At 37.5% G+C, this 72,089-nt stretch overlaps 1 protein-coding gene and 1 pseudogene across 2 annotated transcripts; one reads left to right on the forward strand and one right to left on the reverse strand.

The window, feature by feature from the left end:
• Window positions 1-10,399: 10,399 nt before the first annotated feature.
• Window positions 10,400-27,029, reverse strand: BIRC3 (baculoviral IAP repeat containing 3). 2 transcript variants are annotated; one of them, XM_036861056.1, is made up of 10 exons: window positions 26,853-27,029; window positions 25,978-26,080; window positions 19,489-22,636; window positions 19,282-19,381; window positions 17,539-17,617; window positions 16,700-16,748; window positions 14,868-15,110; window positions 11,488-11,742; window positions 11,178-11,219; window positions 10,400-11,061 (listed from the first exon to the last, which is right to left on the reverse strand). In XM_036861056.1, exons 3-10 carry the CDS (start codon window positions 20,339-20,341, stop codon window positions 10,868-10,870), a joined length of 1,815 nt encoding a protein of 604 aa, XP_036716951.1. In that variant the 5' UTR covers window positions 20,342-22,636; window positions 25,978-26,080; window positions 26,853-27,029; the 3' UTR covers window positions 10,400-10,867. The 2 variants fall into 2 exon arrangements, with proteins under 2 accessions (XP_036716951.1, XP_036716950.1); XM_036861055.1 differs by lacking the exon at window positions 25,978-26,080.
• An 18,672-nt stretch (window positions 27,030-45,701) lies between these two features.
• LOC118899075 lies at window positions 45,702-46,287 on the forward strand (annotated as a pseudogene).
• Window positions 46,288-72,089: the final 25,802 nt, after the last annotated feature.

A 72,089-nucleotide genomic window follows, 5' to 3' on the forward strand; every position in this document is an offset into this window, starting at 1 on the left:
CCCACAGAACTCGCAGCAAACCACGTCAGGAACTGGCCTCACCCACCAGCAGGCTGACACTAGATCTAGGAACCCTGGTCCTGTAACCTGGTTCTACCCACCAGTGAGCCTGTATTAGCCCTGGGAACCCCATGAGGCTCTGCAGCCAGCCGCCCCATGACCCAGCCCCACCAACCAGTGGCCAGCAGTCTACACACTGGGAAGAACTTGGCAACCAACCAAACTGGGGGCCAGCCACACCTACTAGACCACACAAAGTAGTCAGCCCACCACAACAGAGGACGAATGCAGCCCACATTGGGGGCACCCCTAGAGCGAATAGCTCTTGTGACCAGAGAGGAGTGTGCTGCTGGGATGTGTAAGATGACTCCTACAAAAGGCCACTTCTCCAAGGTTAGGAAACATAACCAACCTATCAGATACACAGAAATAAAAATAGCAAATTAGGCAAAATGAGGTGACAGAGGAACATAAAGATGATCAAAGAACTCAGGAGAAGATAGAATGGACGGAGTGAGATGTTAGACGTTTTTAACAAAGAGTTAGTTAGAAAATATAAAGAAGAACCAGAGATGAATACAAAAACTGAAATGAAAAATATAGTAGAAGGAATCAAGAGTAGATTAGATGCAATAGAGGAACAAATCAGTGAGCTGGAAGACAGAATAATGGAAATCACTGATGCTGAAAAGAAAAAAGAAAACAATAAAAAGAAATGAGGACAGTTTAAGAGATCTCTGAGACAACATCACGTGCACTAATATTCACATTACAGGGGTCCCAGAAGGAAAAGAGAGAGAAAGGGGCAGAAAACATATTTGAAGACATAATAGCTGAAAAATTCCCCAACCTGGGAAAGGAAACAGGCACACAGATCCAAGAAGCACAGATAGTCACAAACAGGATTAACCCAAAGAGGACCACACCAAGACATAATTAAAATGTCAAAAATTAAAGAGAGAATATTAAAAGTAGCAAGGGAAAAGCAACAAATACAAAGGAATTCCCCTAAGGCTATCAGCTGACTTTTCAACAGAAACCCTGCAGGCCAGAATGAAGTGGCATGATTTATTTATTTATTCATTCATTTATTTATTTGGTTGTGCTGCACAGCTTGTGTGATCTTAGTTGCACAACCAGGGATCAAACCCATGCCCCCTGCATTGGAAGCATGGATTCTTAAGCACTGGACCATCAGGGAAGTCCCTGGCATGATATATTTAAAGTGATGAAAGGGAGAAACCTACAACCAAGAATACTCTACCCCTCAAGGCTCTCATTCAGATTTGATGGCGAGATCAAAATCTTTACAGACAAGCAAAAGCTAAGAGTTCAGCACCACCAAACCAGCTGTACGAGAAATGTTAAAAGGACTTCTCTAAGTGAAAAAGAAGAGGCCACAACTAGAAACATGAAAATTATGAAAGAAAAAAATCTCATTGGTAAAGGCAAATATACAGTAAAGGTAGGAAATCAACCATGTATAAAGCTAGTAGGAAGGCTAAAAGACAAAAGTAGTAAAGTCATCTATATCTGTAATAAGTGGTTAAGGGATACACAAAATAAAAATATATAAAATATGATGTCAAAAAGAGTAAATGGGGGAAAGAGGAGTAAAAATGCAGGGTTGTTAAAATGCATTTGAAATTAAGAGATCACAACTTAATATAATCACATATATGATTATATATATATACATATGTATAGATAGATGATAGATAGATAGATAGATTGCTACATATAAACCTCATGGTAACCACAAACCAAAAATCTATAATAGATACACACACACAAAAGAAAGGAATCCAAACATAGCACTAAAGATAGTCATCAAATCACAAAGAAAGAGAACAAAAGAAGAAGAAAGAACAACAACAAAAACTACAAAAACAACCCCCCAAAATTAACAAAATGGCAAGAAGTACATACCTATCAATAATTATGTTAAATGTAAATGGACTAAATACTTCAATCAAAAGACATAGAGTGGCTGAATAGACACAAAAACAAAACCTATATTTATGTGGTCTACAAGAGACACATTTCGGATCTAAAGGCACACACAGACTGAAAATGAGAGCATGGAAAAAGGTATTCCATGCAAATGGAAATGAAAAGAAAGCTGGGGTAGCAATATTTATGTCAGACAAAGTGGACTTTAAAATAAAGAGTGTAACAAGAGACAAAGAAGGACATTACATAATGTTCAAGGGACCAATACAAGAAGAAGATATAACAATTGTAAATATATATGTATCCAACATAGGAGCACCTAAATACATAAAGAAAATATTAACAGACATAAAGAGAGAAACTGACAGTAACACAATATTAGTAAGGGACTTTAACACCCCATTTACATCAATCAACAGATCATCCAGACACAAAATCAATAAGGAAACACTGGCCTTAAATGACACATTAGACCAAATTGACTTAATAGATAGATATAGAACATTCTAGCCAACAATGGCAGAATATACATTCTTTTCAAGTACAGATGGGACATTCTCCAGGATAGATCACATGCCAGGCCACAAAACAAGTCTCAATAAATTTTAAAAAACTGAAATTATACCAAGCATCTTTTCCAACCACAATGCTATAAGACTAGAAATCAACTACAAGACAAAAAACTGCAAAAAAACCCACAAATATGTGGAGATTAAACAGCATGCTACTAAACAAAAAAAGGATTAGAGAAAAAAAATTTTTAAATACCAGGAGACAAATGAAAAAAACATGATGATCCAAAATCTATGGCATGTAGGAAAAACATTTCTAAGAGGGAAGTTTACAGCGATAAAAGCCTACCTCAGGAAACAAGAAAAATCTAATAAACTACCTAACCTTACACCTAAAAGAACTAGAAAAAGAAGAACAAACAAAATCCAAAGTTAATATAAGGAAAGAAATCATAAAGATCAGAGCATAAATAAAGTAAATAGAGATGGAAAAACCAATAGAAAAGATCAGTAAAACTAAGAGTTGGTTCCTTGAAAAGATAAACAAAATTGATAAACTGTTAGCCAGACTTGCAAGAAACAAAGAGAGGACCCAAATCAATAAAATCAGAAAAAAAAGAGATGTTACAAATGACACCACAGAAATCACAAAAGATTGTAAGAGATTACTATGAAGAATTATACACCAATAAAATGGATAACCTAGAAGAAATGGACAAATTCCTAGAAACGCACAATCTCCCAAGACTGAATCAGGAAAAAGTAGAAAATAAGGACAGACCAATTACTAGTAATGAAATTGAATCAGTAATTAAAGAAAAAAAAAGCTCCCAACAAACAAAAGTCCAGGACCAGGTGACTTCATATGTGAATTCTACCAAACGTTTAAAGAAGAATTAACACCTATCCTTCTCAAACTATTCCAAAAACTTACAGAGGCAGGGACACTTCCCAACTAATTTATGAGGCCAGCATCACCCTGATATCAAACCAGACAAAGATATTACAAAAAAAGAAAATTACAGGCCAATATCACTGATGAACATAGGTGCAAAAATCCTCAACAAAATACTAGCAAACCAAATCTAACAATACATTAAAAGGATCATTATCAAGTGGGATTTATACCACAGATGCAAGGATGATTCAATATCCACAAATCAATGTGACAGATCACATTAACAAACTGAAGAATAAAAAATCATATTATCATCTCAATAGATGCAGAAAAAGCTTTTGACAAAGTTCAACATCCATTTACAAAAAAAACTCTCCAGAAAGTGGGTATAGATGGAACATACCTCAACATAATAAAGGCCATATATAACAAACTGACAGCTAACATCATACTCAATGGTGAAAAGCTGAAAGCATTTCCTCTAAGAACAGGAACATGACAAGGATGCCCACTCTCACCACTTTTATTCAACATAGTATTATCAATAGAAGTCCTAGCCACAGCAATCAGAGAAGAAAAATAAATAAAAGGAGTCCAATTTGAAAGGAAGAAGTGAAACTGTCACTGTTTGCAGATGATATGATACTATACATAGAAAATTCTAAAGACACCCCCCAAAAACTACTTGAGCTCATCAACAATTTGGTGAAATTGTAGGATACAAAATCAACAAATAGAAATCTGTTGCATTTCTTTACACTAACAATGAACAAGAGGAATTAAGAAAACAATCCCATTTACCATCACATTAAAAAGAATAAAATACCTAGGAATAAGTCTAACTAATCTAACTAAGGAAATAAAAGACCTGTGCTTGGAAAACTATAAGACACTGATGAGAGAAATTGAAAATGACACCAAATGGAAAGATATACTATGTTCATGGATTGGAAGAATTAATATTGTTAAAATGCCCGTACTATTCAAGGCAATCTACAGATTCAATGCAATCACTATCAAAATACCAATGGCATTTTCACAGAACTATAACAAATAAATCTAAAATTTGTATGAAAACACAAAAGACTTCGAATAGCTAAAACAATCTTAAGAAAGAAGAACAAAGCTACAGGTATCAAGCTCCCGGATTTCAAACTACACTACAAAGCTACAGTTATCAAAACAGTATGGCACTAGCACAAAAACAGAAACATAGATCAATGGAACAAAATAGAGAGCTCAGAAATGAACCCAAACTTATATGGGCAATTAATGTATGACAAAGGAGGCAAGAATATACAATGGGGAAAAGACAGCCTCTTCAATACATTTGTGAAAACTGGACTGCTACATGCAAAAGAATCAAACTGGACTACTCTCTCACTCTATACACAAAAATAAATTCAAAATGGACTAAAGACTTAAATGTAAGACTTGAAATCGTAAAACTTCTAGAAGAAAACATAGGCAGTACACTCTTTGACAGCAGTCTTTGTAATATTTTTTGGATCTGTCTCCTTGGGCAAAAGAAACAAAGGCAAAAATAAACAAATGGCACTACATCAAATTAAAAAGCCTTTGCACAGCAAAGGAAACAATGAAGAAAACAAAAAGGCCACTTACTGAATGGGAGAAAATATTTGCAAATGATATACTGATAAGGAGTTACTATGCAAAATATGCAAATAACTCATACAACTAAACATCAAAAAAAAAAAACCACAAACAATCCATTTAAAAATGGGCAGAGGATCTGAATAAACATTTTTCCAAGGAAGATATACAGATGACCAACAAGCATATGAAAAAATGTTCAACATTGCCAATTATTAGTGAAATGTAAATCAAAACAACAATGAAATATCACCTCACACCTGTCAGAATGGCTATCATCAAAATAACCACAAATAGGGACTTCCCTGGTGGCACAGTGGTTAAGAATCTGCCTGCCAATGCGGGAGACACGGGTTCAAGCCCTGGCCCGGGAGGATCCCACATGCTGTGGAGCGGCTAAGCCCCTGCACCACAACTGCTGAGCAACCCCCGCTCCCCACAACTAGAGAAGAGCCCGCGCACAGCAACAAAGACCCAATGCAGCCGAAAATAAATAAATAAAAATAAATTTATAAAAAAAAAAAAAAACCACAAATAAATGTTGGTGAGAATTTGGAGAAAAAGGAATCCTGTACACTGTTGGTGGCAATGTAAACTGGTACAGCTACTATAGAAAACAGTATGGAGATTCCTCAAAAAATTAAGACTAGAACTACCATATGATCCAGCAACAGCACTTCTGGACATTTATCCGAAGAAAACAAAAACACTAGAGTATGTATGCACTCCTATGTTCATTGCAGCATTACTTACAGTAGTTGAGATATGGAAGCAACCTAAGTGTCCATCAAGAGATGACTGGATAAAGAAGATGTACTATATATACATACAATGGAATACTACTAAGCTATAAAAAAGAAGGAAATCTTGTTATTTGTGACATGGATGGACCTAGAGGGTATTATGCTAAGTGAAAAAATTCAGACAGACAAAGACAAATACCATATGATTTCACTTACATGTGTAATCTAAAAACACAAAACAAATGAACAAACATAACAAAACATAAACAGAGTTATAGTACAGAGAACAAGGAGGTATATGCCAGAGGGGAGGAGGGCAGGGGGAGGAAAGAACTAGGCGAGGGAAGTTGAGAAACACAAATTTCTAGTTGCAAAATAAATGAGTCATGGTATTAAATGTATTAAATGTATTATACCTAAGTACTAGGGATGTAACATGCAACATGGTAAATATAATCAACACTGTTGTATGTTATATATGAAAGTTAGAGTAAATTCCTGGAGTTCTCATCACAAGAAGAAATTGTTTTTCTATTTCTTTAATTTTGTACCTATGGGAGATGATGGATGTTTATTAAAGTTGTCATAGTCACTTCATGATGTATGTAAAGCAAATCATTATGCTGGATATCTTAAACTTATATAGTACTGTATGTCAATTATATCTCAATAAACCTGGAAAAAAAAAAGAATCGTGGAGTACATACCATGTGCACAAATTCTAAGGACAGTGCAAATAAAAAACAGTCCCTTCCCAAGAGCTCACAAACTAGCAAAAGAGACCAATAAATGAACCCTGTACAATGTGATAAGCACTAGCATAAAGTCAAGTACAGGGGCAATAAACGATCGTGAAGGAAAATCAACTATACTTCAATAAAATTAAAAATTTAAAAATATGGAGCATGAAGAAAACTTTTAACTCAGCCCAGAGGAAAGGGGGTGGATGGTGGATGGAGAGAGTAGCTTTCTAGACAAGATATTTTTATAGTTACATATTACCTTTTAATAATTTCTGATGAGTCTCTAATGTCTTGAAATGATAAAATTAAGAGCAATTATATTATCTAGATCAGTACTGTCCAACAGAAATGTAATGTGATATACATAATTAATTTAAAATTTTCTAGTAACCATATTAAGAGAGTAAAAAGAAACAAGTGAAATTTATTTTAATAATATATTTATATAACCCAACATACCTAAATATCTAAAATATTATCATTTCAACATGTAATCAATATAAATTATTGAGATATTTTATATTATTCTAGGTTTTCTAAATTTATTTTGTATTTTATACTTACCACACATCTCAATTCAAACTAAGCCACATTTCAAGTGCTCAATGGCCTGACATGGGACTAACATATCAGCTAACACAGATCTATTTTGAACTAACAGTTCCCAATATCTTAAAGTATGAAGACCTCTCAAAATACTTTGAGGATATCCACATTATAGTTGGACACTTTTAATATCCATCAATTGATAAATCATATTGAAAAAGCTCTTTTGAGCAAATTTAACAATGCTTTTCCATGTATGCTGATTTTGTATAACAGTGTCTACATGTGTTTGAAAAATGGTACCCTAAGATATGGTATTATATATCATCCCATATCATAGTATGATATCACATAATGTGCTTAAGCTAATTTGAATTGGATTTTGGCCTGACAAAACATGTAGATCACTATTTTTAGGCATCACCTAAGTTCTATTGTATCCACCCCTATTACAGTAACATCAATAAAGCTGATAGATGAGCACTTTTTGAGAGGTTCCTTATAGATATGATTCAAATACCCTGGTAGCAAGATGATTGTTAAAGAATTCTTAAGGTCTCTTCCAGTTGATGGTAGTATTTAATATGGGTTCTTCTCCCAACTCTCTTACTTACCAGCTGTAAGACCTTAGGCAATATACTAAACCTTTCTAAACCTTTGTTTTTTCATCTTTAAAAAACAAGAACAGTATCTACTTAATATTTGTTGAGCACTCTAGGCATCTTACATGCATCAGCTCTTTAAATCCTCACCGCAATCCCATGAGATGTTGCTATATTATCCCCATTCCACACAGATGCACTCAGAGGCACAGAGATGTTAAATAATTTGTCCAAGATTACTCAGCTGTAATTTGAACCCAAAACCTGCAATTTTAGTCCCCGTGCTATATACTGTCTTTAAGTTACAGTGATTCTCAAATGAGATAATACACACAGACACTTAGTACATGCAAGTTCAGTGTCAGTTTATTATTGTTATTTTTAAGATTCTAATGCCCATATTTGTACCTTTTTAAAATGCTCTTCCCTAACTGGAAATGCCTTGCTTCATCATTCTGAAAATAATTCCAAGTCCCACCTCCTACATATATCTTTTTTTAACTAAGTTGATCGCTCTTCGCCAGAAATTCCCTTTGATATCTAAAGAAGTGCAGAATTTGGCCCATGATTCTCCACCAATGATTATGCCTTATTACTTTAACAACAGTGGTAATTAAGGAGGAAGAAATTCCCTCTCACATCCCACCCCCACTCATAGAAAGTCACTCATTTTTTTTCAGTAAGGGCCTATTCTATGTTTCTATGTCAGGCTTTGAGCTAGATGCTAGACACGTACTGGTGAACAAAACACATGGTTCCTTTTCTCATGGAAATTTTGACAATAGAACATGACATTAAACAAATAAATGTATAAATACAAATTGTGATAAATGTCATGAAGAAAAAGAACAAATAGGCCATCAGAAAGACGGTCTAAGGGGTATAATTTAGATGGAGGAAGTCAGAGAAGGCCTCTCTGAAGAAGTAACATCTAAGCCAAGTAAGACCTGAAGAATGAGCCGAAATTTGTCAGGGAAAGAGTGAATGAAAGAACAGTCCAGTCAAAGACCCTGAAGCAAAAGAGCTTGCCATATTTATTTAGACACTGAAGAAAGCCAAGGTAGCTGAGATATAGTGAACAAGAGGAAAGTAGTAGAAAATGAGGTTGAAAACTATACAGGGCCATGTCAGAACCTGATAAAGAGCAAAATACCTATTATTGTATTTGCACGGTACAAACTCCAGAGATTGGACCTTGCCTATCTCTTCTTTACTAGAAGAGTAGGGGTCGGCACAGTTTTCAAAAGAATGAGTAATCCTGACCTACTAATACTCTTTGTTTCAAGGGTACTAGTGTTGCTTCTAAAATAGTGAATCTCTTAAACATCCCATCTGATAGTTTTGACTGGAACTTACATGGTAACATCCACACTGTCTACTATGATGTGCAAGACGTCAAAAAGAGGTAAAGATGGTTGAATGACATTGCCTGTGACTGCAAAGGAATTTAATGGCTAATAGTATCAAGTAATATAAGGAAATGGATAAAAAGAATGGATGGAAGTTATAAGGAGCATAACCTAAGTATGAAATTAAGCCCATTGCAAAGTTCTGAATTATAACGCTTATTATATATTTTATATTGAGGTTTGAATTATCTACCCAATTCTGGGGACTGAAGTCCAGGTTGGATGGTGGGTGAAGTTGGGAGAGAATCAAATGAATGAATGCATGTCAAGCACCCAAAAGCATGCCTAATGTCAAGCACCTAAAAACATGCCATCAGCAAGTGAAGCTACCATTATTATCTACAGTGACTTTTTTTTTCCAAAACAAAATTTCAATTTAACTAACACTTAGGCAGATAACAAAATATTTGGATAAATAAGTTGGTTATGTTAGCTATACATGTATTACCAAAATGAGAAATGAGCAAGAGTTTCACAGTGGAGATGGCAAAGTTCAAATATTAAATGTAGTATGAACTAAAAACCAGATAAAAAATAGCTGCTGCAAGAAGGGTATATACTATCTAAATATTTATCTTCAAGCTGAGTTACAAATCACCTAAGCAATAATACAATGGATTCAGCCTTGCACTCCAGCAGGACACTGTGGTTAGCGTGAGGCTAGCCAACTGAATCTTCTAACAAAGAGGCAAAATCAGTTGCATCCTAAGTAGTCTCCCAGCATCAGAATGAAGAGATGGAATCTCCCCCTCTTGCTTGGTTCCTAATCTTTCTGTAGAACTCCAGCAGACATCTAGAACTGGTTTAGATGATTGGCCTTTGCTTGTCTCTCCAGACTATTCCCAACTATAGTGTCACTTCTGGTTTTAAAGCCCTAAAAACTCTACAGGAAGCAAAGGATAGAGAATTATGAATTGGACATGTTGAGTACCAAAAAGTAATGCAAAGAAGGAAATTTTTCTGCACTGGCAGTACAGAACAAATTGATTTATGAGAACAAGCTGTTTGTTCCAAACACTGCTAACCAGTGTACTTTTCAAGTCCCAGAATTAATACCAAAGTGGAGAGAATAAAACTAGGGGCTTTTCCCAATGGGTAGGGCAGGCATGAGACTTCCTTGAATGAATCAACAGACAAATGAATAAAGAAATTTACTGGGAAGATTATTTGATTTTGACTCAGACATCCTATAAAATCCTATAGATTAAAGCCAGGTGTGGTTGACCCCTGTGCTCTACAAGTATAAATGAAGAAGCATCTTACAGAAAGGGATCTAAACTGTAGTTCAATATTCAAGAGGTCTTAGGGAGGGATGGAAGGAGGCTGGGAGTCAGTAAACTATCCGATTATCATAGAAATGAAGGTATTAAGAACAAGCGTAATTTTGATTGCTTTATTAAAATGTTCCTCACAGAATTCTTTATAAAAACATCATGTCCTGAAAAAGTCATTCAACAAACATCAAGACTTTCTATGTATAGGACATTGATGGAAAAAGCAAGAGAATCCATGTTCCTGATCCTTAATACAGCTCCAAAATATTTAAAATTCTGAAAGTTCAGTTCAAAATCTTAAATTTTACTTCACTTACAATTTCAATAGTGCTGAAATTTTCCTTTAGTATTGTGCTTATAGTGCTATCCCTGTTTTTTGTTCATGAAAACAAAAGCCTATCATTCCCTTGCTACATAAAATATGTATGTTCATGTTTTACATAAATATTTATATAAAACAAAATTGTTGTAAATAAATAAGAAACCTTAAAGAAACCAAATCAGTATCAAAGTTAAAATTACAATACATGTAATCTACTAATTCTAAAGTTTAGACAAAGTTTTAGATCTTCTTCATGAAAGAAATGTACGAACTGTACCCTTGATTGTACCTCTACAAATAGGGCATTTTCTTAGAGAAGGGGCACAATCTTTGCAAACTACTAGGTGACCGCAAGGAATAAACACTATGGACACTTCTTTGTCCATACACACTTTACATGTTCTTTCTTCTTGTAGTCTCCTCAATTGTTCTTCCATTGGTAAATCTAAGAAGAGAAAAAAAATTTTAATAAAAGGCAATTTGCTGCTTCTCCTCCAATGAAAAGCCAAGAAAATAAAAAACAATGTTTTCTACTGATTTAAATTATTAATACTATTTTACCTGAAACATTTTCTGTGGGAATGTATTTTATGTCTTGTTGCACTAAGGGAGAAAAAGCAAAAGCATTACTATGACAAATAAGATTAACAATATTTAGTCACAGAATATATATTTTTAAACTAACAGTTTAGACTCTGGCCAAATACTATAGATAATTTTCATAATGTCAAGGCAATGAAAGCCTTCAATCTTTTTGTACAATTAATAGTTTATAAATTAGGTTGAATTATTTTCAATAATCACAAATCATTAATAAAAGCGTATTTTCAATTGACCTAGGAAGTTCCAAAAGTAATTTTCCAGCACTCACCAAATAAATGCTGGTATAACATGGGGTCAATTTCTTGTAGAGAGTTTTTGAATATGGTGGCTGCAAAATTTCCTTTTACTAAGATAGTATCAATCAGTTCTCTTGCTTGTAAGGATGTCTGTGTTTTTTGTTTAATAACATCACGTTCTTGCTCGCTAATCACTCTGGCAGTTAGTAGACTATCCAGGATTGGAAGCGCACAAGTCAAATGTTGAAAAAGTGCCATTCTATTCTTCCGGATTAATGATAGGTCATCTTTATAGAAAAAAACACAAATACAATCACGTTCAAACTCTGTCCACAAACTTCCTTCCACATATACACATATAACTGAATGAAAAAACCATAATTCATAATCAGTTGGCACTGAAGTTGATTGCTAGCTTTGGGGGTACCTGATGCCCCGTGCTTGATAATAACTCTAATTATAATAAGAACTAACACTGAGCACTGTGGTAGGCACTTTCCATGTATTAACTCATTTCATCTTCACAACAGCCCTTTGAGGTAGGTACTAGTACCCTTATTTAGCAGATAAGAAAATAGAGGTACAGTGAGGCAAGTAAATTGCTAAAGGATGCACAACTAGCAAAAGTCAAACTGAGGCAATTTGGTTTCATAATCTATGCTCTCTACCATTCTGCAATACTGCCAATCCTTTAACCAAATAAAACTTAGAAACAAATAAAACTGAAATTTTAATCCAATCTAGTCGAAGTGGGGAAAGGCAAAATCAAGGGAATTAAAATGATAGAACATTTTTTTCTTAAATTATCAGTCACCCATAAAACTTCTTTAAAATTCTATTTTAAGATGAAATTATTAATTAATTATTATTTCCCAAAATTAGACATGATATTGCTATTACCTCAATGTTTTATAGTAAGGGGGGAAAGGCACTAACAGCATTTTGAAAAATAAATCCTACTTGTCAATACCTTCCTGTCCTATACGATCTCTGTATTCTTCTTCCAAATCTAGATTTTGTATCTAGTGGTAAAATATTTTACATTTGAAACTCTGCAATTTTATTATCTCTTTGGAATATGACTTATGATTCCAAGTTTATTAATTAACTATCATATAGTTTTACCATGATCCATAAAGCTTTTCTATAAAATAAAAAGAGAAGTTGGGCTGTCTAAAGAAGAATTATTTGAGGGGAGATGATCATTAGATTTTAGAAACTCTCACTTTGTCAAATAATAGGACATATAAATAGAACTGTTTAGTAAGGAATAAAAAACAGTGCTTAGTCAGAAAGTCCAGCCTCGAGATATACATTCTGAAGAGAACTGAAGCTCTGAGAATAAATGAGAAAAGGATCAGGACCTAGAACAGTGTCTGGCACAAAGTCAATGTTCCACAAATACCTGTTGAACAAATGAACCATCAGGCCTTGGTAATTTCAACACTAGTAGGAACAAAGAAATAACAGCCAGAGGGATGGAAGAATTAGAACTTAACATATTGTTAAGTAATCTATGGTTAAGAAGTAGTGATATTTTAGAAAATTAAAATATAATTTATACTTGATGTTAAAGTACATTAATTTTTTAATTTTTTAATTACATTTTACTTGAACTAATGTAAGAAGTTCTCTGAAATTCTTAAGATTTCTAAAATTGGATTGCTAGTAGCTGCAGAAAATAGTCTCACTTCAAAGTCATAGACTGTATTCTGGTTTATAAGAGGTGAAGACTTGAATAAACCTTTGAAGCATATTATTCTTTTATCCTGGAAAAAATATCCTAAGTTGCCTCTTTATTTACTCATCTGTCAAGAAATCACTCACTTACTGTTCTGGGAAACTATAATCAGTAACGTAAACGTAAGTATTTTCATTGTCATTCAAAAAAATATTTCTTGAGCACAGACTATATACAGATACTGTGCTAGGTAGTATGGATATAACAGTGAGCTGAGAAGCTAACGGGTATTTTTGATAATCCAAGTTATTGTATACTGTTGACTTGGAGTCATCTCTGGAAACTGTTGATTTTTTTTTTGGAAGAAAAATAAGTATTTTATAGCTGGATGGCTTTAGACTTCTAAGGGTCTATAAACAATTGTGGAAATGGGTGTTCTCTTCTTTGAGCAGGTGTTCACTGACAACCAGTGGTAAGACTGAGAGGACTACAGGAAGGACATGCAGCCCTATCTTCACTTCACAATGAAAAGGAGAACTTGGCTGGGCAAAGATGAACTTGGACTACGTTGCTGCTATACTGGTGACATGTAGAACTGAATAATTCACACTTTGGTAAATAGAGGATGCTGTATTCCTATGATCTGATATGTTTGTCTGGGTTGGCCAGGGGTAGATTTTTCCGGGAATGGAGTGGACAATCTCACCGTCAACCATTCTGGGAAGAAAGAGGTCCCAGATGGCCTTGGACAAGGATATGGGGCAAACCTTTCTCATTCTGGGCTTTGTGGATATTTGGGGGCCTGAGCTTTGCTTGGGACTTTCCTAGTCATTTGTTAAAACTGGCCAGAGCTAGAGAGGTGAATCAGGAGCTAGGCAAAGAGATTCATGAGGACGGGCTTAGGGGCACCAAGAGAGGCCACATACAGTTATAGCTGTCAACTGCCATCTGTGATGTAATGCCCTTCTGTTATCCCTAAATCTCCAGTAAGAGCTTGTTAAAAGTTGTAGTCTGTTTTCAGCTGTGTTGAAAGGACTCTTGGATCTGGTCCATGCTTCGGAAGGAGTGGCAAAGGAGAGATCAACATTTCTCTTTGTCCAGGCCAGAGTGATGATGGCAGTGGAGCAACCAGATGAGAATGAACATGCTCATCCAGAGGAGGGGATGAGCCTCAACACAGTAGAGGCAACAGGGAGCAGACAAGGCTAGCATGGAAGGGCATGGATAACTTGTCTTGGGAGAATGGGAAACAGTGTCTTAGAGCTCCCCTAAATAACAGAGGGGCACTCCAAAGGGGAACTCGGTTCTTGTGTGGGCAAATAGGAAACTTAATCATAATTTGTACATTAATTTATAGTCACAGGCTGAGATACACTGTTACGCTAATATTAAAATTAGTAATTGTCCCTGATCCCACCCCAATTTATAGCAAAGAGGAGTGAGCAACTAGTCTGGGATCAAAAATGTGCCATGAATAATTACAAACACAGTCAATTACCCAGAATAAAAATAGAAATTAAGAAAAAGCAGGAAACAATGCTTTCACTCAATATATTTACTTATATTTTCAATTTACTAATAAGCAACTCAAATATATTTTAATGTGAAAAAAGTTTTCAGAATTCAAATGCAGAATATTGAACTTAAAATCCACTGGATTGACTATATTTTCAATAACTTATGTACAGTGACATCCTTACGGAAATGGAGACTGTAAGTAAATATGTGTACCTGATTCTTTTTCCTCAGTTGCTCTTTCTTTCTCCTCTTCCCTTATTTCATCTTCTGCATTAAGTAAATCTAATACAAGATCACTGACAGTTTTGTAATTCTCTCCAGTTGTTAGGATTTTACTCTGAACTGTCTGCTTTACCAGCCTTCTACTAAAGCCCATTTCCAAAGCAGCTTTAACAACAGGTGTATTCATCATGACTGCATCTTCTGAATGGTTTTCTCCAGGTCCAAAATGAATAACTATACGGAATAAAGAATTTAAAACATATTGGGATAGTCTGTATATTTTCTAAATTGCGAGTTATTACAATATCAAAAACATAAGGCCCAGAAAATGTGTAGGTACTATTTTGTATTACCTTTCTTAAATTTAAAATAATGATATACATGTTCAGTCACTAAAATAGGAATATGGAATATTACATTCAGATTCAAAATATGCATTATCTGGCATAAATATGAGTGGGAGAAAGAAACAGAATGTTGGGATCATCCCCACCAGCACTGAGATTCCTTTTTCCCCATGTTGAATGAACAAATGAGCTTTCTAAATCAAATATGTTTAACATAATTTTGAAAGAGACCAAGTGTAATCACTCGTATCTATTACTGCAATGGCCTCCTAAAATATTGCTCCTGTCTAATTCATTCTCAACATTGTAACCAGAATGACTTTTTAAAAACACAAATCTGAATGTGTCACATTCCTTCTTAAATTCCAACAACAATTCCTTTGCTTTTAGGATAACATTCAACTGTGCCTTACAATATCTTATGGAATCTGGACCCTGTTTACCCCTTCAGCCTCATCTCTTGCCACTTACTCATTCGCCTTCTATCCCAGAAGCCACAAACTGACGGCTCTTGGGTCAAATTCTGCCTACAGTGCTGACCACTCTTAAGCTAGCCTGCTTCATTCATTTATCTGTTCACAAATCCTACTTCTAGCCATACAGAATTTTGTTCAGTTCTTCAAGTGTGCCTGTTCTCTTTTGTCACTTAAGTCTTTCATGTGCTGTTCTCTCTGCCAAGAATATTCTTTTCCTCCCGTTGTTATTTGGTTAACTACTATTCTTCCCTTTGATTCTGTGCTAAGACAAATACTTCCTCTGGAAAGCCTTTTCTGATCTTCCAAGTCTGGGCTAATTGTCCCGCATGTGCTCTCAGAGCACACTTTACTTTCCATACTGTTCTCCTATCTGTGTATTTGCCTGTATTCCTTAGACCACTAGCTCATGAGAGCAGGTGTTATGTTTATCCTGTTCTCTATTCTTTCCCCAGAATAGCAGAAGCACAACAAATATTTATTGAATTGAATTTAACACTAGATAAGGGAAAAGAGCTTGTTCAAATATTGGCTCTATCACCTTTCAAGTTTAAGGTGGTGGACAAGTCACTTAACCTCTCTGAGCCTCTGAGTACCTATTGAAAAATGAGAATATTATTTTCTACTCTCTCCGTTTCATAGAAAGAATATGTATGCAATCTAATGTCATAGTGCACCCGTTCCCACACTGGTCTGAGAACAAGGGTTAGGCTGGATGTCTGAAGCTTGTTAAAACTATAGATGCTCAAGCCCCACCTTCAGATACTATGATTCAACTTAGTAGGGTTAAAGTGGAGACTAGAAATCTGTAATATTTTTTAGAGTTCCTCAGGCAATTATGATATGCACTAAAATTTGAAAAATACCAATAATGTATTTGAAAATTCATTGTAAATTATAAATCATAATATAAATGTACATTATTATAATTATCAACTTTCAATCTTAACAGTATCAAATGGTTCTAATATTTAAATGTAGTAATTAGTATTAGTATACATACTTGGTGACTCTGCATTTTCATCTTCTGGATTGTCTGAAGTAGATAACAGCTACAAAAAAATGTATATAAATTAAAATGTAAATCTTGTTCATTGCAACAAAAATTAATCAAGAGACCTAATTTATTCAATTTATTGCAAACTGACTTGTTTACTGGCAACATAATTTTTTACGTCAAAAGCAGAATTTCATTTACATTCAACAGCATTTCTGTAGGCCATAAACCAATAGAGTTTCTTCGTGTGTGCATGTGTATGTGTGTATTAACAAATAAAATCCATTTTCATTAAGGCAGGAAAAGGGCTACACCTTTTCACTGACCTGTAAGACAATCACTGTTTGCCTATCATCCCAAAGATCTTCCATTTTCTGGGTGCTCCTCTGGGATAAGCTGGACCCTTTATTTCTATTGACTGTGGCTAGGAAGTGTTTGACCCTCAAACTATTCTCTAAGTTCTTACTTGCTTTTCTGGGAAGATTAGAAAGAGCAATACAATTATCTTCCTCAAATCCTTTTAAGAAAAATTTATATAGTAAAACTATTAAATGTTACTATCCAGTCAATTTTTTTCCTCAAATAATTTAATTTATTGCAACTTAGTTGAAGAAATACTCAGAAACATAACTTAAATATTATTTTTCAGAAGGTTTCTAATTCTGGATCTGCTGTTATCCAAAGACTAGCACTCTCTAAGATCATGCTGGGTGTTGAAAAAAGAAAATGTATTTTTAAATTGACTTGTCTTTTCACTAACATACTACTCTCTGTAATTATCAGAAAATAATTTATCAGAAAATCAATTTAATGAATGATTTAAAAAACAAAAAAACTGTCCCTACCTGTTCAAGTAGATGAGGGTAACTGGCTTGAACTCGACTGATGAACTCTTGTCCTTTAATTCGTATCAAGTACTCACACCTAAAATGTAAGCGAAATTAAATCTGGGGGGTTATTTTAATCTGGTCATTTGTAGACTACTAAATATTTCAAATGAACATAAACATAATTATAACCACTTGACTATTCATTTAGCTTATAGGCAGTGATAAGAGATACTGCACTCAAAGGCAAGATGATGTCAGCAAGAGGAAGGCTGTAACTGGTAATCGGCCAAGGCTGATGTGGATAAGGGTTGTGAGGCTCTCAGTCCACTGAGATAAGTAAGGCTGTCTCCACTCCGAGGTCCTTGCTGCTCTCTTCAACTATTCTAAGATTCCTAAAAACATTCTGAACATTCATAACGAGCCAAGGAGACAGGTAGAAAGTTCCCTAATAAATGATACTGTTCATACATGAGCTTTGTATGTTTAAAAGCTGAAAATATACATAGAAAGAATGAGGAAGCTGAACACATTTTCTAAGAAGTCAGACATTCACAAGTTTGGTAGTTTCTAGGTAATATACATCCATGGTCAAATTTAAGTACGAAATGAATTCATGACATTACCAAAGCAAATTTACTGTTCTTTTTATATATTCACAAAATTACCACAATAGAAAGCTAGCAGCACTTTTTAAAAATGTCTATGTAAGGTGTTCTTTTTAATCTTCATAATTTTTGAACTCGGAAATATTTGGGGAGTGCAAAGTTCCTATAAATGAAGACATAGTATATATAAAAAATTATATAATGCAAATGTTAGGATACTAAGTTTAGTAATCAACACTAAAAATACTAAAAGTGTTGACCATGAAAAATATAATTATAGGCTACCTGATTTTAGTAAAAAAGGGAGAGTGTAAACAAGTATAGAATAATCAGAAGTGTTGACAACAAAATGCTATGTAGTGATCAAAACAGATGAGATGGGTCTATATTTACTCTGATGACCCTACTTAACATTGTAACCAGACTGGTGCCTCTGATCTCCCTTAGCGAGCTCCCTTTTTTCTTTTTATCCATAGCACATATTATCTTCCAACATGCTATATAACTTATTTATTAAGTTTTTATTCATTGTCTGTCCTCTCCTGCTGTAAGTTTAGCATATGAGACCAGGAGTCTTGGTTTTGTTCAACTGAGTATATTAAGCATCTACAATAGTGCCTGATAATAGGTAATCAGTTAATATTATTGAGTGTTGAATAAATGAAAATATGTTCAAAGCATGTTGACTGAAAAAAGTTTCAAAACAGTAAATATATCTAATTCATGTAAAATTGTATACATTTATCTATATATGTACATATGCATAAAGAGATGTCTCTGGAGGGATGTTCACTACAATGGTGACTGTGGTCATTTTTAGGTGGTGAGATTTCTGGACATTTAAATTTTTTTTGTCTCTGTACTTTCCTACAATGTGTAACTTTGGTTTTATAATGAGCGTATGTTATTTTAATATACATGTATATATATTAATTACACACACAAAGAAACCCTAAATTATTTCCTCTTTATCTTAAATTTCCATCGAAACCTTTTAAGTAATTATTTTTCTAAGTAATCCCTCCTAAGTTTATTCATAAAAGTATTTTTGAAACAAAGACAGAATAAAGTAACAGTTGATTATAAGGTAAACACATATAACTCCTCTCACAATAATCACACACACTTGAAAAGAAAATTTCAAAACAATTACCTTGGAAACCACTTGGCATGTTCCACCCATGGATCATCTCCAGATTCCCAACACCTCAGCCCACCATCACAGCAAAAGCATTTCACATCATCACTGTGACCTAAAATTAATTTTGGACCAAAACTTATGAATACATATAATTTGACCAGTAAAATGTATGAGAGAACACATGTTGAATATTTGTTTTTTATTATCAGATTTTCTTACCCATATAATAAAAACCTGCACTTGCAAGCTGCTCAGGATGAACTGGAACACTAGAGGGCCAGTTACAGAATGTTTTAAAGCGGGCTGCATATGTCTGCATGCTCAGATTAGAAACAGTGTATCTTGAAGTGCCTTGAAGCTGATTTCCTAAAAATGGGCAGTTGGGGAAATGTCTCAGGTGTTCTGACACAGCATCATCCTTCGGTTCCCAGTTGCTCAATTTTCCACCACAGGCAAAGCAGGCCACTCTATCTCCAGGTCCTATGTAGTAAAAGCCTGCTTTTGCCAGATCTGTTGGTGACAGAAAAGTCAATGGCCACATCTGGAAAGTAAGTAATCTGGCTTTTTCGGTATTCATTGCACAACGGTAGGGACTTATCCTCAAGGCAGAAAAATCTTGATTTGGTCCAGAGTTCAAAAGATTTGATGGAAAGCTTGAATAAGAGCCACTGAAATAGCCACCGTTTTCCAAACTTGGAAGTAATGAGTGCGTGGAATTTGTTACTGAAGAAGGAAAAGTAGGCTGAGAAGTGGCTCCCGAGATGTTAGCTGAATTCAGATTTTGAACAAAGCTACAGCTAGGATACAACTTTTTATGCTTTTCAGTAGGATTATCTCCTTGTTTCCAGTTATCCAGCATCAGGCCGCAACAGAAGCATTTGACCTTGTCATTCACACCAGTATAATAAAAACCAGCACGAGCGAGACTCCTTTCTGAGACAGGAACACCGGCGGGGAAAGCCGAATAGGTAGACATTCGGTACAGCTCACATGAAAAGTCATACTTCAATTCAAACATGTTGGCACTTTTCATCAAATTTGATAAGAATATGCTATTTTCTACTATGTTCATAATGAAATGGATGGGGAGGAAAAGGGACTAGCCTTTCTCTGGGGAGGTAGTTTTGTGCATGGGTTTTGATTTTTATTAATTTTAGTACTAGATTGAACACTAAGAACAGGAAATCTTTCATTCTTTTTTCTTCTATGCATTTAGGGTTACAGAATGGCAAGATTCTAAATCCTATATTGATACATTCTAAGGGCCAATTAAGTACCTGCACCTTTGTATACTCTTGCATACAATGTAAACATGATGCTACACAGTACCTTGTGATGAAAATTAAAACCCTTCATAAAAGTGTAGAGTGCTTTAGGTTATCAAGATGCCATTTAGTGTCAGGTATCTCCACAGGTAGGTCACCCTCTCCACTAGTATGCTTCAGTGACATCCAGTCAGCCTTAAGGTAAAATGTCTCACATACCTAGTTTGTTTTGGTGGAAAGCTATGCTGTGTAAGTGTTCTATACACACAAAAATATTCAAACTATGTTTATTTTGCTTTTTTTAAATTGTAAAATTTGGTAGCCAGAAAAAAAAAAAGCATAAGACCTACCTCAAAAGAGGGAAAGAATGGACTATCATATTTCAGTGATTCTAAGATGCATGTTTTAATATCTCTGCTATGGAGAGGTAACTTACAATTAATGAATGGCATGTCACATTTTAATTAACAGCATTTTTATTTCTTAGAGGTACATAAAATAATGGTGTGCTTTACAAATGATGACATCTTAGATTCAATGAAATACAGTCTATCCAAAATCTTGCTCAAATTAATTTTTCTTCCTACAACCATCTTATTAGGGAGAACAAAACAATTCAAAATTTTCTTCCAAATAAAGAGCTTAAGTAGTATCAGAATTGGTTCATACATCTCAAGACCTGGTTTCAAGATTTATTAAATAATAATTACTTCCCATAGATAGGTACCTGATTGCTTAGTCATAGCAATACCACTAGATCTTAGCAAATTAAACATTGCATTTCAAATAAATTATCAGAGATGAATATATTTGCTCACTTGGTCTTTTAGACTCAGTTTCATGCTGTTGAGAACCAATATCAAATCTCCTGATAATGGATTTACTTTTAAAAACAGTCAAAAGTCAGAGTGCTGAGTCTGCAAGCTAAGATAAATAATCAAAAAAAAAAAAAAAGATGGATAAAAAAATCTGGCTTTCGTCAGAAATTATTTCACAGGTAGCATACCTTGAACCAGAATTTATCATGACAAAAAATAATAAATTTATTTTGTCACAATCCACTTCTTTTGAACAGCAGAGATCTCAAAATTCAGAATTTCTCAATTATAAGTAGCTTTTAGTAAGTAGGTTCTGTGTCAATAATGTCAGTAATAACCAATAAACAAGTCACCATGGTTTTTTTTTCTAGAAGTGTTTTGCAAGCATGCTTCCTGGGTCCCACATATGTTGGGGCTTTTTACTGCAGACTTCAATGCTTTATTTCCAGGTGGGAGAAGAAACATATCTAAATACCAGTGAAAATTGCCCTCAAAGGTGAATTATTATGTCTAACTTCAGTATTCCTTTCATTCTTGGTGTTACTACTGTCTCTGTGTGAATTTTCTTTTGGAATAAGTTTGTTCATTTACCAAAATGTAACCACCCAGTCATCATTCTCATTCTAATTATTCTCAGAAATAACAGCCCATTTGAACAAACTAAAGTTTTGACTTTCAAAATATCAACAGTCTTATAAATGGTTAATTTCTTTACCAATCATCACGTTTATCTTTCATACTTGCTCTAAATTTGTTGCACCTATCAAAAAGTTTTGTTCTTGACATTCCTTTGTCATCGCAGAAATCTTTTAACATGCCAAAGGTTTTATATGCATGTTTCTCTAATTTAGCAGAGGGTTGAATATTAACCCTTTGTTCTAGATAACTGTCACTCATTTTTAAATCTTTACCAAACACAGGTACTTTTTTCTATTCTACACAGCAGCCAGTGGGAGACTGCCTGGCCAACTTTGAAAACAGTAGTTCAACAATATGTCCCAGCTACAATCATTTCTTTATATCCACAAATCAAATTCAGAATCAAACTTATTATTACTTTATAGTTATACCTCTTATAACCAGATCATATTTTTAAAATTAACATTCTTTGGATACCAAAAACTCCTGTTAACTACTTTGTTTATTCATGCACAAAACTACCTCCCGGAGATTAGACTAAGTCCCTTTTAAGAGTTTTAGGCCTCCATTTTGAGATGTTTTGACTTATAGAAAAAACTGGAATAAACCTAGAAGAAGTAGAACAGTTCGTCTCTTTTGTAAAACCTGTTAAAAAAAAAAAAAAAGACAGTTTTAAAAGTCAAATAATTCATAGATGTAACACCATGATCTCTTTTTAAACATTTTTTCCAAAGCAGAGCACTAGTATTTACTGAATGTCTGTGACATACAAGGTGCTGTATTAGGTACTGCAGAGGCCAAGAAATCCCACATGAAAACCAGAAGGCTCAAACTGGTGGCCAGCAGAGGTATTATGTTTGGCTTGTACAGAATTGGACTCCAGCATTTCACTAATTTTTTTAACTTTTTATTTTGCAATTAATTTATACATAGAGAAAACTTATAAAATTAAGAGTTCCCACATATCCTGCACTTACATATCCACGTATAACCATAGAAACCAGGAAAGTAACACTGATACAATGCTGTTAATTAATCTATAGGCCTTATTTGAATTTCACCAGTTTTCCAAGTAAGATTTTTCTTGGAAAAATACCACAGTACGTTTAAATGTTTTAGTTAATTACCAACATTTTTTTTTTAATTTATTTTATTTTTATTTATTTATTTATTTGGTTGCATTGGGTCTTCGTTGCTGCACACGGGCTTTCTCTAGTTGCATCGAGCCGGGCTACTCTTCGTTGCGGTGAGCAGGCTTCTCATTGCAGTGGTTTCTCTTGTTGCGGAGCTCGGGCTTTAGGTGCTCGGGCTTCAGTAGTTGTGGCTCGTGGGCTCTAGAGCACAGGCTCAGTAGTTGTGGCGCACAGGCTTAGTTGCTCCGCGGCATGTGGGATCTTCCTGGACCAGGGATCGAACCCATGTCCCCTGCACTGGCAGGCGGATTCTTAACACCTGCGCCACCAGGGAAGTCCCTTGCCAACATTATTTAAAAGTAAGAGATTTCTGGGCTTCCCTGGTGGCTCAGTGGTTAAGAATTCGCCTGCCAATGCAGGGGACATGGGTTTGAGCCCTGGTCCAGGAAGGTCCCACATGCCGCGGAGCAACTAAGCCTGTGCGCCACAACTACTGAGCCTGTGCTCTAGAGCTCACGAGCCACAACTACTGAAGCCCGCGTGCCTAGAGCCTGTGCTCCGCAGCAAGAGAAGTCACTGCAAGGAGAAGCCCGCGCACTGCAACAAAGACCCAACGCAGCCAAAAATAAATAAAAATAAAATAAATAAATTTTTTAAAAAAGGGATTTCTGTTTAAAAAAAAGTAATTAAGAGATTTCTGGACTTCCCTGGTGGTCCAGTGGTTAAGACTCCGTGCTTCCACTGCAGGGGGCGAGGGTTCAATCCCTGGACAGTGAACTAAGATCCCACATGCCACACATGGAGGGGCCAAAAAAAAAAAAGTAAGAGATTTCCCATGACATTCTAGATCTCAACCTTATCCTGAAAAGTCAGAAGATCTGGCTACAGCGGGCATATATTCCTGCATGGCAACAATCAGCTAGTGCCGAGCAGCGGCTGCACCCTTTAGGGAAGGCACACGCTCTCCCCTCTGGCACTCTGATACGGAGACTGTCAGTTGCTTTTTGTCACTGAGCTGGCACTGTTGTTTTTCTCACAGTAGAATTATGAAGAAAATGGAATTGTTCTAATACCTGTGTCTATCAAAAGTAACAAAAATGAAAGGTAAACAAAGAGGGACATTTTTTGAGAAAAATGAGAGTGACATATTTCTTTGTGGAAAGGAAGACTATTCCTACATGTTAAATATGTAAGCAAAGTGTGCTTTTGTTTAAAAAAGACACCCCTAGTTTTGTTCATTTATATCACCTGCCTGGCCCCCATGCAGTTGAGATTTCAAACCCCTTACACAGATCTTACCCTAAAGAAGCTTTGATGTGGAAACAAGGCATGTCTGTGGACATTTAGCCAACAGTTATACAATAAATATACAAAAATATGCCAAGATGCCAACCCTGGATCCATTCAAACTCTGTCTTAACCATTTCCAACACCTAGAATTATAAATGCTGCTGGGGAAGATCTACAACCTTGTAGACAGAGACCGGCATGACGTCAGACTCCACCTTGGCTGGCCCTTCACTATCTCTCAGCAATTCTTCTTAAGCCTAGCCCACTGGCCTATGCAACTCTTCTAACCCTTCAATACCTCCCTCAAATTTCTCCTCCACAACTCCCCATCTCACTTTCAGTAGATTGTTTTGCCTTCGATTTCTCAAAGAAAAGACACATCATTGAGTAGTACTCCTTTCACATTCTCAAATCCATGCCCTTTTTGCTTACAACCCACTTACTGCCTCACTTAAAAGAATCCCATCCTCCCCCACTGGCCTCAGAAACCTTGCTCTTAACCCCATCCTCTTCATTTCTTCAACTCTCTCTACTGGGTCTTTTCCTTCAATAGAACAAGCATGCTTAATTCTGTCTCAGCTTTCAAATGAAAACAAAACCAAAAAACCCTCTTTCAACCCTACTTTTCACTCTAGCAACTTACCCTGTATCTCACCTTCGCTTCACAACCAAATGAAATGAACAACTGTCTACGGTGAAGGTCTCCCAATACAACTGGCTTTAGCCAGCACCACTTAAAACCACTCTCTCTTTTTCTTTTATTTATTTGAAGTATAGTTGATTTACAACGTTGTGTTAGCTTCAGGCGTACAGCACAATGATTCAATTATATATATATATATATATATATATATATATATATTCTTTTTCAGATTCTTTTCCCTTATAGGTTGTTATAAAATAGTGAGTATAGTTCCTGTGCTGTACAGTAGGTCCTTGTTTGTTATCTATTTTATATATAGTAGTGTGTATATGTCAATCCCATCCTCCTAATTTATCCATCCCCCGCCTTTCCCTTTGGTAACCATGTTTGTTTTCTACGTCTGTGGAAAACCACTCCCAGTATGAGTAACACCAATCTTTTCTTTCCCAAAACCAGTGGAATTTTTCACACCTGACACTGGGGTCCACTTCCTCTAAGAAATGTTCTAGTCCCTTGGCTTCTGATACCACTCTCTTGGGATTCCTCTTTCCTTTCTTGTGGCTCCTTCTCAGATTGGCTCAAGTCCCCAACCTCATCTCTTCTTACTCATTTCTAGTGGGCAACCTCCCTGATGCCAGCGATGTTGGGTGTGTCTATCCTCTGGGTGCCTTTCCTCTCTGCCTCCCCCTAGTCTGTGAGCTCCTTCACAGCAGAACCGTGTTTCAGCTCTGTACCAGCCCTCCCACTCCTACCGTCCATTCAGCCTGGCATATAACGTAGACAGTAAGACTTTTTGCTGAGAAGTGAATTTCGTTAACTTGACTGAGCCCCCCAGGACTGCAGCACCCTCATTTGCATGGTGTTAAGGACATCAATTTTACATTAATGACTACAAAGTCTGCTCAGTGATGGTTTAATACCAGGCTTTGGAGTCAGACATCTTGAGTTTCCAATATCATTCAGTCTCCGCATACCAGGGGTGTGATCCTGGGCAAGTGCTTCTTAGGACTGTGAGAATTAAACCTGAAAACACATGTGAAGTCTTCTAAGGGAGTCGTTGAATATAGCGGGTATTAGAAACACCTAATGTTAGCAACAAATAATGGCAAACAAAGTTAATATTACTGTTAGTTTAGGATCGGGTAAATACCTCCAGCACTTTACTAACTAGATTAAGAGCACTACAGGGTTTCCATGCTGATCACCAGGAAAACCACTAAAAATCTGCTCTTTCTGCCACCACTTGGGAACACTCCTCCATCTGTCCATTAAAAAAAGATTTTACTGAGTCCTTACTATGCCCAAGCTCTGCTTTAGGCTCTGTGCTGAAGCTCATCTGGCACCGTCTAAGGCCCGGTGATATCTCTTGGCAATCGAGTTAAACCAACTGTCAAAGCTTCCCCATTCCACTGACTCACTGCAAAAGGAAAACAGGAACTGCACACCCGGCAGGAAGGCGGACGTTAAGTGAGTGTCGGCGAGGCAGCGCCGGACCCGGCGGCCCCACGGGCTGGAGGGCAAGTCTGGGCGGCGGCGAGGACCGGCCGGACCAGAGCGGCCGCGCCGGGAAGGGCCGCCCGGGCTCCCACTCTCTTCCCGTCCCTGGTCGGCTCGAGAGCCGGCCTGGAGCCGACCTCTGAGCCCTGCAGCAGGTCTGATTACCGTGCGCCCCTAGGCGAGCGACAGACGTAGCCCCCGCCCGCGCGGGACGCAGTGCGGAGACGTTGGGGGTCGCGCGCATGGACACGCGCACAGACACAAACGGTCGCGCGCACGCGCACTCTCGCTCACTCACCTCAAGTCTACCGGCCGGCCTGCCGCCCCCGGCCGGTGCGCGGCAGTCGGGTTGTGCCGGCCGAGTCTTGGCGGGTGACAGCCGTCGCCCCGCTGTTCGGTGCGGGCTGGAGTCTCACGCTGCCTTTTAAACGTCTCCCTCCCCCCCACCCCGCTCCTCCCCTTCCCCACCCCGCTCCTCCCCTTCCCCACCCCCACCCCGCTCCATTTGTCCCGCACTCCTCCCAGCGGTTTGCTTGTGCGCTGGTGCTTTCCTCTTAAGACTTAGGGGAACTCCAGCGGTAATAACCACACACACTTCCCCTTAATCAGTGGCCTGGCAGACCCACTCGGGGATTTCCATGACCCGAAAAGCGTGACTGTTTCTTAACCGGGGCGTATCGGCGTGGCATTTACTGAAATACCTTTGCTTCTTTGTTCGTGGGTCAGAGGAAATCTTGATAATCTGTGAGGGGGAAGATGAGCATTGGTCAGCCTGACTGGAAAAGGTCCGTCTCCCACATAATAAAAAAAAAAAAACCGCGAAACTTTGTGAACTCTTTATGATAATTTTTACTTTTTGTTCTAATTCTGTTATAATTGTAAAGCATGAATGGAAATGTAGGGGTTTGTAAAAAAAAAAAATCACAAGATTCTCCTTTTCAGTTTATTTTTAGCGTTTTAAAAGATTGAGATTACCATCTTAGTTTGCTATATTGAAATCTCTTTTTTTTTTTTTTGGTTCGTTGGTTGTCTTTATAACCAGGGTGGAGTTGGCTATAAAACAAATTCCGCCTTTTAGCCTTTTGTCTCACAGGGGAGACGTCTAAATGACCATGACAGTCTCATAGAAACCTGAAGTCAGAGTCTAACTGCACTGCCATATTTTCCTCAACATTTCCTGCCTAAGCAGTAAATTTAAGCACATTTATCTAAAGACAGTGTAACATGCCAGGGTAACAGGTGGCTTGGGAGAGCTCACCTGACTTTCCTGCCTTCCAGTAAATCAAAGATGTCAAGCACTAAAGGCAGAACCCATAATATTACTCAGTACTTCAACATCCTATGGAAACAAGAATGCAGTACATTCAGGATGAGCTGGCGTATCTTCTGGATTAGGTGGATTTGGCTGCCCATAGTAATTAGAGTTCCAGTTGGAAATATATCAAAAAGGTTAAGTTTACTTATGTGGAGATTTCAATTCATTTTGGAGCCTGCTTAGTTCAAAACCTTATAAGCCATTTGCAACTCACCCTTGAGATGGTGGAAAAAATTTTGTGATCCTTATATACTTATGATCATGTACCTACCAAAATAATTTTGAAAAACTATATTCCTCTGCATATTTTTAATTTAAGATTAAAATAAAAAAGTTGTAGTTGCTAAGGAACTACAAAATGTAGACATAGATGTTTTAGAATAAAATTGATCAGCAGTCTTTTAAATGTATTCAATGGACTACAAATACCATAGCCATTTGATACCCCCCGTCATTATATATCAGCTTATCTTTAATAATCGGAAATATTATATCAATGCTTTTTGTCCTTGAACATTCTACTTCTCCCACAGAATTTTAATATATGTTTATAATGGACATCTTTATGATCCCTCTGGCACATATTTCTGAAACAAACGTATGTATAAATTGAAATTTAACTTTTTTCCTGTGATCATAAGGCTGTAACTTAAAGAAAAATTTCTCCTTGATTGCATTATCATATATTACTTTCAGTACGTATATTGAAAGTCAGTTGATCAAAACAATCTAAATATAAATGTTAATGATTACTCAAGATAGAAAGTAAAATTCTTTTACAAATGCAATCTCAGTGGGGCAGCTTATATTTGAACAATTTGTTCAAGTGTGTGTTCATGAATATTACCTATTACTAGAATATTATAGGGTTCAGCATAGATTCTCTTCCTTTTTTTTAGTTTCTAAAGATTGTAAGTGTTGAAAAATCTTTTTCACATAAATAAGTAGATAGGCCCAGAAGAAATGTTATTATATCGATTTTTTCACAATTTTTTAACATCTGTTTTATAGCCCAAAAATTCTTTAGTGATCTTTAATCCTAAAATGTAATTAGTTATCAGTAGACAACTCAATTTTGTTGAAATCAGTGACTTGGAAACCACAGGAATTTTACCCAGATAGGGTAGCCAGAGTTAGCAATTAAAATACAGGATACCTAGTTAAATTTAAATTTGAGATAAACAACAAATAATTTTTTAGTATAAGTATGTTCCATGTAATATATTATTCATTGAATACATTAATCATTGATTAGCTAGAATTCAAATTTAACTGGGTGACCTATATTTTATCTGATAACTCTATACCCAGATATTAGAGTCATTCATTTTCTCAACATTAACACCAGTTATTTCTAATTGTCCAGGAATATTTTATATCCATGGTCAATACTATACCATTTGAAAACCCAAGATGGGTGAGAGGTGAGCCTGTCTTTTTTAAGAAGAAAGAACCATTGTGAAAAGGTTGGTGAGAAGACAGAACAAGCCTGGCAGCCGTGACAACTCTTGTTTTCACTCAGATCAGTTTTAGGAAAAACTACATTGTAGAAATTGAGGATCAGGTTGTTAATTCCCTTAAAACTATTTGAGTTCCCCCTTACCCAATGCTAAATTTTTGTAAATACTTGGTAAGTTTGCCCAAGGGATCACTTATCCCAATTTAAAGACCATGGCCTAAGAAACCCTGAACTAACTAGGATTCCCACATTCTTCAAACTAGTAATAAAAGTTGGGATCAGACCTGTCAGGGCCTAAAGTGGATCAATATGTCTCCTCTGCAAAATTTTGCACAACTTTAATTATTGATTTTTTTTTTTTTTTTTTTTTTTTTGGCTGCGTTGGGTTTTCATTGCTGCTCCCGGGCTTTTCTCTAGTTGCCGTGAGTGAGGGCTACTCTTCGTTGCGGTGCACTGGCTTCTCATTGTGGTGGCTTCTCTTGTTGCGGAGCGCGTGCTCTAGGCGCGCAGGCTTCAGTAGTTGTGGGGCACGAGCTTAGTTGCTCCACAGCGTGTGGGATCTTCACGGACGAGGGATTGAACCCGTGTCCCCTGCATCGGCAGGCGGATTCTTAACCACTGCGCCACCAGGGAAGTCCCTGATTTTTTAAAAGTAATTGTTTTCCTGTAGTAATTCTGAGCTGCATATGATCAAGGACTGTATGTATTTCATTAACCGCATTATTCTAGCACTAGTGGGGAACCTGCAAACAGAAGGTGCTCAATAAATCTTTGTTGACCCACTGACAAAAATGCAGTCAGTCTAGCTGCTTGGGGCTTCTCTAGCCTAAACCTGCACCCAAATTTTTAATATCTTACTTTTTCCCTGTAACCCTTTGACTATCCCAAATATTTTATGTAAAAACTCCCCTTTTCCTCCCAACATCCAAGTTTCCTAAATATATTTTCTCTCCAAATACTCTTCAGAGACAGAAATAAGCAAGGAAATATTTGAGGAAAGTGACAAGGTAGACAGACATATGGCTATTACTATCTCTTGTCTGCCAGTTTTCTTCTATTTGCAATGTGCAAGCAAGGTATGAGAAGTGTGTGAAAGAGTTTTCCATCCCATTCCTGGTTTGGAACTTTATAATTCTTAACAGTGGTGTGTTCTCAATATCCTATTGTTAAATAATCAACTTTAAAGTATTTTTTCCTTGAGGGTAATCATGATAAAAAAACATTCTTTCTCTGGAAGGAATTCCACATAATACTATGGTTGTAACAACTTCAGTTCCAGCCTACTGCTATTGTAAGTTTTTACATTTTTAATTAAAGAAATACATAAAGCTTCTAACCAGGAACCTAGAACTGAAAGTAAAAGTGAAATCTAACAAAGGGAACATGCCATTCTAATTCCAAAGTAGATATGAGAGTCATTGTAAATTCTGGGAATTTCTTAGACTGTTGACAACTTCGTATCTTGCAAATAAAATACAATTAGATCAGCCTTGAACAAGTCCTGATGAAGAAATTTACAATGAAATATCATTTAATATAGACAGGCCTGTTCTCAGTGTGATGAATTTTGCCCCTTTTTAAATGGTGGCTTACTTACCTATTTTTAGTTTCATCCACATTGTAGCGTGTACCAGTAATTTGTTCTTTTTATTGCCAAGTAGTATTCCACTGGCTGAATATACTATAGTTTGTTTATCCATTGTCCTGCTGATAAACATTTGGGTTATTTCCTGGTTTGATTCCTTATGAAGAGTGAAGTTATGAAGATTTCAGTTCAAGTCTTTTTGTGAACCTGTGGATTCATTTCTGTTGCATAAATATCTGGACGTGTAATTGGCATTGAGTAGGCGTATATTTATTTTTATTAGAAACTGCCAAAAACTTCTACAAAGTGTTTGCACCATTTTACACTCCCACCAGCAATATATAAGAATTCTAGGGGGCATCGCTGGTGGCGCAGTGGTTGAGAATCTGCCTGCCAATGCAGGGGACACGGGTTTGAGCCCTGGTCTGGGAAGATCCCACATGCCACGGAGCAACTGGGCCCGTGAGCCACAATTACTGAGCCTGCGCGTCTGGAGCCTGTGCTCCGCAGCAAGAGAGGCCGCGATAGTGAGAGGCCCGCGCACCGCGATGAAGAGGGGTCCCCGCTCGCCACAACTAGAGAAAGCCCTCGCACAGAAACGAAGACCCAACACAGCCACAAATAAATAAATTAATTAATTAAAAAAAAAAATTCTAGTTGCTGAACATCCTTTCTAAGACTTACTATTGCCAACCTTTTAAATTTGACCTCTTCTTTGTGTATGTAGCGGTATCTCACTCTACTTTCAATTTTCATTTCCCTGGTGATTAATGATTTCGAATATATTTTCATATGTTTTTGATGATTTAGACATCATCATCTGTGAAATGCCTGTTCAAATCTTCTGTATATTTTTAAATTGAATCAATTGACTTTATTATTGATTTAAAGGAGTACTTTATATATTCTGAATATGAGTCCTTTGATATGTGCATTGTGCATATTTTCTCCAAGCTGGTGGCTTGCTTTTTGCCATTTTTTTACCAGTTTCTTTTAATGAGTAGACTATTTTAAGTCTGATGAAATCTAATTTAACATTTTTTCTTTTATGTATAGTGCATTTTATATCCCATTTAAGAAATCTTTACCTACCCCAAGATCATAAAGATTTTCTTCTGTGTTTTCTTTTAGAAGCTTTGTGATACTAGCTTTTACACTTGGGAGTATGATTTATCTCGAGTTAGTTTTTGCATGTGGTGTGAGCTGAGGGCAAGTTTCATTCTTTTCCTCTAAATATTGTCCCAACACAATTTATTGAAAAGACACCTTTCCTCATTGAATTGCTTTAATGTCTTTATCAAAAATCAATTGAACTTACATGTGGAGGTTTCTTTCTGGACTCTCTATTCTGGTCTATTAATCCATCTGTCCTTATGCTAATAACATACTGTATTGATTACTGTATCTTTATAGTAAACATTGATATCAGATAGAAAAAGTCCTCTAACTTTGTTCTTCAAAATTGTCTTGGCTATTCTAAGTCCTTTAAATTTTCGTATAATTTTTAGAATTATTTTGTGAATATCTTTTTTAAAGTTCCTGGGAATTTGATTAGCATTATATTTAATCTATAGATCAGTTTGAGAATTAGTGACATTTTAATGTTATTGAGTCTTCTAATCCATGAGCATGGTATATCCCTCCATCTGGTCTTCTTTAATTTTTTGTTTTGTTTTGTTTTCAGTACAAAGGTCCTTCTCATCTTTTGTTGTTTATTCCTAAGTGTTTCATATTTTTGATGTTATTTTAAATACTATTTTTTAAATTTAGATTTTTAATTGTTAATAATATTTTAAAATTCCATGTTCAGTTATTTGTTGTCAGTATGGAGAAATAAAATTGATTTTAGTATCAGGATCTACCTTGCTTAATTCACATACTGTAGTCATTTCTTAGATTCTTCTATATTTTCTTCAGTAAATTATAATGTCATCTATAGAAACAATCATATTTCTTCCTTTCCTATTTTCATTCCTTTTATTTTTTTTTTCTTGCTTTATTGTACAAGTTGAGACCTCTAGTACAATGGAGAATAGGCTTGATTAGAGTCAACCTCCTTGCCTTATTCCTGATCTTAGGGAAAAAGTGATGTTAACCATAGATTTCTCATAGATAAGTATTTTTCTATTCTTAGTTTACTAGGAGTCTTTTAAAATCATAAATGGAAGCTGTATCTATAGATATGACCATATATTTTTGTCCTTTATTCCATTCATATGGAGAAATACATTAACTTATAAGTATTACATAAGCCTTACCCTGCTGAGATAAACTCCACTTGACCATGGTGTTATATCCTTATTATATATTCCTGGATTTAATTTCCTAGTATTTTGTTTAGGATTTTTGAGTTGAGGCTGGAAAAGAAGAGCAATGAGGGGGAAAAAATGGAAATAAGATAATTGAGATACCAAGAGAACATAGGCTATAACTACAACAAAATATTTAAATTTGGTAGAGAAGATAAGAACTAATTAAAAGTCAACAATTTATTTTAATTACTATTACTGTGTAGCTGAATGAAGAGAAACACATGATAATATATACTTATTACATTTGATCCCATGAAGTAAATATTACTTACTAGCAGAGTTTTAGAGCCATAGCAGCTGTGGTAGTGGGCCCAGACTCACATCAGCCAAGCTCTGGAGTAGGTCACAGGTAAAAGCACTTCGCAGCTCCCATAGCACTTGGGGTTTGGTGCATGGAGAGATAAAGCAGGCCAATTCATGATCAAAGGCTGAAAACCACTAGGTGTCTGCCCTAGGACCTGACCAATTATTACAGGAGCCAAACCAGCTGAATGCGCGATCCCTCCGAGGGTGAAAATGTTGGGACGGACAGTTCCCTATGGTAGCTAGGAAATAGCACTCTCAGACCTGGGGGAGCTTGTTTAGTGCAAAGGAACCAGGCTAAGAAGACCAGAAGAGGTTGCAGGAGAGAGATAATATCCAAAGAGAGATAATATAGGAGGACTCTGGTTTTGCCTTGTTTCCCCATTCTCAGCTCTTTCCAGCCTTCCATGGCTGACTCCATACATATGTAAGTTTGAGTACGTTCCTAAGTCCCAGAAGCTTTAAAAACTGAAGTGATCAGGATGCCTACCTCCCTCATTCTACCATTTTCCCCACGGATAAAGTATAGGAAGGGAACATAGGGAAGTATCAGGATACTTAGGGTCAAGTAGACTCTTTGTTGTCTGAAGAGAGGGTGTAGGATCATAGCTCCTCTCTCAATGGCACTGGGGCAAGCCAAGAGAGGCACGTAGGACACAAAATTTCAGGAGGCACTCCTCTCAGGTTTGTGTACCCTAGTCCTGGCCCTGGGCAAGTGCAAAATGTGCATTTAATAGGCCTTTCTGAATTGGGAGCAATGGAAACAAGACAGTTCTTGTTGAATTGGTCTTGAAACCTCTGAATTAAATGGGCACAAAATTTTCTCCAGTCAAAAAGCTCTTATCTGTCTAGGAAATTGGAGGCAGTGCTTGGCTTGGCAAGTCAGGGGCTTCTTGGTAGACAGTGCTGAGGTGTTTGAAGGCAGCAGAAGCAGAGTTTTCAGGAGGCCCTGTAGCGGCAATAGTGCAAAACTGGAGCCAGATGATCTGGCTTTGAACCCCACTTTCCCCTTCCCAGCTATGTGACTGCAGCAGACACTGCTGGTACTCAACCCAGATCCCCCTTATGTCCCTCTGCACCTAAACCCCAGATGGTTCAGAGCTGCTAACAGCTTACACCTGCGTCCCAGTTTAGACAATTACCCTTGGTTGACGTGACTCTGAGACCACTACCACAGCTGCTACCATTACCATCCCCTGCCCTTCGCCTGTGGGTCAGGCTTAGACTCAGCTCATTCCCCCTGCCCGCATTTGCTGCAGGCTTTCTTGAAGAGTGGTAAGTACACTCTCAGGAGACTATGTTCCTGAATCCCTGTGCTAGCTTCTGCTTCCGGAAAGCCTAACACAGTAGTGTCTAGAGCAAATTACCCATTACAACTCAGCTGTAAAATTGGGATAATAGTACACACTTTTTAAGAGTGTTGTGAAGATTAAATGATTTGATACTTATGGGTACTTCAAAAAGTTTCTGACACATAGAGTCAGTAAGTTTAGCTCTTATGAGAGGTTGATGCTGTCTGATATACAGATATGACAGTTCTTTACATTTTCAGAATGGGTAATTAGTACAGTTGTTTGGGGAATGATGCTTCTCAGGCTAAGATAGTATCTTACATCATTAGTCACAGGAATGTGTTAGGTTGTATCAGTGTTTCACAGTTATCTAACACTTCAACTGAGGAAAAAAAAAAACCTCAAAATGTAATCCATACTAAGAAGAAGAAATACACAGTACTTTTGTGCCCCACCCCATGATCTCTGCCAGTAGAGAAGTGATGAATAAATTATATGTCAAGACCATGAAACATTACATATCTATTTTAAAAACAATAAATTGCAAAGCAGGAGCAAACTCAGTTTCTCTCTGGAGGAATGCATCCTCATACTAGGTCTCACAAAACCATTGATGGAGCCCCAACGAATATGAGCTTACACGTAAAAGTCACAAGACATATTAGAATCACCAAATATAAAAGAAGTACATCTAAGATGTTTAAAGAAATAAAAGAGGGAATTGAAAACATAGGTAAGGAGCAAGAGATTATAAAAAAACAAACAGGAAGATTTGTAAAAGAACAAAATAGAACTTCTAGAAGCTGAAAAATAATCATTGAAATTAAAACCTTGATGAAATACTCAAACTGCTAATGAAGAAATAATTAGTGAACTGGATAAGCAGCCTGTAGAAACTACTAGATTGTAGCATAGAGAGATGAAGAAGTGGAAAAATGAAAATGTTGTTAAACATGGAGGACAGGTCTTGTGTTTGTCTAATTCAAGGTCCAGAAAGAGATAATAAAGAGACAGGAAAATCCAATAGAGAGGTAGTGGCTGAGACTTTTCCAGAAATGTTGAAAGACACCTAGCCTCAGATTCAGTAATTTAAGGTGCCCATAACCAAATAGGAATCATCAGTGATTATTCAATAACAGATTATCCCTTAGACATACTTGAAAAGTCATTTACAACTACCAATAAAAATTTTGATTTCTCTAGAAGTATATTATGACAATGAGAATAAATGTTAGATGTGGAGCTATTGTGATGATAAAGTGAGTTTATGAAGAACATTTTGACATATTTTACTAGACTGTATTTGCATATCAGGTACTATAGGAAAAAACCTTAAATAAGAGACTACTCCTCTGGATGTTTGGCAAATATGTTGACAAAATGATTTTTAAGTGTTTAGAAGGTAATATTCATTTATGATTAATTAAGATCAGAAATTACAAGATAAAGCAAATTCTTATTATTTCATTTCATATAACTTGCTTTTGTTTTAGTCTGCAGATCAAATTAGGAAAACACAATTTAATCTAATATATGGCAAAAGGCATTGTTAAAGAAAAAAAATTCTGACTCATGCAATGGACTTCTCTAAAATGGTCTATAGAATTTTATTCAATAATTGAATAGAACTACCTGACTTTATGTTATTCTATTTTTATACTTGAAAAAACATGAATTTGGAAAGGAAAAAGTAGATAAATTTGCTTTTTGGGTAGATTGAGAAACATTTTCTCATAAAATGAAAAGCATTAAATTAAAGTACAATATGTTGGCTCAGAAACTGAGAATACTTGAGGTGTCAGGTTTTATCAGTAAAGGAGTTTTGAAAATAGCCCGCCTCTTATACGATTAGGAGTGCTTCAACGTTGGGCAATTATTCCTGTTGTTCTGATAGGTGCAAAAATGCTGAATGGGGCTGAGGTCAATCATCGCAGTAAGTCGGTATTTCCTACAATGACATAGTAAAAATCACAACATTCCAAGTAGTAAATCAAAAATTTTAAGACATATTAGTTATGAGGATTCTAACTATTCAGACAGCAAACTCATGCTTTTATTTATTTATTTATTTTTCTTTTTAACATCTTTATTGGAGTATAACTGCTTTACAATGGTGTGTTAGTTGCTGCAGTATAACAAAGTGAATCAGCTATACGTATACATATATCCCCATATCCCCTCCCTCTGGCGTCTCCCTCCCACCCTCCCTATCCCACCCCTCTAGGTGGTCACAAAGCACCGAGCTGATCTCCCTGTGCTATGTGGCTGCTTCCCACTAGCTATCTATTTTACATTTGATGGTGTATATATGTCAATGCCACTCTCTCACTTCGTCCCAGCTTACCCTTCCCCCAACCCCGTGTCCTCAACTCCATTCTCTACATCTGCGTCCTTATTCCTATCCTGTCCCTAGGTTCATCAGAACCATTTTTTTTTAAGATGCCATATATATGTGTAAACATACGGTATTTGCTTTACTCTTTCTGACTTACTTCACTCTGTATGACAGATTCTAGGTCCATCCACCTCACTACAAATAACTCAGTTTCGTTTCTTTTAATGGCTGAGTAATATTCCATTGTATATATGTGCCACATCTTCTTTATCCATTCATCTGTCAATAGACACTTAGGTTGCTTCCATGTCCTGGCTATTGTAAATAGAGCTACAATGAACATTGTGGCACATGACTCTTTTTGAATTATGGTTTTCTCAGGGTGTATGCCCAGTAGTGGGATTGCTGGGTCATATGGTAGTTCTATTTTTAGTTTCTTAAGGAACCTCCATAGTGGCTGTATCAATTTACATTCCCACCAACAGTGCAAGAGGGTTCCCTTTTCTCCACACCCTCTCCAACATTTATTGTTTGTAGATTTTTTGATTATGGCCATTCTCACCAGTGTGAGGCAATACCTTATTGTGGTTTTGATTTGCATTTCTCTAATGATTAGTGATGTTGAGCATCCTTCATGTGTTTGTTAGCAATCTGTGTATCTTCTTTGGAGAAATGTCTATTTAGGTCTTCTGCCCATTTTTGGATTGTGTTGTTTGTTTTTTTAATATTGAGCTGCATGAGCTGCTTGTATATTTTGGAGATTAATCCTTTGTCAGTTGCTTCGTTTACAAATATTTTCTCCCATTCTGAGGGTTGTCTTTTCGTCTTGTTTGTGGTTTCCTTTGGTGTGCAAAAGCTTTTAAGTTTCATTAGGTCCCATTTCTCTAGGAGGTGGGTCAAAAAGGATCTTGCTGTGATTTATGTCATACAGTGTTCTGCCTATGTTTTGCTCTAAGAGTTTTATAGTGTCTGGCCTTACATTTAGGTCATTAATCCATTTTGAGTTTATTTTTGTGTATGGTGTTAGGGAGTGTTCTAATTTCATTCTTTTACATGTAGCTGTCCAGTTTTCCCAGCACCACTTATTGAAGAGGATGTCTTTTCTCCATTGTATATTATTGCCTCCTTTATCAAAGATAAGGAGACCATAGGTGCGTGGGTTTATCTCTGGGCTTTCTACCCTGTTCCATTGACCTATATTTCTGTTTTTGTGCCAGTACCATATTGTCTTGTTACTGTAGCTTTGTAGTATAGCCTGAAGCCAGGGAGCCTGATTCCTCCAGCTCCATTTCTCTATCTCAAGATTGCTTTGGCTATTCAGGGTCTTTTGTGTTTCCATACAAATTGTAAAATTTTTTCTTCTATTTCTGTGAAAAATGCCATTGGTAGTTTGACAGGAATTGCATTGAATCTGTAGATTGCTTTCAGTAGTATAGTCATTTTCACAGTGCTGATTCTTACAATCCTAGAACATGGTATATCTCTCCATCTGTTTGTATTGCCTTTAATTTCTTTCATCAGTGTCTTATAGTTTTCTGCATACAGGTCTTTTGTCTCCTTAGGTAGGTTTATTCCTAGATATTTTAATCTTTTTGGTGCAAAGGTGAATGGGATTGTTTCCTTAATTCCTCATTCAGATTTTTTGTCGTTAGTGTATAGGAATGCAAGAGATTTCTGTGCATTAATTTTGTATCCTGCAACTTTACCAAATTAATTGATTAACTCTAGTAGTTTTCTGGCAGCATCTTTAGGATTCTCTATATATAGTATCATGTCATCTGCAAACATTGACAGTTTTACTTCTTCTTTTCTGATATGTATTCCTTTTATTTCTTTTGCTTCTCTGATTGCCGTGGCTAAAACTTCCAAAACTATTTTGAATAATAGTGGTGAGAGTGGGCAACCTTGTCTTGTTCCTGATCTTAGAGGAAATGCTTTCAGTTTTTCACCATTGAGAATGATGCTGGCTGTGGGTTTGTCATATATGGCCTTTATTATGTTGAGGTAGGTTCCCTGTATGCCTACTTTCTGGAGAGTTTTTATCATAAATAGGTGTTGAATTCTGTCAAAATCTTTTTCTGCATCTATTAAGAAGATCATATGGTTTTAATCCTTCAGTTTGTTTATATGGTGTATCACATTGATTGATTTGCATATACTGAAGAATCCTTGCATTCCTGGAATAAACCCCACTTGATCATGGTGTATAATCCTTTTAATGTGCTGCTGAATTCTGTTTGCTAGTAATTTGTTGAGGACTTTTGCATCTATATTCATCAGTGATATTGGCCTGTAGTTTCCTTTTTTTGTGACATCTTTGTCTGGTTTTGGTGTCAGGGTGATAGTGGCCTTGTAGAATGAGTTTGGGAGTGTTCCTCCCTCTCTTATATTTTAGAAAGTTTGAGAAGAGTAGGTGTTAGCTCTTCTCTAAATGTTTGATAGAATTTGCCTGTGAAGCCATCTGGTCCTGGGCTTTTGTTTGTTGGAAGATTTTTAATCACAGTTTCAATTTCAGTGCTTGTGATTGGTCTGTTTATATTTTCTATTTCTTACTGGTTCAGTCTTGGAACGTTGTGCTTTTGTAAGAATTTGTCCATTTCCTCCAGGTTGTCCATTGTACTGGCATATAGTTACTTGTAGTAATGTCTCATGATCCTTTGTATTTCTGCAGTGTCAGTTGTTACTTCTCCTTTTTCATTTCTAATTCTGTTGATTTGAGTCTTCTCCCTTTTTTTCTTGATGAGTCTGGCTAATGGCTTATCAATTTTGTTTATCTTCTCAAAGTACCAGCTTTTAGTTTTATTGATCTTTGCTATCGTTTCCTCATTTCTTTTTCATTTATTTCTGATCTAACCTTTATGATTTCTTTCCTTCTGCTAACTTTGGGGTTTTTTTTTTAATTGTTGTTCTTCTTTCTCTAGTTGTTTTAGCTGTATGGTTATGATGTTTATTTGAGATTTTTTTTGTTTCCTGAGGTAGGATTGTATTGCTATAAACTTCCCTCTTAGAACTGCTTTTGCTACATCCCATACGTTTTGGGTGGTTGTGTTTTCAGTGTCATTTGTTTCTAAGTATTTTTTGATTTCCTCTTTGATTTCTTCAGTGGTCTCTTGGTTATTTAGTAGCGTATTGTTTAGCTTTATGTGTTTGTATTTTTTACAGTTTTTTTGCTGTGATTTATATGTAGTCTCATAGTGTTGTGGTCAGAAAATATACTTGATATGATTTCAATTTTCTTAAATTTACCAAGGCTTGATTTGTGACCCAGATATGATCTATCCTGGAGAATGTTCCATGAGCACTTGAGAAGAAAGTGTATTCTGTTGTTTTTGGATGGAACATCCTATAAATATCAATTAAGTCTGTCTTGTCTAATGTGTCATTTAAAGCTGTGTTTCCTTATTTATTTTCATTTTGGATGATCTGACCCATTGGTAAAAGTGTGGTGTTAAAGTCCCCTACTATTATTTTGTTCCTGTCAATTTCCCCTTTTATGGCTGTTAGCCTTTGCCTTATGTATTGAGGTGCTCCTATGTTGGGTGCATAAATATTTACAATTGATATATCTTCTTGGATTGATCCCTTGATCACTGTGTAGTGTCCTCCTTTGTCTCTTTATTTTTAGTCTTTATTAAAGTCTATTTTGCCTGATATGAGAATTGCTACTCCAGCTTTCTTTTGATCTCCATTTGCATGGAATATCTTTTTCCATCCCCTCACTTTCAGTGTGTATGTGTCCCTAGATCTGAAGTGGGTCTCTTGTGGACAGCATATATATGGATCTTGTTTTTGTATCCATTCAGCCAGTCTGTGTCTTTTGGTTGGAGAATTTAATCCATTTACATTTAAGGTAATTATCAACATGTATGTTCCTATTACCACTTCCTTAATTGTTTTGGGTTTGTTTTTGTAGGTCTTTTCCTTCTCTTGTGTTTCCTGCCTAGAGAAGTTCCTTTAGGATTTGTTGTAAAGCTGGTTTGGTGGTGCTGAATTTTCTTAACTTTTGCTTATCTGTAAAGGTTTTAATTTCTCCATCAAATCTGAATGAGATCCTTGCTGGGTAGAGTAATCTTGGTTGTAGCTTTTCCCCTTTCATCACTTTGAATATGTACTGCCCCTTCTTTCTGGCTTGCAGTTTCTGCTGAAAGATCAACAGTTAATCATATGGGGATTCCCTTGTATGTTATTTGTTGCTTTTCCCTTGCTGCTTTTAATATTTTTTCTTTGTATTTAATTTTTGATACTTTGAATAATAAGTGTCTTTTCGTGTTTCTCCTTGGATTTATCCTGTATGGGACTTTCTGTGCTTCCTGGACTTGATTAGCTATTACCTTTCCCATATTAGGGAAGTTTTCAACTCTAATCTCTTCAAATATTTTCTCAGTCCCTTTCTTTTTCTCTTCTTCTTCTGGGACCCCTATAATTCAAATGTTGGTGGGTTTAATGTTGTCCCAGACGTCTCTGAGACTGTCCTCAATTCTTTTCATTCTTTTTTCTTTATTCTGCTCTGTGGTAGTTATTGCCACTATTTTATCTTCCAGGTCACTTATCTGTTCTTCTGCCTCAGTTATTCTGCTATTGATTCCTTCTAGAAAATTTTTAATTTCATATATTGTGTTGTTCATCATTGTTTGTTTGCTCTTTCGTTCTTCTAGGTCCATGTTAAATGTTTCTTGTATTTTCTCCATTCTGTTTCCAAGATTTTGGATGATGTTTACTATCATTACTCTGAATTCTTTTTCAGGTAGACTGCCTAAATCCTCTTCATGTGTTTGATCTGTGGGTTTTAAACTTGCTCCTTCATCTGCTGCATATTTCTCTGTCTTCTCATGTCGTTTAACTGACTGTGTTTGGGGTCTACTTTCACAAGCTGCAGGTTCGTAGTTCCCATTGTTTTTGGTGTCTGCCCCCAGTGGGTGAGGTTGGTGCAGTGGCTTGTGTAGGCTTCCTGGTAGAGGGGACTGGTGCCTGTTTTCTGGTGGGTGGGGCTGCATCTTGTCTTTCTGGTGGGCAGGGCCACGTCCAGTGGTGTGTTTTGGGGTGTCTGTGAAGTTAGTGTGATTTTAGGCGGCCTCTGTGCTAATGGGTGGGGTTGTGTTCCTGTCTTGCTAGTTGTTTGTCATGGGGCGTCCAGCACTGGAGCTTGCTGGCTGTCAGGTGGAGCTGGGTCTTAGTGTTGAGACAGAGATCTCTGGTAGAGCTCTCGCCGATTGATATTATGTGGGGTTGGGAGGTCTCTGGTGGTCCAATATCCTGAACTCGTTCTCCCACCTTGGAGGGTCAGGCCTGACAGCAGGCTGGAGCGCCGAGCCCCTGTCAGCCACACGGCTCAGAAGGAAAAGGAGAAAAAAGAAAGGAAAAAAATTATTTAAATAATAATAATAATAATAATAAAAAGAAGAGAGCAACCAAACCAATAAACAAATCCACCAATGATAACAAGCACTAAAAACTAAACTAAGATAAACAGAAAAATCAGAAACAAATCAGTCACAGACAGCAAACCCCAAGTCTACATTTGCTCCCAAAGTCCACCACCTCAATTTTGGGATGATTCATTTTCTGTTCAGGTATTCCACAGATGCAGGGTTCATCAAGTTGATTGTGGGGATTTAATCTGCTGCTCCTGATGCTGCATGGAGAAATTTCCATTTCTTTTCTTTGTTCACACAGGTCCTGTGGTTCAGCTTTGGTTTTGGCCCCACCTCTGCATGTAGGTCGCCCTCACGCATCTGTTCCCCGCCCAGAAAGGAGGGAGTTAACGCAGTGGCTGGTTAGGGCACTCTTGCTCACTCAGGCCAGGGGAGGGAGGGGTACGGTAGTCATAATTGGAATGCGGGGTGAGCCTGCAGTGGCAGAGGCCAGCGTGACATTGCAACAGCCTGAGGCATGCCTTGTGTTCTCCCAGCGAAGTCGTCCCTGGATCACAGGACCCTGGCAGTGGTGGGCTGCACAGGCTCCCGGGAGGGGAGGTGTGGATAGCGACCTGTGCTTGCACACAGGCTTCTTGGTGGCAGCAGCAGCAGCGTTAGCATTTCATGCTTGTCTCTGGGTTCCGAGCTGACAGCCGCGGCTCACGCCCGTCTCTGGAGCTTGCTTAGGTGGTGTTCTGCCTTCTGTGGGCACACAGGGAGGGAATCCCCTCTCCTTGTGCACCCCAAAACAATGGTCTCTTGCCTCTTAGACAGTTCCAGACTTTTCCCCGGACTACCTCCCAGCTAGCTGTGGCACACTAGCCCCCCTCAGGCTGTGTTCATGCAGCCAACCCCAGTCCTCTCCCTGGGATCTGAACTCTGAAGCCCGAGCCTCAGCTCCCAGCCCGCACCTACCCTGGCAGGTGAGCAGACAAGCCTCTCAGGCTGGTGAGTGCTGGTCGGCACCTAACCTCTGTGTGGGAATCTCTCCGTTTTGCTCTCTGCACCCCTGTCGCTGAGCTCTCCTCCGTGGCTCCAAAGCTTCCCCCCGCCCACTCACCATCTCTGCCAGTGAAGAGGCTTCCTAGGGTGTGGAAACTTTTCCTCCTTCACAGCTCCCTCCCAGAGGTGCAGGTCCCGTCCCTATTCTTTTGTCTCTGTTTTTCTTTTTCTTTTGCCCTACCCAGGTATGTGGGGAGTTTCTTGCCTTTTGGGAAGTCTGAGGTCTTCTGCCAGCATTCAGTAGGTGTTCTGTAGGAGTTGCTCCACATGTAGATGTATTTTTGATGTACTTGTGGGGAGGAAGGTGATCTCCATGTCTTACTCCTCTGCCATCTTGAAGGTCCCCCCCCCCACTGCTAACTCATGCTTTTAAATTCATCCACAATGAAAATTCTTAGGAATCTTCTCAAATAGAACTTCTTAACTTACCTTGCTTGTAAATTTCATCTCTATAAGACAGAGGAAGTGGTAAGATCTGGCCCTCATTGTAACCAACATGGCAGAACTGGTTGACTAAAAATCACACTGACCCTGAGTGAAAGGAGCAAAGTTGTCTTTGATGTTTTTTGTTACGACTGTTGTAGGTTGCATTCTCTGACAAACAGACCCTGAGTTGGAGATGGTGTGCAGGTGGGGTATGGGGCAGTGCTTTCAGAGACCACCCGCACAAAGGAATGAAAGAAGCAGGGCTGAGCAGAGGTATAAATTGAGTCATAATATAGTTGCAACAGAGGTCGCAGCAGGTCTCACAGGAAACTTTCAAACTTGGATGGTTCTTCAAAAATGTCTCTAACTGAAGGGGCCAGAGCTGGACTCCCACATTAACAAGTCATTAGATGCAGAGAGCTGCCTGGGAAACCATGGGGGAGGCAGCTTCTTTCAGAGCCGTAGAATTCCTTCGGAGAGTTTCAGCTGAACAACATCAGCACATAATACTCCCAACAACCGGGATAATGAATGACTCAGAGCTAAGGGAGATCTGGACAGCACAACACATTCAATAAGAGAATGCTTATTGTAGTCATACGTCTACCCTCAACTTTAGGAATGTACATTTCAGAAAAGTTAAAAGATCAGGGGAAAACTGAAACAACAGGAGATTTGTAGCTAGCAGAAGCATTTGTTCATTCAACAAATACTTAAAATGGGCTTACTCTTTGTTGATCTCTATGTGAGATACTGCAGAAACGATGAAGAATAATAGATAGTCCCAGCTAGTGGTGTACTGAAGCTGGCTGCTACCTGCTGGCAAGAGCCAATTATCAGTATTTCTTCCAAACTCCCAGCGATGTCCACTTGGTAGCTTGAAATGGGCCATGGTGGGAGTATTTATACCATGGAAAGTAGATAATTGTAAAAAACAGGGATTTTTTTACCCCAGAGAACCAATTGTTAAACACGTGCCAGCACAGTACTGCACCCCACTTTTGAGCTGACAATCCAACAGACCTGGAAAGGTGTAAAATTGTCTACTCTGCTTCTAGTCCTTTGAAGTAGCTTCACATCCCCATGTATGTATGAAAAGGTGAGTTCTTGACACTCCTACACTGTTCATGATAAGAGCCTTAGACTCATGCTGTCCAGTGGAAACATAATGTGAGCCATATATGTAATTTAAAATTTTTCACTTTTTAAAAAGTGAAAAGCAGTGAAATTGTCACTTATTTTATGTAACTCAATATATCCAGAATATTAACATTTCAACATGGAGTCAATATAAAAATATTTTACTGTTTTTGTACTACATTTTCAATGTCCATATGTATTTTACACATAGAGCACATCTCAATTCAGATGTAAATTTACATCAAAATACTTGAGTTGATTTTAAAATTTTTTTTAATTTTAAGATTTTTAAAAATTCAAAGTTGAGAAAGTAGTATCACATACCCAAGTTGTTCCAAACATACTTAAAATTTTTCAAATAACTAAATTGAAAATGAAAAGTTCTTTTCTTTTAATATTTGCATCCACATTGACAAAACTTGTTCATCTTTTCCAAGAGGAATTGATTTGACTTTGAAGCAAAAGCACATCAAGCAATCATCACAATTTGCAGTTCAGTCTCAGAGGCTGTAGGGCCAATGCCAAGCAAGGAATAGCATTGTCTTCAGTTGCAGACTCTAAGGTATGGATAGGTCCTTCATATTTGGTTGGCTATACAGTGGTTTCAGCAGAATGCTACAGTTTTTAGGATTATATAAGAGAACTGGCAAATTGGTATTTCTTGGATTGGATAATGTGGGAAAAACAACATTGCTATATATGCTAAAAGATGACAGACTTGGACACATGTCCCAACGTTACCTCCCCTTTCAAAAGAACTAACGATTACTGGCATGACCTTTGCAACTTTTGATCTGGGTGAACATGTTCAAGCTCAAAGAGTGTGGAAAAACTACCTTCCTGCTATCAATGGCATTACACTTCTGGTGGATTGTGCAGATCATAAAAGGCTGTTAGAATCAAAAGAAGAACTTGATTCACTAATGACAGTTGAAACCATTTCTAATGTGTCTATACCGATTCTTGGGAATAAGATCAACAGACCTGAAGCCATCAGTGAAGAGAGGTTACGAGCGATGTTTGGTTTACACGGTCAGACAACAGGAAAGAGCTGAATGCCAACCTTTAAGTTCTCATGTGCAGTGTGCTCAAAAGACTAGGTTACCGAGAACACGTCCTCTGCAGGTACAGGTCATTAACACCAACCTGAATCGGTTCCAGGTCTCACCATTCAGGCCCACTCAGAGATATGATCATGCAACATTCATAACTTGAATTCAGTAGAATGTTGTTGGTTATAAAACAGATTATTTAGATTATTAAAATTATATCAACAGTTCGAGTGAGAATTGAAAACTGGTTATCACAATGTTAACTTTATCATTCCATAAAAATAATTAGTTTTTACAGTTTACAATCTGATATTACCCCCAGCAATATTTACAGTATACAGAGCAACTTTCCAGCTGTACATTTGAAGCACTTTTTAACAATATGAAACTACAAATATAAGCCATATTGAAAAGATCATGATCTTAAATTTTTGTCTACTTTTTGAAACTAGTTTTTAAATTTTAGATTATATGTCCACCTAGTTTAAGTGTACAGTTAATAATTAGCTGATTGATGATGTCTTACAGTTTTCAATAATTTTTCTTACACAAACATCATGCAATAAAACAAACTCTAAGGTTTGACATCCTTAAAAGCATATCAATTTCAAAACTATGTCAAAGGTTAGTAAGTTCACTAACAAGACAATTCAGTGTTAACTTCAAATTCAAAGGGGGTATTGCGTAAATTGAAAGCAACTCTGTTGGTCAAAGTGTAAAAACTTCCACTTATAAAATGAACAAGTTCTGAGGATCTGATGTACAGTGTGGTGACTATCATTAACAATACTGTATTGTATACTTGCAAGTTGCTAAGAGACTAGATCTTAAATGTTCTCAACACCACCTCCTCAAAAAGAAAAAAAAAGGTAATTATGTCAAGTGATAGATGTGTTAACTAACCTTATTGTGCTAATCATTGCATAATCCTCACATTGTACACCTTAAACTTACACAATGTTATACGTCAATTATATCTCAATAAAGTTGGAGTGGGAGGAAGCAAAGAAACTCTAAATTTATCATTAGCAAACAAAATGTTCTTCAAATTTTTTTGGATTTTTTTTCAGACAATTTATATAACACTCTTGGTTATAATTAAAATATTCTGCCTATTAATTCATATTAGAAAAATGTGTAAAATCATTATTAACTAGTATTATGAAAAATTTCAAAATCAACATTAATTCTTATATCTATAGATCTAGATTACAAATAAGCTGTTCTATTCCTTGGAGCTTCAAGTTTTGCCTGTTCACATGCAGCGTGATATGACTGAGAAAACGTAAATCATAACTGCCAAGTTTTGTCTGCCATTATTGAAAATGTGGCAAATATTCTTTTGTTTCAAGAAAATCTTGAATTGGGGTTAACAGCATAGTAAATCTTGGTAAAATTCTTTTACAACTCAACCAATGAGCATTGGTAAATAACACAAGATCATTAAATTCAGGGTCTTCTACTTCTTTCAACAGTGCCATAAACTGGTGCTGATTCATAGCATTGGCATGTATATATGGAACAATTTTAATAACTGTATCCGTGACACTTTCCATGAGTCTGATTCAGAAAACTGAGCACAAATATTTTCAATATGTATCATTTTGTGGAAGAAAGCAATAAGGGAAACATCAGTCTCTTATTTTTAAATTCCTATAAATCCAGATTTTTGACATAAGAGCTGAAGCACCTCCATCATGATATAAACAAATTTTTTTCATATTTAGCTGAAATTCTTCTTTGACAGTCATAAAAATTTCAAATATATCTATGCCACAAATTTTGCTTTTTAGTCTATGAGTTGACAACACTTCTTCATAAGTTTGGAAGTCCTCTGAGACTAAACATAACCAAAGTATTAATTAGGCATGACATCCTAAGCACTTGGAATGTGTTAAAGAAAAGTACTTGCAGTCTTTCCAGTTCTGAATCAATCGATCTTTGATATTCTTAAGAAGGGCTTGTATTCCATGGGCAATTGTTCGGTGACTTCATTGAAGATAGTTTATTTTTTATGAAATATGATTTTTACTCTTTTCCTAATAATTTTATAATATTTCCATAAATGAAATAGTAATTTCTTTTACCATGTTTCCATCTAAAAATGATTTTCTCTTTTGTGCAAGAATCTAAGTCATTTATTATCTAGCTAAAGTTACAAGCTCAAACCCTGTTAGACATGATTTTTTAAATTGCTGTTGGATATTCATTTCTGACTTCTGGCAACTAATTTAGTCTATTCTTTTCAAATCTTTTTGACTGTTGAGGGGAAACTTATCAAATACACCATGTATTTTCTGATAATGTCTCTAATATTGTCTGCTTTATTATCTTAAAGAACACTTATACATCAAGCAAACCACTTTTTCATTTTGCTTGGCCACAAAAAGCTGCAATTGCCATGACTTGTGAAATTTGGGACACATCTTCCCCTAGTCTTTTTTTTTCCTTTATTGCTCTAGTTGTAGGACTGGCTTCTGCATCTCCATTTGATTCTACATCACTAGTATGCCCTAGTTTTAAACTTAAAATTTTGTCCATACTTAATTTTTAAATTAGAACAATAATATAACTATGTTTTAATTGAAGTAATAAGTATTTCCATTTGATTACCAATTACAATTTACATAGGTATCACTGTAACTGGTGCTTTCTGTATAAACATCCAAATAATTGTGTTACAATGTTACATCAATGTGTAGGAAAAAACATTTAAATCATTTTGTTGACACCAACTAGATTGGTGATGTGTTTATGTGTAATGCTAGAAAAGACACAGGCCCACCGTGCACACTACAACATTACAGTAACATTTACATGATTCGATGGTTAAGGTGCAATGTAATCTTCTCAGAACAATGGAGTTGTATTTAATGAAAAAATTTTTACATTGGTTCAATTATTAAATTTCAAAATAAATTAGTTTAAACGAAACTGAAATTAACAATTCAGTTCCTCAGTGGTGCTAGCCACATTTCAAGTGCTCAGGAGCCCACGTGATTAGTGGCCACTGAATTTGACAGAATAGCCTTACACCATTCTTTCCTGGTCCTGGCTTGCTTTTTTGAGGGGGACCGTGCTGTGCGGTTTGTGGGATCTTAGTTCCCCGACCAGGGATTGAACTGGGGCCCACGGCAGTGAAAGTGCCGAATCCTAACCACTGGACTGCCAGGGAAGTCCAGTCCTGGCTTGCTTTTGAACCCCAACTTTGACCTTCTATTTGCTATGCATTAGTTCTGTCTTTCCTGATGGACATTAATTAGCTTGCCCTCATCTCACTGTCCTTCACTGCTCTCATCTAAATCAGACAATCAAGCCTTCGCTTCAGCTTTTTGGTCCCATCCTCTGGCAGCAGCTACTTGGTTAGTGCTTCTCCCAGTCAAGCCTGAATCCCATGGAGGAGGGTGGGAATAGGATGTGCTGAACATTAGTAAGAAGAAAACAGAGGCCAAGATAATGAGGAGGCTATAAAAAGCAAGTAGCAACTCTAAATTCTTATTTCTTGTCTTAGATATATGACCTTAAAAAACTTGCAGAACATCACTTAACCATTGACATAATTATTTTTGAAAATCACACAGAATAGTGGAAGAACTGAAAATGAGCTAACACTTCTAATTTTCATAAAAGAAAGAAACTTCTGCAGACAGTTCAGGGTAAATAAATGTAATAACCATCTTAAGCAAAATTCTATTATGAATTAGTCAAAAAGTGGTGTGTAAGCTTTTAGAAAATGAAGACGTGATCACCATGAGATAGTCTGCAATCACAAGGAAAGATCTGGGCCCGACACGCCCACTTCCTGTTTTGATAAGCTTTGGAGACTGGTGGTAATACTGCAAATGTCTGAATTTCATCAAAGCCCTTGGCAACGTCTCTCATGATATCTTTGTGGCAAATGAACAGAAACTGGCTGGATGATGGCATATGTGGTGTTGATTTGTATCTGATGTTCAATCCAAATTTTGTCAAAAAGATCTTTTTTCTTCCTGCACATGTTGATGATGTCTCGGGATCTGATCTCAAATTCTTCTTTTGCAATATTTTAGTGAATATAATGAAAAATAGATTGGATGAAGATACTGCTCATCACTTTTAAAAGCGGCAGAAATCTAGGACTGACACCAGCAAATGATAAGAGTCTTAGAACTTCAGATCTTGACAGTTGAGATTTGTAATGTAAATTGACCCACCATGGCATAAAATAGCGCAAGAATAGAATTGCAGAGATGTGGTTTGTAGTGTAACCTGTGTTAACCTGACCATACCAGCATAGGATGGGATGTAAGGAGTGTGTATAGCTTCTGAAAAGTGGGACATGATAACAGCAGCCTCCGGTTATTGTAGTTGCTGGAACTCTAGACCCTTGCAAATCCCTTCCCCTGGGCAGCTTCTGGGTGGTTTCCCTTTCTCCCAGTGGCCACTAAAAGTCTCCTCAGTAGCTGGCACTGATCTGGCATTGCTGCCCTGTGGCCTCTGCCCCTGCTGGTGGGTGCAGGTTGCTGCAGTTGCCACCACTCCTGCCCGGGCACTGTCCCCGCAGTTCCTCTGCCTCCCCAGTAAACAGAACAATGCCTGGCACGTAGTACACACTTAATAAATGTTAGTTAGATGAATGAATGAATGAAAATTTCAGTTTAATATGAAGAACTTCCTAATCACAGACGTTTTTCAAAATGGAAAGGACTACCCCCAAAAGCACTGAGTTTCCTACGACTTGAGGTATCTACTTGTCAGGGATATTGGGCAATACATTCAACTAATCGGAAGCAGGGAGGAAACCAGAAGAGAGTCTATATTTGCATGAAATGTGACTATTACAGGATTACAGATATAACTGTAGTTGGGTTTTTCATAAGCACAACTGATTTCTCTCTCCATTCCCCAATTCTCTTCCCATATGTGAATTTCTCTCCCTCTCTTGCTCTCACTTGCAGGTGCGCTCTCTCTCTCTCTCTCTCTCACACACACACACACACACACACACACACACACACACACATCTTTATGTAATCTGGATGCTGCTACCTGGAGCCCTCCCTCCCTTGTCCCTTGAGATCTAGATTGCCTTGAGGCCAAGTTTCATGGCCCAGGGTTATCCAAGATTTCTGTTAATTTCTGGAAATTTATGCCATCTCATGACCCCCTATGACCCCAAAATTCTGCATCTACACATGTTGTCTCTGTCCAACCAGCATCTACATAGACGTGAACTCTATCCTTTTCATCATTTTCCACCAACCAAAATACACAGACTTTACAGAATCACCGGGGTCCATCCTATCACCGACTGCCCATAACGACTTTCTGTGAAGTCCTGTGCAGACTCCCTTCCTCCAGTCCTCCAACCAGCCTCTTTCTTCTACCTCTTCCCTCCTCTTCCCTCCCTTCTTCTCACGGCCCTCAATCTCCCCTCCACTCTCTTTCCCTCTTCTCTTCTCCTGCCCTCAACTTTCCCCTTTTCCCATCTTTCCCCTCACACTGAAGAGCACCAAATTCCTTTCCTCTGTAAAGCACTGATCCAATCGACACCCAAGCTCCAAGCTTCAGTATCCACCATTTACCCAAACATTTACCTCAGTGTCTTTGTTCCAAACAAAAACAATCCCTTACCTACCAAAAGCTGTGGTGCAAAGTGTCAATATGATTTTTTAATTGCCTTTTGTTACACCTGCAACATATTTTGAACTCTTATATGTCAGACTTAATAATGTTTAATTTTTACACTTTAGCCTGAATTGACGCTAAGAAACCTAATACTGGACTTAAACCATAAATGCTAAGTGAATTCTTGTTTAGAATAGTCAGAAAATTAAACATTAAAAAGATCTGACCATTGAATTTTTTTGGTAAATGGAAACTGATTTACTATTGTTATAGAGGGGAACAAATCCAATTCCCTCCTCCCCCATGTGAATCGTCTTTTTAAAAAATTTAGTGTCTTTCCTGATTATAACATTAACACATATGCACTCACAAAATTATAAAACGCAGACAGTTAGGATAATGATTATGACAGCTAACATATTTTGAGTACTTATTCTGTGCTCAACACTCTTCTAAGTGCTTTACATATATTATTATGAAGTATCATTGCCTCCATTTGTTACTGAAGAAACCGAGAGGTACAGAGTGGTTACATTTGTTTCTCAAGATCACACAACCAAAAAATAATAACAATTAATCATGTCATCTAGATACAATCATCATTTTGGTGAATATTTTCCATGCTTTTTCTATCGTTAAATTCTTTAAATGATATATTGAATCACTATTTTGTAACATGCATTTTAATATCTTTATTGGAGTATAATTGCTTTACAATGGTGTGTTAGTTTCTGCTGTATAACAAAGTGAATCAGCTATACATATACATATATCCCAATATCTCCTCCCTCTTGTGTCTCCCTCCCACCCTCCCTATCCCACTGCTCTAGGTGGTCACAGGGCACTGAGCTGATCTCCCTGTGCTATGCAGCTGCTTCCCACTAGCTATCTATTTTACATTTGGTAGTGTATATATGTCCATGCCACTCTTTCACTTCGTCCCAGCTTACACTTCCCCCTCCCCGTGTCCACAAGTCCATTCTCTATGTCTTCCTATCCTGCCCCTAGGTTCTTCAGAACCATTTTTTTTTTAGATTCCATATATATGTGTTAGCATACGGTATTTGTTTTTCTCTTTCTGACTTACTTCACTCTGTATGACAGACTATAGGTCCATCCACCTCACTACAAATAACTCAATTTTGCTTTTTTATGGCTGAATAATATTCCACTGTATATATGTGCCACATCTTCTTTATCCATTCATCTGTCGATGGGCACTTAGGTTGCTTCCATGTCCTGGCTATTGTAAATAGAGCTGCAATGAACATTGTGGCACATGATTCTTTCTGAATTATGGTTTTCTCAAGGTATATGCCCAGTAGTGGGATTGCTAGGTCATATGGTAGTTCTATTTTTAGCATTTTAAGGAACCTCCATACTGTTCTCCATATTGGCTGTATCAATTTACATTCCCACCAACAGTGCAAGAGGGTTCCCTTTTCTCCAAACCCTCTCCAGCATTTATTGTTTGTAGATTTTTTGATGATGACCATTCTGACTGGTGTGAGCTGATACCTCATTGTGGTTTTGATTTGCATTTCTCTAATGATTAGTGATAACATGCATTTTTAACTTAATAAATTGCATGGTAGCTTTCCATGACAATAAACATCCAAACCATTTTTATGATTACACAGGTCCACTATGTGAAGATACCATAAAATAGCCATTATACAGTATTTTAAACAATGTTGAGATGAAGATCTTTTTTTTTCTAACAATTGTCCAACTCATAATTTTAATTTTTAATTTTTTTTAATTTATTTTTTCTTTAATTTTTTTTATTGGGGTATAGTTGTTTTACAGTGTTGTGTTAGTTTCTACTGTACAGCGAAGTGAAGTAGAGGTCTCTGTGCTATACAGCAGGTTCTTATCAGTTATCTATTTTATACATATTAGTGTATATATGTCAATCCCAATATCCCAGTTCATCCCACCCCCACCCTGTTGTCCCCCCTTGGTGTCCATACGTTTGTTCTCTACATCTGTGTCTCTATTTCTGCCTTGCAAACCAGTTCATCTGTACCATTTTTCTAGATTCCACATATATGCATTAATATACGATATTTGTTTTTCTCTTTCTGACTTACTTCACTCTGTATGACAGTCTCTAGGTCCATCCATATCTCTACAAATGACCCAATTTCATTCCCTTTTATGGCTGAGTAATATTCCATTGTATATATGTACCATATCTTCTTTATTCAGTTGTCTGTTGATGGACATTTAGGTTGATTCCATGACCTGGCAATTGAAAATAGTGCTGCAATGAACATTGGGGTGCATGAGTCTTTTTGAATTATGGTTTTCTCTGGGTATATGCCCAGTAGTGGGATTGCTGGGTCACATGGTAATTCTATCTTTAGGTTTTCAGGGAAGCTCCATACTGTTCTCCATAGTGGCTGTATCAATTTACATTCCCACCAACAGTGCAAGAGGGTTCTCTTTTCTCCACACCTCTCCAGCATTTATTGTTTTTAGATTTTCTGATGATGCCCATTCTAGAAAGGTGTGAGGTGATACCTTATTGTAGTTTTGATTTGCATTTCTCTAATAATTAGTGATGTTCAGCAGCTTTTCATGTGCCTCTTGGCCATCTGTATGTCTTCTTTAGAGAAATGTCTATTTAGGTCTTTCGCCCATTTTTAGATTGGGTTGTTTGTTTTTTTTCATATTGAGCTGCATGAGTTGTTTATATATTTTGGAGATTAATTATTTGTTCATTGATTTGTTTGCAAATATTTTCTCCCATTCTGAGGGTTGTCTTTTCATCTTGTTTATAGTTTCCTTTGCTGTGCAAAAGTTTTTAAGTTTCATTAGGTCCCCTTTGTTTATTTTTGTTTATATTTCCATTACTCTAGGAAGTGGGTCAAAAAAGATCTTGCTGTGATTTATGTCAAAGAGTGCTCTGCCTATGTTTTCCTCTAAGAGTTTTATAGTGTCCGGTCTTGCATTTAGGTCTTTAATCCATTCTGAGTTTATTTTTGTGTATGGTGTTAAGTAGTGTTCTAATTTCATTCTTTTACATGTAGCTGTCCAGTTTTCCCAGCACCACTTATTGAAGAGGCTGTCTTTTCTCCATTGTATATCCTTGCCTCCTTTGTCAGAGCTTAGCTGACCATTGGTGTGTGGGTTTATCTCTGGGCTTTCTAACCTGTTCCATTGATCTATATTTCTGTTTTTGTGCCAGTACCATATTGTCTTGATTACTGTAGCTTTGTAGTATAGTCTGAAGTCAGGGAGTCTGATTTCTCCAGCTCTGTTTTTTTTTTTTTTCTCTCTCAAGGTTGCTTTGGCTATTCAGGATCTTTTGTGTCTCCATACAAATTTTAAGATTTTTTGTTCAAGTTCTGTAAAAAATACCATTGGTAATTTGATAGGGATTGCATTGAATCTGTAGATTGCTTTGGGTAGTATAGTCATTTTCACAATATTGATTCTTCCAGTCCAAGAAAGTGGTATATCTCTTCATCTGTTTGTGTCATCTTTGATTTCTTTCATCAGTGTCTTATAGTTTTCTGAGTACAGGTCTTTTACCTCCTTAGGTGGGTTTATTCCTAGGTATTTTATTCTTTTTATTGCAATGGTGAATGGGATCATGTCCTTAACTTCTCTTTCTGATCTTTCCTTGTTAGTGTATAGGAATGTAAGAGATTTCTATGCATTAATTTTGTATCCTGCAACTTTACCAAATTCATTGCTTAGCACTAGTAGTTTTCTGGTGGCATTGTTAGGATTTTATATGTGTAGTATCATGTCATCTGCAAACAGTGACAGTTTTACTTCTTTTCCAATTTGGATTCCTTTTATTTCTTTTTCTTCTCTGATTGCCATGACTAGGACTTCCAAAACTATGTTGAATAATAGTGGCAAGAGTGGACATCCTTGTCTTCTTCCTGATCTTAGAGGAAATGCTTTCAGTTTTTCACCATTGAGAATGATGTTTGCTGTGGATTTGTCGTATATGGCCTTTATTATGTTGAGGTAAGTTCCCTCATGCCCACTTTCTGGGGAGTTTTTTATCATAAATGGGTGTTGAATTTTGTTAAAAGATTTTTCTGCATCTATGGAGATGATCAAATGGGTTATTTTAAATTTTTTAAAATAAATTTATTTATTTATGTATTTGTGGCTGCGTTGGGTCTTTGTTGCTGCGTGTGGGCTTTCTCTAGTTGTGGCGAGCAGGGACTACTCTTTGTTGTAGCACGTGGGCCTCTCATTGCGGTGGCTTCTCTTGTTGTGGAGCATGGGCTCTAGGCACGTGGGCTTCAGTAGTCGTGGCACGTGGGCTCAGTAATTGTGGCTCACAGGCTCTAGAGTGCAAGCCCAGTAGTTGTGGTGCATGGGCTTCATTGATCCGTGGCATGTGGGATCTTCCAGGACCAGGGCTCAAACTCGTGTCCCCTGCCTTGGCAGGCGGATTCTTAACCACTGCACCACCAGAGAAGTCCCAATCATATAGTTTTTATTCTTCAATTTGTTAATATGGTGTATCACATTGACTGATTTGCTTATATTGAAGAATCCTTGCATCCCTGGGATAAATCCCACTTGATCGTGGTGTATGATCTTTTTAATGTGTTGTTGGATTCTGTTTGCTAGTATTTTTTGAGGATTTTTGTATCTATATTCATCAGTGATATTGGTCTGTAATTTTCTTTTTTTGTGGGATCTTTGTCTGGTTTTGGTATCAGGGTGATGGTGGCCTCGCAGAATGAGTTTGGGAGTGTTCCTTCTTCTGCAATTTTTTAGAAGAGTTTGAGAAGGATGGGTGTTAGCTCTTCTTTAAATGTTTGATAGAATTCACCTGTGAAGCCATCTGGTCCTGGACTTTGTTTGTTGGAAGATTTTTAATCACAGTTTCAATTTCATTACTTGTGATTGGTCTGTTCATATTTTCTAGTTCTTCCTGGTTCAGTCTTGGAAGTTTATACCTTTCTAAGAATTTGTCCATTTCTTCCAAGTTGTCCATTTTATTGGCATAGAGTTGCTTGTAATAGTCTCTTATGATGCTCTGTATTTCTGTGGTGTCCATTGTAACTTCTCCTTTTTCATTTCTAATTGTTTTGAGTCCTCTCTCTCTTTTTCTTGTTGAGTCTGGCTAAAGGTTTATCAGATTTGTTTATCTTCTCAAAGAACCAGCTTTTAGTTTTATTGATCTTTGCTATTGTTTTCTTTGTTTCTATTTCATTTATTTCTGCTCTTTTATGATTTCTTTCCTTCTACTAACTTTGGGTTTTGTTTGTTCTTCTTTCTCTAGTTCCTTTAGGTGTAGGGTTAGATTGTTTTTTTGAGATTTTTCTTGTTTCTTGAAGTAGGCTTGTATAGCTATAAACTTCTCTCTTAGATCTGCTTTTGCTGCATCCCATAGGTTTTGGATTGGCGTGTTTTCATTGTCATTTGTCTCCAGGTATTTTTTGATTTCCTGTTTGATTTCTTCAGTGATCTCTTGGTTATTTAGTAACGTATTGTTTAGCTTACATGTGCTTGTGTGTTTTACAGTTTTTTTTCCTGTAATTTATTTCTAATCTCATAGCATTGTGGTCAGAAAATATGCTTGATATGATTTCAATTTTCTTAAATTTTCCAAGGCTCGATTTGTGACCCAAGATGTGATCTATCTGGGAGAATGTTCAGTGTGCACTTGAGAAGAAAGTGTAATCTGCTGTTTTCAGATGGAAAGTCCTATAAATATCAATTAAATCTATCTGGTCTATTGTGTCATTTAAAGCTTGTGTTTCCTTATTAATTTTCTGTGTGGTTGATCTGTCCATTGTTGTAAGTGAGGTGTTAAAGTCCCCCACTATTATTGTGTTACTGTCAATTTCCTCTTTTATAGCTGTTAGCATTTGCCTTATGTATTGAGGTGCTCCTATGTTGGGTGCATATATATTTATAACTGTTATATCTTCTTGGATTGATCCCTTCATCGATATGTAGTGTCCTTCCTTGTCTCTTGTAACATTCTTTATTTTAAAGTCTATTTTATCTGATATGAGTATTGCTACTCCAGCTTTCTTTTGATTTCCATTTGTACAGAATATCTTCTTCCATCCCCTCACTTTCTATCTGTATGTGTCCCTAGGTCTGAAGTGGGTCTCTTGTAGACAGCATATATACAGGTCTTGTTTTTGTATCCATTCAGCAAGCCTGTGTCTTTTGGTTAGAGCATTTAATCCATTTACATTTAAGGTAATTATCGGTATGTATGTTCCTATTACCATTTTTTGAATTTTGGGGGTGTTGTTTTTGTAGGTCCTTTTCTTCTCTTGTGTTTCCCACTTAGAGAAGTTCCTTTAGCATTTGTTGTAGAGCTGGTTTGGTGGTGCTGAATTCTCTTAGCTTTTGCTTGTCTGTAAAGGTTTTGATTTCTCCATCGAATCTGAATGAGATCCTTGTTGGGTAGAGTATTCTTGGTTGTACCTTCTTCCCTTTGATCACTTTAAACATATTGTGCCACTCCCTTCTGGCTCGCAGAGTTTCTGCTGAGAAATCAGCTGTTAAGCTTCTGGGAGTTCCCTTGCATGTTATTTGTCATTTTTCCCTTGCTGCTTTTAATAATTTCTCTTTGTCTTTAATTTTTGTCAATTTGATTACTATGTGTCTTGGCCTGTTTCTCCTTGGGTTTTTCCTGCCTGGGACTCTCTGTGCTTCCTGGATTTGGGTGGCCATTTCCTTTCCCACGTTAGGGAAGTTTTCAATTATAATCTGTTCAAATATTTCCTCAGGTCCTTTCTTTCTCTCTTCTCCTTCTGGGACCCTTATAACTCGAATGTTGGTGCATTTAATGTTGTCCCAGAGGTCTCTTAAGCTGTCTTCATTCCTTTTCATTCTTGTTTTCTTTATTCTGTTCCGCAGAAGTGATTTCCACCATTCTCTCTTCTAGGTCACTTACCGTTCCTCTGCCTCAGTTATTCTGCTATTGATTCCTTCCAGTGTATTTTTCATTTCAGTTATTATATTGTTCATCTCTGTTTGTTTGTTCTTCAATTCTTCTAGGTCTTTGTTAAACATTTCTTGCATCTTCTTGATCCCTGCCTCCATTCTTTTCCCGAGGTGCTGGATCATCTTCACTATCATTATTCTGAATTCTTTTTCTGGAAGGTTGCCTATCTCTACTTCATTTAGTTGTTTTTCTGGGGTTTTATCTTGTTCCTTCATCTGGGAAATAGTCCTCTGCCTTTTCATTTTGTCTATCTTTCTGTGATTGTGGTTTTCATTCTGCAGGCTGCAGGATTGTAGTTCTTCTTGCTTCTGCTCTGAGATGAACATCTTATTCATTCATTTTCTGTTCACTTGGTCTGATATTTTACCTTGATACAAAATTCAAGAAGCATTGTTACTAAGTCCTCTCAACATACCAAGAATACATTTCAGTTTACTTTATTTGAAAGACTAAGAGATGATTTTATTTATTTATTGTATGTGTTCCTTCTTTATATTATTTTTTAGATTGAACACTAATAACAACATTTATGATTAAGTGTTTTCCCATTTGAGAAAAAAAAAAAACCCAGAAAACAAACCTTTATATGTTGTCTTTTCAAATCAAACTATTGTTAGTTAATTCTTCAAAAATAAACACAATAATACATTTCTCTGTAGGCTCATCAGGCTTCTTCACAAGTTTGTCACACCTGAAACATTAAACAGTGAACTTTTTTTTAATGGTAATGTTAGCACCTTCTAGTGGTAAAAAAGCAAAACCTGGCCAAGACGGTTTGGGGTTATTTTTAATGTAAAAACACACACACACACACACAAACATAATCTATAGGTTCGTGGTATTTTTACTTTTCTTTCCTTTTCTTCATATAACGGCAAAGACTGTGAATCTCCAAAAAAAGAAACTAATATAGTGTGAAGTCAATTCAGGGCATAATTTCATCATAAGTGTGAAATCATGTATTGTAGGTTAGGTATAAAAGGTCAAGATGTTTCAGGAAATTTTAGATGTTTTTGTGTTTTAAATGATACCTTTTCACAATGTCTCAGATTTTTGAACAGCTACTTAAACTGTATTTGTCTTTGTGGTTAATTACTTTTATACAGCCTCCAGCTCAGCATTATACTGACTTATGTTTGAAAAGAAATGCTGATGGGATAGTATTGTGCTAAACCACATCCATCTGGCAACAATAATAGAAGATGTGGCGTTGCACATTTAGTAACAAAAGAAAGAAAATCTGTCCTTATTAACACGGAAAAGCACTGAAGAAGAATTCTCCTGCTTCTCCCAACAGCATTTCCTGCACTGGACAGCACTCCAGGTCTGTCCTTGCATTACGGTGAGACAGTTTAAATGCCATTTATGAAGATTTTCTTTTTGACGTGGTTCAGAACTCTGGACATAATTAATCCAACGTTTCCCTCGTATGGGAAATTTTCCTAAGTTTTTCTTAGTTACTTAGGACATTAAAAATGTCATAAGAGGGTTTTATTGTTCTGAGAACTGGATCTGAGACTATAGTAGGACAATGACCATGAGTGATTTGAGTATGAGATAAATTGTAACTGTCTCTGGCTGTGTCCTTTCTGTTTCCAGCACATTCCTCCCCACCAGAAGATCAAGCAACCTCTCTCATTCTTCTTGACACAGGGAGGCAGTGAGAGGTACCGTGGGACACATAAGAAGTTCATCTATGGTTGCCTCAACACCTGCTCTTCACAGCAGAGAACATGGCAGCTACATGTATGGGAGGAGACTGTACAATCTGCCCCTGCCTTTCTGGAAGGAGCTTTTGATAGAGAGGACAGTCGTTGCTGTGCAAAGGTTGCTCACTTTTATAACTGGTATTGTGTACCTTTCTCTGTGTCCTGGAACTCATATATTCATCTATTCATTCAACAGTGTTTACAAAGGGCTCTATTTTAAGGACTGGTGATGCCACCATGAAAAGACAGAGAAAATCCTGCCCTCAGTGAGCTTACACTGTAGTTGGGGAGACAGACAATGCACAAATAAACAGGTAGTTGACGTGCTCAGAAAGAAAAGAGAACAGGAGGGGAGGTAGACTGCAGTGATTATTCTAGAGAGATAGTCAGGGAAGCCCCTCTGAGGATGTCTGACATTTGAGCTGAGACCTGAAATAACAGAATGAGACATGTTGGGAGGGAACGGGGCTGAGCCAAGGGACAGCAGGCAGAGAGGCCTGGGGCAGTGCACTCCTAACTCTGCCTCAGCATCTGCTTCCCAGAGGACCCACTGACGCTCCTCTCTATTTGCTTTGTCCTCTGCCTGGAACTTTCTCTTCCTTCTGCACCTCCAAATTCCCATTCATCCTTCCAATCTCCAGTGTCACGTTCTTAAAAAAGTTTTCAGGAAACTCTTACAGTTACTGCTTCTCACTCCGTGTCCCCACAACATTTTGTTTATACCTCTATTACAGAGAAGGGGAAAGGAAGTAGTATTTATTGAGCACCTACTGTGGGCCAGTAACTGTACTAAATCATATATATATCATATATCATGTATCTATAGTAGTGCAGTGTATTATCTTTATTTTGAGCTCCTGAACTTGATGTACCTGAACTAAATCAATTGTTGAAGGCTACACTGCCACTCTGAGGCTTAGGGCTTGGCTGTCCCCATTTTGTTGGCTTGAAATATCAGGGAGTTGAAATAGAACAGATAATATCTAAGATGACTTACAATGAGAAATTCTTGTGTGATTCTCCAACCCCTAACATTTTAGAAGCCTGGTGGGGGATGACGTTTCAACCTTGAGGGGGCTGGATCACAGAGGTTTGGACATGTGTGACCGATGTGATCCTGGGCATAGCCACCAGGTATCGACTGCTTTAATGCTGTGAAGATTTGCAGCACAGGCCCGAGAAAACATTGCCACCTAGTGGCAATTCATTTGAACTTACCAACCATCCATCCAATATTTTTCACTTATCTACTACGTGTCAGGTACTGTGCAATGCAGCGGTCCCCAACCTTTTTGGCACCATGGACCGGTTTTGTGGAAGACAATTTTTCCACGGACCGGGGTGGGGGGATTGGGATATGATGGTTCAGGCAGTAATGCAAGCGATGGGGAGCGGCAGATGAAGCTTTGCTCACTCGCCCGCTGCTCACCTCCTGCTGTGTGACCCGGTTCCTAACAGGCCACAGACTGGTACCGGTCCACGGCTGGGGGGTTGGGGACCCCTGGTGTAATGGTAAATGGTGAACAGAAGAGACTCTGAAGTCTCAGCCTAGTGAGACTTACATTCTAACAGGGGACAGACTAGTCCCAAGGCTCACAGTGGTAGTGTAGCCCTCAGCAATTGATTTAGTTCAGATGTCACAAACTTGGAAGCCCAAAATAAAGATAATACGTTACTTGCTCACTTTTTTGTTTTAAGTGAAACTTTTCTGTTAATAGAGAAAAGATGGACACATTACAAGTCGGGTAAAACGACTTCTGAATGAGCCAGCTTGAAAGTTCCTTTTGCATGATATTTTTTAAACTATTTTATACCACCTCAAGTACTTTCTTCTTCCTCAATACTTAAATTTTCTAAAACCATATACTAATTTTTAAATGTGCTTAAATGCTTTTCTTATATTATGGAGCATTGTGGGAAAGTATAATAAACTACAAATTAAATATTTTATTATTAATGAACATGAGACTTTAAGTCTTTTATTCTTATAGTAAAGAATCTGACTCCATTTTTGATGTTTGCTGACAGCTTTCAAGCCTCACCACTTCCTCCTCCTTTTACCCCACATCTGGGCAAGTTATAAGAAGTCCCGGGTGCTTCCTCCTTTGGCACTGAAGGGAAGTTCAAAGCATGCAAGCCCTGGCCCACATGAGGACCCCACCTCTTGATCACGGTGAAAACAGAGTCAGTCTCCTATCCCTGCTCTCTCAAGATAGCCATTCTTGGACCTGCTCAGAAACCACACTGTTTTCCCCAGAAAGCCTCATTATGTGCTTAATAAACTTTTACAAGCAATCTCGAGAAAGAAGAACAAAGCTGGAGGCATCACACTCCTTGATTTTAAACTATATTACAAAGCTATAGTTATTGAAACAGTATGATACTGGCATAAAAACAGACACATAGATCAATGGAACAGAATAGAGAGCCCAGAAATAAACACACATTTATCTGGGCAATTAATCTATGACAAAGGAGCCAAGAATATACAATGGGGATGGACATTCTTTTCAACAAATGGTTTTGGGAAAACTGGACCACCACATGCAAAAGAATAAAGCTGAACCATATCTTATACCACACACAAAAATTAACTCAAAATGAATGAAAGACTCAAACATAAGACCTAAAATCATAAAACTCCTAGAAGAAAAGGTAAGCAGTAAGCTCCTTAAGAGCAGTCTTGGCTATGATATTTTGAATCTGACACCAAAAGCTAAAGCAACAAAAGCAAAAATAAAAGTGGGACTATGTCAAACTAAGAAACTTCTGCACAACAAAAGAAACCATCAACAAAATGAAAAGACAACCTACTGAATGGGGAAAATATTTGTAAATCATATATCTGATAAGGGGTCAATATGCAAATATATAAAGAACCCATACAACTCAATAGTAAAATAACAAAAAACAAAAACAAACAAACAATCTGATTTAAAAATGGGCAGAAGATCTGAATACACATTTTTTCCAAAGAAAACATACAGGTGGCCAATGGGCACATGAAAAAGTGGTCATCATCACTAATGATCAGGGAAATGCAAATCAAAACCACAATGAGATATCACCTTGCTCCTGTCAGAATGGCTATAATCAAAAAGACAAGAAATAAGCGCTGGCAAGGTTGTGGAGAAAAGGGGGCCCTAGTACACTGTTGGTGGAAATGTAAATTGGTGCAGCCACCATGGGAAACAGTCTGGAGTTTCCTTTAAAAAATTAAAAATAGAACTACCATATGATCCAGCAGCACCACTTCTGGTTATTTATCTGAAGAAAAAGAATACACTAACTCAAAAAAGATATATATGCACCCCTCATGTTTGTTACAACATTACTTACAATAGCCAAGATATGGATAGAAACAGCCTAAGTATCCATCAACAGATGAACAGATAAAGAAGATGTCGTGTATAATGGAGTATTATTCAGCCATATAAAAGAAGGAAATCTTGCCATTTGTGACAACATGGGTGGACTGTGGGGGCATCATGCAGTGAAATAAGTCAGACAAAGACAAATATCATATGATCTCATTTATATGTATAATCTTTAAAAAAACTGAACACTTAGATACAGAGAACAGATTAGTGATTGCTAGAGGAAGAGGGTGGGCCATGGGGGAAGTAGGTAAAGGAGGTCAAAGTGTACAAACTTCCAGTTATAAAATAAAATATGTCATGGGGATGTAATGTACAGCATGGTGACTATAGTTAATAATACTGTACTGCATATCTGAAAGTTACTAAGAGAGTAGATCTTGAAAGTTCTCATAAGAAAAAAAATATTTGTAACTATGTATGGCGATGGAGGTTAACTAGACTAGTTGTGGTGATCATTTCACAATGTATACAAATATGGAGTCATTATGTTGTACACCTGAGGTATAATGTCAATTATACCTCAATGAAAATAATAATAATAGTAACAAATAAAAAGCTACCTAGTGATAAAAAACAAATAAAAAAACCTTTTCATACCCTCTCGGTGGAGGTATGAAATAAACAGTCTCCACACCCAAATTAAATTTGGGGGGAGGGAAGGGTCCTTCCCACCTCTATGTGGTGGTCACAACAATCCTATTTTTTGAAATATGAAAGCATGTTATATATGATTATAATTACTAATCTGAGCATAATCTATAGAGTATATTTTATAATTTAAATAAAAGCATCCATTAAAAGTATTAAGATAACCAGGTTTTTGAGTTTTTAAAAATTTATTTGTTTTGGCTGCATTGGGCCTTCGTTGTGGTGCACAGGCTTCTCATTGTGGTGGCTTCTCTAGTTGTGGTGCACGGGCTCAGTAGTTGTGGCTTGCGGGCTCTAGAGCACAGGCTCAGTAGTTGGGGCGCACGGGCTTAGTTGTTCCGCAGTATGTGGGATACTCCCGGACCAGGGCTCGAACCCGTGACCCCTGCATCGGCAGGAGGACTCTTAACCACTCCGCCACAAGGGAAGTCCGAGGTACGAGGTTTAAAAAGGTTGTAACGTGCTTCTGACAGAATGACTTGGACCTTTATCCTCACTACCTAAAGAACATTTTAAAAATACAAATATTTGACTGGAAAGGAAATAAAGTTAGAGAGACCACACGTAACCCCGACTACCACACGTAAACCTGAAAAGTGTTCCTTACAGCAGGTGCCTTGTCAAGGACACCACTAGGCTAAAGAGAACCCCCATTTCTTCATCTCTCCCCACGCCAGAATTTTCTTAGATCCTTTACATCTTTCCTTCCCCTCACTCTCAGAGATACCGGAAGGAAATATGCTGCCAAAACAAAAATTACCTTTATTTCTATTTTACTAAAAATACTACCAACAAATATCATTATGTTAAATGATCTGAGTAAGTCAAAAGGCAGTGGCAAATATTTTAAAATACATACATATGTTAAGGAAGCAAATACCTTGTATGGCCTTTTCTTCTTTAATATCTTGGTTCCAAATAGAGGCAATGTTAAGCCATCACTTTGGTATAGATTTTTACTATAAAACTTGGCCATTTTAGCTCCCCTTCTATTTTGTCTTTATGTTCTGGGCCACAGATTTTCAAGCTGAATAATAGGAAGTTAAAGGAACGTGCAGATCTGAGTAGAAATCCCAGCATCTGTGCCAGTTCCTTTTGCATCTGCCTGGCTCATCTAGCTCCACCTCCCAGAGTTCAGACAAATAGACGGCTTGACACTGAAAGGTCCAGTGACACTCTTAAGGGTTTTAATGTGCTGATGTTTATCCATAAAATGAAGATTGCTTTAAAATCAAGTTCATATTCTTTATCAATAATTTCAAGATCAGGGGGGACTTCCCTGGCGGTCCAATGGTTAAGACTTCACCTTCCAATGCAGGGGGTGCAGGTTTGATCCCTGGTCGGGGAGCTAAGATCCCACATGTCTTATGGCCAAAAAAAACCCCCAAAACATAAAACAGAAGCAATATTGTAACAAATCCAGTAAAGGCTTTTTAAAAAATGGTTCACATCAAAAAAAATCTTTAAAGAAAATGATTTCAAGATCAGAAAAATTAAATAGATATGGTTATTTAAACAGAAAACTTATGAAAGTAGATACAATCTGTAATTTGTGTACTGTCCTTTGTATATTGAATCTAGTATCCTGAGACTTCAGTATTTTATCAGTTAAGGTCCTCTGGGTTGCAGAAAATGACCTGCACCAGCTTCAAACAACCCCAAAGCACAGATGAATTGGAAAGATCTGGGGTTGCCCCTGGAGCAAGCAGGAAGCAAGACCAGAAGGCTGCAGCAACAGGGCTCAGCTCCACTCACTCCACATTTACATCTGCAGTTTAAAGTTCCAGATACTTTAAAAAAAGAATCTTGTAGGCCAGGATCAGGGTTCATCCTTAGACCAATCAGCTCTGGCCTTGAGGCCATCCTGTAGTACTGGCCCAGCTGCTGGCAGTTCCTAGAAAGGGAGGAATGATTCTGAGCAGGGCGTCTACCCAAGAGGCACCTGCCTGCCGTGGGCACTTCCACTAATTTCCTTAAACTCCTTCACATGATACGGATGAATGGTATGTCTCATGTCCAACAGCTTAATTTTCCCCAGGTTTAATCCTCAGGGTTACAGAACTAAACATCACATTATAGAACTAAAGGCCTCTGATATGTACCTGAAACTACCTATAAATAAGCATAAGAAATGCAGGAAAGAGATTCCTTTTCATGCTGTAACTTCCAAAAAGTGTTTTGGGATGTGTATGTAGTTTCATACTCACATCTCAGTAAAAAAGATTTCTTTTCCTGATATGATAAGCTGTGCCAGCACTTCATATTCATAATCTTTAATTATCACAACAACTCTATATATTGTATTGAATAGTGTTCCCCCAAAAAGTCATGTCCTCCTGGAACCTCAGAATATGACTTTATTTGGAAGTAGGATCTTTGCAGATGTAAGGATCAAGATGAGATTATACTGGAGTAAGGTGGGCCCTAAATCCAATGAGAGTGTCCTTACAAGGCACAGAGAAAAACACACTGAAGATACAGAAGAAGAAAAGATGAGGCAGAGATTGGAGGAATGGGTCTGCAAGCCAAGGAAGGCCAAAGATTGCCTGTGAGGGGGTCCATGACACACTACTCCAAAATATGGCACGTGGGCATAAACTAAAGGAGTCTGAGCAAACAGCAGAAACAGGAAGGTCACGCTGACCTCCCCCGACCACCCTGCCCTTCTCTCCTGAAGCAAATCATAAAACTCTCACGTAAGAGATGTCTTTCCTATACTCAAAGGGAAGGAACATCCTTATCTCCAAAGACAAGGGACACCAAGAATCCAAATAAGCAGGATTTGCCAAGCTTCCCCCAGTTTATTGTACATACCTCATATTCCTTGCCCTATTATATCTTTCCACTTTTCATCAAACCTGGCATAAAAGTACACAAGCTTAACCTTTTCTTCAGGCCTTCATTTCCCTATGAATGCTCCTGTGTCACATAAAACTTATATTAAATACATGTGTATGCTTTCCTCCTGTGTATCTTTATCAGTTTAATTTTCAGACCCATCCAGAAACACTACAAGAGTTGAAGAAAGCTTTTCCTCCCCTCACCAGAACCCCAGAAGCTGGGAGAGAGGCGTGGGGTGGTTTCTCTCTCAGAGCCTCCAGCAAGGAATCAACCCTACTTGATATTCCTCCTGACGCCTTGATTTCAGATTTCTATTCTCCTGAACTGCGAGAAAATGAATTCTGTTGTTTTAAGCCACTCAGTTTGTGGTATTTTGTTAAGGCAGCCCTAGGAAAGGAACATCCTCTACAAGATAGATATCACTTAGTAATTTGCCGAAAGTTACACAGCTACTATGTCAGTGACTAATAGTTACCTATACCAGTGTCCATTCTCTCCTTTTTCTTTGCCAACAGAGGAAAGCTTTGTTGAGGTTGACAACATGCCCATTTCCCAGCCCAGGGACGGTCCATGAGAGAAAACCGGAAGTCACTGGAATGATTCTTTAGAGGAAACGGAATTCTTCCTCCTGCCAGCAATGCGGGTGTCCTGACTGGAGCTCCCGGAGGGGAAGGGGTTGGGGGCATGCTAGGGAGGGAAACCATACTCTAAGGAGGGTAAAGCAAATAGGTGGAGGGAGCTTGGGTCCCTGATGGCTGGGGAGCTGCCATATCAGCCCTGACTTCTTTTATCACAGGAATATACTAAAAATAAAACGATGCCTTTTTATCTCACTGCTATCTGGGTGAAAACTAGTCCAAATTGCCACCACTACCTAATGCCAAAATTAAGATTTGAAACTGAACATACTATTAGCCCACTTGCTTTCCTGCGGGAGGTCTGGGAACAAGCCCTGGTTTTGTGCCTACTGCATACGACAATGCATATTGAATACAATACAAATGAGTCATATGCTATTCTAGGCCCTGGGATACAGCAAAACAGACAAAAACCCCTGGGAGTTTATATGTTAAGGAGGGGTGACACATAACTTTTAAAAAAATACGCCAATGTCGGGTATGATAGTGATAAACGCTGTGAAACAAAATAACACAGTCAAGGTGGGTCGGGAAGAGAGTTTCACTTTCCATTAGGGTGATTAGGGAAGCCCCCACTGGGAAGGTGAGTGACATCTGAGCCAACACCTGGAAGAGGCAAAAGATGGAGATACATGGATGACCAGGGGAAGAGCTCTCCAGGCAAAAGAAACAGCAAGCCACAGGGTCATGACCCACCTCCCCGGTCCAATCTGTAAAATGAGGCAACTGGACAAAACCATCTTAAACCTTCCTTAGAAATATGCTGAGTATGTGGGAGCATATGAAATCAAAGGACCAGCAGGAACCTTGCTTGAAAATACTTCCCACCTGTAAGGAGGTCCCCAAGCAAATCTCCTAGGCTAGAATTTCTCTCAGTCCCATGGGAAGTTTATGGGTGTAATGTAAAAGAGAAGGGAGTGGCGAGAGATTGTTCTGAGGTCAAAGAAGCTTTGGAAACTGGTTTAAAATAGTTAAACAGGATTTAGTTACTTCAAGACTTCTCAGATCCTTTAATATGCCAACGGGGACACGATTATCTCAAAGTGAGTTGTAGTATCTACCTAATTTATTTGACCACAGAAGCCTTTTTTATGCAGAGCATCTGGGGAGACTATTCCTTAGAACGCACTTTGGGAACTAGCGGCTTGCAAACTTTTTCTCTAAAGGACCAAATAGTAAATATTTTAGGCTCTGTGGGCCAAATGGTCTGTTGCAACTATTTGATTGTGCCATTTTGGCTAGAAAGCAGCCATAGACAACGCATAAATGGATGGGTGTGGCTGTGTTCTAATAAAACTTTGTTTGTGGAGACTGGAATTTGGATTTAATGCAATTTTTACAAGTCATGAAATGTTATTCTTCTTTTGACTTTTTAAAAAACTATTTTAGAATGTGAAAAGCATTCTTAACTCACTGGCCATACAAAAAACAGGCAGGGGACTGGATTTGACTGTACTTTGCCAACCCTTGCTTTAGTGAGATGTACTATTTTCGTAATTTTTCCTTAACTGGTACATTTTTTTAAATGCATGCTAATGTACTACTTAAAGTCACAGTGCTGGTATCTTGACCAAAAGGAAAAAAAAAAGTGGTTGCAAATCATATTCAGAAAATGTCTTTGAGGCAGAAGAAAGATTGTTCAGAAGCATATCTTGGGGTGGCATATTCTGCTCCCCTTCACACCAATACACTGAGGTCTATCTTAGAAAAAAAGAGTGTCTTACTGGAATGCTTATGGGAGAGACTTCAAACCCAAGGACTTCCTGCTGAGATTTTAAGCCCCATCACCTAAAGGGAAAGGCTTGAGATGCTTGGCTAGCAAATGACAATTCATGTGGAATATCAACTTTTATAGTACCAATATTTACTTTGCCTTTTATAAAGTACATAAAATATATAAATGAGTATTCAACCTACCGAGAAGTGGCAACTCTGCACACTGTCATTGGCTTTGGATCATTGCTTGAATTGAACAACATAATAATTTAGAACACAGATGCTCTCAGACTCACCAGAGAACATAAAATTCTTATCAAAGGACAGCATAACCCAATTGCAAATGTAATGGAGGACATGCATTGCATTGCATTTCTCTTTCCCATTACGTTCATTTGCTCTCCACTAGGGGATGTGATTTTGATAACTCTCTGCTCTTTATGTTGATGGTTTGCGGGGAACTGAGTGAGAGTAAGAGCTGAAAAAGAAACAAGACCTTCGCGTTCTCACATTACATTATACTTTCCAACCGTTTGAAGCTAGTGTAACCCTTCTCTAAGTACTTGGCAAACTTTAAACCATACATCTGTGAAGCTGGGGTTTTTTTTCCTTTCACATTACCTTTCACCTACTTTAAAATAAACCACTCATTGTTCAAGAGGGAAAACTCAAATTTGTTTTTCCAAAGTAATCTATAATGGAGTAAAACATTGCTGGAAGGTTTGCAATTAACTAATTTACTGTGCAATAAATCTCAAAGGGAAAGTAAGTTAATGAGGGAATCATTTTTCGACCTTCAATATTTAGGCCTCTATTTGCTTTTTTTAATTAACAAAATGTAAACTCTTTTTTGAATTAGAAAAGCATATGAACCAGATTTTCTAAATGTTTAAACTATACAGAAACATATACAGTTAAAGGGAAAAAGTAATATCCACTTTCTTGTGTATCTTGATTTCTTTTAGTATTAAAATAATAGAAGCAAATGTATAGAAATAAGAAGTTTGTTTGCAAATTGGATTAGATTTAACTCTTCGTTTTGCCTATATATTTCCAGACTTTATCACTGGAAGAGATAACAAAAAACTATGTTAAAAATCATTACAGAAATACATATATATATATAAGGCCTAAAATGTGCCCACCTGGTGCCAGCTTCCAGAAGTGATACGAAGATAAATAACCACATAGCCTTAACTCTGTAATAGACAGTCGTATCTAATAAAATGGAAACTTTCTACTTTGGCTGCTAAGGCCTTTCCTGATCTGACTTTGCCTGGTTTCCATTGCTCTCTTACACGTCTTGCCCTGGAACCATATGAAACTCTTTACAATTCTCCAAACACTCTAACCTTTCCCATGCTTTTATGCCTTTGCAAACACTCATCTCTCTACTTGTAATGCCCTTTCCCCCTTGAAGCACTTCATGAAGTTCTAGTCATCCTTCAAGTATCAACTCAAATATCACCTCCTCTTTAATTACTTCCAGGCCCCCGGGGAAGGAAAATTTGGTTACTCCTTTGTCCTTGAATCCACAGCACCCTCAGCACACTTAGGTAAAGTGAATGTTTTGTGTTTACTGATTTCTGTCTCTGTCTAGAGCGAGCTTCTGAAGAATGAGGAGTGGGAATTTGTCATCTTCACTTTCCCATTGACTATCCGTCCTGAGTGATGCGTGATGCGCAATAATAAAAGTGGGTTGGAAGCACGGAGGAATGAGTGACTTTCTCTTTCTGGATGTTGGGGAACACTCCCTGGAGGAGCTGACGTTGGGCTTTGACCAGAAATGTCTCAGGAATTCCAAGTAAAGAAAAGAGCACGTGCAGAAGCACGTGACTTGGTGAGGCAGCAGATGAGGCTTTTCAACGGGGCTTGCGCCAAGACTGAAAGACCCGACGCGCCGCCACGCTCCAGGGTTTGGCCTCAGTGGCGGGCACGTGGAACGGGAGACGGAGAACCGCTGAGACACCGTTCTCATAGTCTGGGTAGCAACAGACCACAGCCTAGACTGAGATCATAGCAATGAGGATGGAAAAAAAACCCATTAAGATTAGAGAAAGATTTAGGGGATAGAGTTGAACCTTGATTTGATATGGGGTCCTGGGGTAGAAGTAGGGTTTTAAGCGCTGAGTCATAAAATGAGGGAGATCACTGGCCATGGCTGTGTGCGGAGCAGATGGGATTAGGGGTGTAGGCGGTGGGGGGAGGGGGAATAGAATAGAACCACTGCCCGCCCAATCTCAGCTACATTGCGGGTTCAGAAGACTTGGGGGGGACGGCCCCTTGAGTCAACTTTCACTTATTACACTGCTTCCATGGGAAAAGTGATCTGAGTCCTAAACTGACTTTCAGACACAGCTTTGGAACACAGCCCGTGTGTAGCTCGGGACTGGCTGCTCTGAGGGATGTGGT

The sequence above is a fragment of the Balaenoptera musculus genome, chromosome 8 (genome assembly GCF_009873245.2).
Source record: "Balaenoptera musculus isolate JJ_BM4_2016_0621 chromosome 8, mBalMus1.pri.v3, whole genome shotgun sequence".
NCBI classification, from domain to species: Eukaryota; Metazoa; Chordata; class Mammalia; order Artiodactyla; family Balaenopteridae; genus Balaenoptera; species Balaenoptera musculus.

Coding starts and splice junctions, on each gene's coding strand:
- BIRC3 (XM_036861055.1), bottom strand. CDS start 20,341: ATGAACATAGTAGAAAATAGCATATTCTTATCAAATTTGATGAAAAGT. Junction 15,111..16,699: donor TGAAAATGCAGAGTCACCAA/GTATGTATACTA, acceptor TATTCCGTATAG/TTATTCATTTTGGACCTGGA. Junction 11,220..11,487: donor GTTATACCAGCATTTATTTG/GTGAGTGCTGGA, acceptor TTTCTCCCTTAG/TGCAACAAGACATAAAATAC.